This window comes from Phyllobates terribilis, unplaced genomic scaffold, assembly GCF_046119375.1.
Source record: "Phyllobates terribilis strain yellow unplaced genomic scaffold, ASM4611937v1 Scaffold_1__5_contigs__length_1240528914, whole genome shotgun sequence".
Lineage (NCBI taxonomy): Eukaryota > Metazoa > Chordata > Amphibia > Anura > Dendrobatidae > Phyllobates > Phyllobates terribilis.
The window spans coordinates 1,173,487,344-1,173,559,432 of record NW_027362761.1 but is presented as its reverse complement, the minus strand read 5'-3'; the positions used below and the strand labels follow the sequence as shown (position 1 = coordinate 1,173,559,432).

General features: G+C 44.8%; 1 pseudogene; it reads left to right on the top strand.

Moving 5' to 3' along the window:
• The first annotated feature begins 20,741 nt into the window (after positions 1-20,741).
• Positions 20,742-58,094, top strand: LOC141173107 (forkhead box protein I1c-like; annotated as a pseudogene).
• The last annotated feature ends 13,995 nt before the right edge of the window (positions 58,095-72,089 follow it).

Sequence of the window (72,089 nt, the reverse complement as noted above, 5' to 3'; positions counted from 1 at the left end):
TCAGCACTCAAACCATAACAGAACCACAGTATCTGCTGGTAACATCAATTTTGCGGAATCATTTCACCACTTTTTTAGCCCTTTGCAAGGCCACAGGAGACAAGAAGTCTGACACATAGTCAACGCCTAGAGACGATGGTACAGGAGTATCTCCAAGTAAACATTGAAGCCATGACTGTGTCACTGGACCCTTGCTCTTTTTGGGCTTCCAATCTGGATAAATGGCCGGAGCTAGCCACTTACGCCTTGGAGATCTTGTCATGCCCCGCAGCCAGCGTTCTGTCTGAACGTGTGTTCAGCGCTGCTGGTGGTGTGGTGACAGATAAGCGCACGCGGCTCTCCACTGATAATGTAGACAGACTCACGTTCATAAAGATGAACAAATCATGGATCCTAAACGACTTTTCTACCCCTGTGTCATCCTGGGGAGAGTAAAAGCTTGATGATTGGTTAAAATCACCCTACCAACCGTTTTAAGCTTTCAAATTACTAATCATGTTTATCTGTATCTTGACTGGAAAATAATTTGGGCTTTGTAGCAGTGTGCAGCACTGATCCTATTAACCCATCTATACTAAGCTCCACCAGATTTAAAATTAATAATAATTTTTAGCTGCATCTAGCTCGGAAAATAATTTTGGGGCTCAGAGATGCGCAAGACACATAAGTGCCTTCTTGCTGCACTACCTGCAACATGACCCTCATATTGTCAGAATTCGAAGTAATCATGACTACTGGGTTGCCACACTCTTAGATCCCCCAAACTTTTCGATCAACCTTTTCATTTTAATAAAGACCAAAAAAATGGTCATTTTTGAAATTATAAGCATTAGCAGGTTGTTAGAAACTGAAATCAAACAGTTTTCAACTCAAAACTTTATTCTAGGTGATGTTACATTTTCACATAGGACCCCTTGTTTGAAAGGAGCTCCTGAACTCTCTCGCCCATTGAATTTGTCAGGTTTTGGATGGTTTCTGCTTCAATTGTTTTGCATGAGGACAGAATACTCTCCCAGAGCTGTTGCTTAGATGTGAACTGCCTCCCGCCATCATAGACACTCCTTTTGATGATGCTCCAGAGGGTCTGAATGGGGTAGAGGTCAGGGGAGCATGGGGGTCACACCATAAGTTTGTCCCCTTTTATGCCCATATCAGCCAGAGATGCAGATGTTTTATGTGCAGCATGAGATGGTGCATTATCATGCAAAAAAATGATCTTGCTGTTAAATACATGGTTCTTCTTCTTGAACCATGGCAGGAAGTGCTGTTTCAGAAAATCCACATACATTATGGAGTTCATCTTTAACGCCTTCAGGGATCCTAAAGGGGCCGACAATCTCTCTCCCCATGATTCCAGCCCAAAACATTACTCCACCTCCTCCTTGTTGGCGCTGTAGCCGTGTTTGCGTGGGGTGTCCATCAACCAGCCATCCTCCACTCCATCCATCTGGACCATCGAGCGCTGCACGGCACTCATCCGTGAACAAAACAGTTTTGAAATCAGTCTTCATGTAATGTTTGGCCCACTGGAGCCGTTTCTGCTTGTGTGAAGTGGATAGAGGAGGTCGACAGGATGGCGTATGCACAGCTGCATACCTCTGAAGGACCCTGCATCTTGTTGTTCGGGGGACGTTGGAGGCACCAGCAGCTTTAAAAACTTTTCTGCTGCTATGACAAGGCTTTTTTGCCGCTGCTCTTTTAACCTGACGTAATTGCCTGTAGGAAAGAGTCCTCAATTTGCCCTTATCAGCACGCACACGTGTGTACTGTGAATCAGCTACATACTTCTTGATTGCCAAGACACTTCATCCTGATCATCGCACAATGTTGATTGTAGTCATGCCTTGACCTAAACACTCCACAATTTGTTGCTTCTCAGCAGCCGACACATCCTTTTTCTTTCCCATTTTGGCAGAAAATGTAGGCTGCTTAATAATGTGAGACAGCCTTCTAAAGTAGTCTTGCCTTTCATTGGACACACCTGCCAAACTAATTAGCACAGGTGTCTGCAATTGCTTACAGTGATATAAAGAGCCCTGACACACATCACCATCAATGAGTTTAACTGACAAACAAACAAATTCTTCCCTTATCACTCCTAAACACTTTTTGCATAATAATTTGGAACACAGTGTACATGTGCTTTTCCACAAAACACCAGTGGTTCACGTAGTGAATCTTACAGTTCTAACTTGCCAACCGTGGTCTGTATGGAGTTGTTCAATAAAGGGCCCAAAATTAAGATAACATAGATGGGAGAGGTCTCTATGAATAGGAATTCCTAATTATTTGATACCCTGTGAGGGCCAGGCAAAGAGAAAGTTGGACTGGATGGAATCCTATATGGATTTGGGGAGGGAGACATCGAGGGCCTCAGACTTCGCTGCATTGATTTTAAAATTTGACCATGTAACAAAGTGATCTATTTCAGCCATAACAGCATGGATGGATATATGTGATTGAGTGATATATACTAGGACATCATCAGCAAATAGAGAGCACTTGTACTCGGTGCCTCCCACCTCAATCCACCTAATATTGGGGTTATGGCGAATTGATGAGAGCAGGTGCTCCGTCACTAGGATGTATAAGAGAGGGGACAGAGAACATCCCTGCCTTGTCCCATTGGTGATTGTGAAAGGTGATGAAAATGTTCTGACGCGCCCCCTGGGCCTTGGGACACCCGGAGCCGGACCCTTTTTGGTGGATGCTGGTGGTTGTAGTCTCCGTGGGGGCGACCCGGTTCCGTGGCTCAGGGCGGTCAAACCAGTGGCGGAACTATTTATGTGGTTTTGATGTTTAAATGTCCGACTACGCCACCCGTGGATTGCGGTCAGAGTGAACCGCCGCTCCAGGGCAGACCGCTGAGGCTGGTGTTGTGGGTGCAGCAGAGCGTAGCATAACTCCCCACGGGAGGAGTGTAGCCTCAGGGCAGTGTATGCGGAGGATGGGGGTGATGGTGAAGGGCAGCACCAGTAACGACACGGAGTCAGTGATGCAGTCCAGGGCCTTTACTCACAGTTATTATTATCCAGACCACGTCTGCAGGTAACGGCTGCCCACGTCGTACTGTGCTCACCAGGTGAGGGGCTCAGACAACTCCCAGATAACTTTGGAGCGCTTCACAGGACCCCCTTTGTGTGTCCTTTGTCTGGCCTTTCTTACCACCCCTTCTGTCCGGCTGCCTCGGGCCTCCTCTTGGTAAACTTGGCGCCAGTTTCCCTGACCCTATGTGCTGCCCTCCTAGTGGGTGTAGCGAGGGGCTGCGCCACATAAAATGTCACAGCCTCCGGTTTCTAGCTGAGGGTCGTTTCCTGCCTCCACTAGTTTCGGGGACCGGTCTCCCCCTTTAGCCTGACCCCTTCATGCAGGTGGATTCGGGCGTGCGGTGGTGACTCGCCCGTCCGCACCCCTGGGATCCCTTCGTTCCTCGTTCCTGGAGCCTTCTCCGCTCCTCTTCCTTCCTTCTCCCTCTTCCAGGCCTGGGCCTCTGTTACTAGGCCCGCCCCCGGAGCAGAGCCCCTGCTCCCTGCCACTTCTGCTCAGACTTCTCTGCACTGAACTAAGATGGTGCCCACCTTTTATACTCCCTTCTCAATGCACCCAGGAACTGCTTCCTCCCTGCTCCTGCACTACAGGGTTCCCCTTCCTCAGTGTTCAGTCCCCCCACTCCAGCCAGGGACAGGGACTGTCGTGCCCATCTCAGGGGGATATTGGTCGCCCTGCCCCACGGCAATGTGGTGTAATGCATGCAGGTGTAGGGTCCTGATTCACACTCCATCCTTACCGGAGAGTGAGATATCACACCTCTGGGTGAGGTGCAATACCTCTGTAGCAACCGAGCCCTCAGGGTGCTACAGTTCCATTTATCTTCAGTCTAGGTGACGTATTGCGATACAGGGCCGTGATTTTGGCTATAAAAGGGTCCCCTAGACCCCTACCCCAAGCTTTTTAAGAGAATCATATATGGCGTGCCAGGAGACTCTATTGAATGCTTTCTCAGCATCCAACGAGAGTATCTAATTACAAATTTTTAACTGCATCTAGCCCAGGAAATAATTTGTGCCTAGTAGCAGTGTCTGCTAGTCAGCGGATTATCCCGGCTGTTAAGCAAGCTACACCACCTGTAGTTTGGACACTTCATTTTTTCAAAGGAAATGCTTCGGGACCACGGGATACTCCGTGAAGAGCATCAGGAGGCACCCCAAGGCATAGGGGCTGGGACTGGCAGTAGGATGCCTTGCGGTGGACAGCCGAGCTCGATCCTTATAAAAGCTTTATAACTGCAGCAGCTTTAGTGGACGCTACTGGAGCTGGAATTACACGGCTGCTGGCATGAGACTTGCCCTCCAATAGATCCTTGTAAATGGATTTAAAGTGTATTCATTCAAATTAGAGAGACAATTTAAAATTAAAAAGTTTAGAGCTGCCTCCACCACAGGGGGGCTCTCTCAACCCACCAGCGGACAGGCACCAGTATTGGGAGAGGGGGGCTGGTCGTCAGGGTTCACCGCGGCTCTGGCACAAACCCGGCGACACGGAGGTGGAACGGGCAGGAGCGGACTGAACGTGTCGGCTTCTCACTTTTTGGATTTTTGAAGGGCATGACATGCCTATATCTGTGTCTCCCCCTCCTTTTACTCCTCCACCTCTTTTCTTTTCTCATGACTATATGTACTTGTCACTTTTCCATGTGTTAGTTGTGTCTTCTGAGCAGTTTGTCAGCTTTTGGACACCTTTGAAGGTGTTTTCTATGTGTTTCTATGTGTTTTTGTTTGCCTGCCATTGGTTTTAATGGTGTTCGAAGGTGTTCGACGAACAGTTCGACGAACAGTTCGGCGAACACATGGGTGTTCGACGAACCGAACCGAACTCGAACACTACGGGGGTGGCTCAACACTAGTAGGGAGTGGTGCTGCTGTGTCAGGGAGAGATTTGCTTGTTTATAGTTAGTATAGGTATTCCACAACATATATATATATATATATATCCATCTGAACTAACAGTCCTTCTGAGGACAAATCCAGCTGCATATAATCAGTGCTAGGCAGGCAGTGTATGTGGCAGTCTGCAGTTTATGACAGCACAAGAAGGTCCATTGAACGTCCTGTCTGCTGCTGCTGTAATAATTACAGATATTTGTAGAAATAGAAAGGAAAATTTTTTTTTTATCTTAATCCTGGTTATTTGCTTAAAAAGCAATTCAGAGTACATAATTTTTCTGCTCACTGCTGAATCAAGCCAGATCTGTTAAATATTTCAGCGATAAAAATCCAGAAATTTGAACTGAACGTGGAAAATATTGGCCTCCTTTTCAATTCCGTTGCAGTGTGTTGGTGAAGCTATTCACACTACTTCTCCATGTAGAATAATATTAGTAAATTACAGGTATACAATTGAAAGCCGTGGTTCTCTGTCTGACATCTCACCTAAAATACTGTTCAAAAATCATACATTTCTTCCATTTTCATTCCGTTGCAGTGTGTCAGTGAAGCTAGTCACACTACTTCTCCGTGTAGAATAATATTAGTAAATTACAGGCCTGCTATTTAAAATCGTGGTTCTCTGTCAGACGTATCACATATAACTGCATTCCAAAATCAGCCATTTCTCGTGAACGTGGAAAATATCGTCCTCCATTTAAAATGGGCAAGGTGCGTGGCAAGTAACAGGGAAGTGGACGTGATGGTGATTGCGCATGCAGAGGCCGAGGACGTGGCCATAAGCAAGGTGAAATTGTGCCACAACAAACACACACATCTTGTCGCTCGACCTTCCTGTCCCAATTACTAGGGCACAACAGAGCACCACTATTGAACACATCACAGCAGTGTGAAAAGGTTATTGGTTCGATAGCAGATAATGCTTCCAGTCACTTAGCCACCTTCACCCTGTCTTCCACATGGTCAAGTCTCAGTAGCCGTGAGTATGGACTGCATATTCCTAGCCAGATCCGCCTTTCTCCCTCAATGCAGAGTGCCCGGAGACAACTGATCCCACACTTGGACACTCAGAAGAGATGTTCACTTTTCCATTTGTAGATTCGGGCCTCTCGTCCGGCCAGCTTCAAGCAAGTCAAGAGGAGAACGCGTGTAGCGATGCCCAAATATTGGAGCAGCCACAGTCACACGAAGGCGACGGTGGTTAAGCGCAATTACTGTTGCAAGAGGTGGATGATGAGGAGACAAAATTGCCAAAAAGTCAGGAGAAGTATCAGGGTGCGGAAGTGGAAGACGAGGTGGTGGATTATATAGTAACTGATCCAACCTGGCAGGGGGACACACAGAGCGAGAACAGCAGCACACAGGGGGAGGGAGGCATAGCACCACAACAGGCAAGAACAAGCAGTGTGGTGGCCACAGACACAAGGCGGAAAAGCGTTCCTCGTAATGCCAACACAACGGAAGATGCCAGTACAACTGTTGGATCTTCCCGAGTCTGGTTATTTTTTAAAGACTCCACAGATAACCCAAAAAAGGCCATTTGCACCACCTGCCAGGCCCGCATCAGCAGTAGCAAAATTAGCAGCCTGACCACCAACAGCATGATCGGGCACATGGCAGCAAAGCACCCGACTAAGTGGGCCGGACCTCAGGGTCCAGCAACAGTGTCTGAGGGTGTCACCACGGCTTGTTCCGCTGTTGTGTGTGCACGCCAATCCCCTGTCCATGGTGCATGCCAAGATTCCTCCCACCCTGCATCTGCAGTTGAACACTCTCAACTAGCAGCATTACCAAGTACGTCCATGTCCTTGTCCCAGCGCAGCATTCATTTGTCCCTACCTCAGTCCTTGGAACACAAGTGCAAAGCCAACGCCCCACAGGCCGCACTACTAAATTCACATATTTCGCGAATGCTTGCGCTCAAAATGTTGCCTTTAAGGCTAATGGAGATGGAAGCTTTCCGCAACCTCATGGTGGCGGCAGTCCCTCAGTACTCGGTCCCCAGCCACCACTATTTCTCCCGATGTGCCATCCCCGCATTACACGAGCACGTGTCCCACAATATTAGACGTGCCCTCAACAAAGCAGTTAATGGGAAAGTCCACCTAACCACGGACATGTGGACAAGTGCTTGTTGGCAGGGACTGTACATCTCACTGACGGCACACTGGGTTAATATAGTGGAAGCCGGGACCCAGTCGGACCTTGGGATGGAATACATCCTCCCGATGCTGAGTATTTCAGGCCTTGGGTCAATCAGGGTTTCCCCCACATTCTACAGCTCCTGCACCTCATCCTCCTCCTCTTCAGCATATATCACTGAAATGACCACATCAGTCGCAAGCTGGAAGTACTGCAGTACTGCCTTGGCCAAGCGGCAACAGGCTGTGCTGAAGCTAATATGCTTAGGTGACAAACCGCACAATGCTGAAGAGTTGTGGACAGCTCTGAAAGAGCAGGCAGATCTGTGGCTGACACCGCTGACCCTACAGCCAGGCAAGGTCTTGTGACAATGACCGGAATCTTGTGGCGGCTCTAAGGCTAGGCAAGCTCACACACGTACCATGCTTGGTCCAATGTGCTTAACCTCATGGTTCAGCAATTTCGCAAAACCTACCCGGATCTGTTGTATCTACTTGTCAAAATACTCTGCCTGTGGGCCTATTTTAGAAAGTCAGCTACAGCTTCCGTCACCCTTGCCGTGCTTCAGCAGCATTTGAAGCTTCCAGCTCACGATTGCAGATGTTGGGAAGGATTTGTGAGCAGAAGAGGGCAGTTGTTGACTACCAGCGTCAACAAGGCCGTCGGTATTCAGCTCAGACTCCACACATAAAACCTCAGGAGTGGACATGGATGTCAGACATATGTACCATCCTCCAAAACTTTGAGGACTCCACCAAGATGGTGAGTGGTGATGACACTATAATTAGCATCACCATCCTTCTCTGTCTTCTGAAACGCTCTCTGCTTGCAAATAAAGAGAATGCATTGCAGGTGGAGCATGATTAGATGGAACAAGGAACCATACAGGGTGATTACACACAGCTCAGCCTCATCTCATCCCAATGTGGATTGGGTGACAATGAGGAAGAGAAGGAGGAGGAAGAACAGGAGCTAGTTTCCTGTGCTATAGACGGTACTACCTGCACAACTGTCATACCGTTTGTTCAGCGTGGATGGCCTGAGGACAGGGAGGAGGAGGAGGAGGAGGAGGAGGAGGAGGAGGAGGAGGAGGAGGAGGAGGAGGAGGAGGAGGAGGAGGAGGAGGATGGGGGCATGGTCAGTAGTCATCAGTTAGTTACGCTGTCTTTCCCATGACCCTCGTGTTGTCCAAATTTTGGGTGACAGTCATTACTAGTTGGTGACGCTTCTAGACCCACGCTACATGGAGAACTTTATGTCTCTTGTTCCCTTGCAGGACAGGCCTAATAAAATGGTAAGTAATTGATGAAAAAAAAACTCCAGCACCTTCTCCATATCCATCACATGAAATGTAAAGTTAAAACGTCCATTTTATTGATTCCATTAAAAAAAACATCATGTCTAAGGAAAACCTTACGCGTTTCGAACCAAACAAGGGTTTTTAATCATAGGTTACATTGCTGTAGTTAAAAGACATATCATAGAATCATAGAATCATAGAATGGTAGAGTTGGAAGGGACCTCCTGGGTCATCTGGTCCAACCCCCTGCTCAAAGCAGGATTCACTAGATCATCTCAGACAGATGTCTGTCCAGCCTCTGTTTGAAGACGTCCATTGAAGGGGAACTCACCACCTCTCGTGGCAGCCTGTTCCACTCATTAATCACCCTAACTGTCAAAAAGTTTTTTCTAATATCTAATCTGTGTCTCCTCCCATTTAGTTTCATCCCATTGCTTCTAGTCTTTCCTTGTGCAAATGAGAATAAAGATGATCCTTCTACAATGTGACAGCCCTTGACATATTTGTAGACAGCTATTAAGTCTCCTCTCAGTCTTCTTTTTTACAAGCTAAACATTCCCAAATCCTGCAACCGTTCCTCATAGGACATGGTTTGCAGACCAGTCACCATTCTGGTCGCTCTTCTCTGAACTTGCTCCAGTTTGTCTATGTCTTCTTTAAAATGTGGTGCCCAAAACTGTACACAGTATTCCAGATGAGGTCTGACCAAAGAGGAGTAAAGACCGATAATGACTTCACGTGATCTAGACTGTATGCTTCTGTTAATACATCCCAGAATTGTATTTGCCTTTTTTGCTGCTGCATCACACTGTTGACTCATGTTCAGTCTATGATCTATTAGTATACCCAAGTCTTTTTCACATGTACTGTTGCTTAGCTCTATTCCTCCCATTCTGTATATGCTTTTTTCATTTTTATTGCCCAGATGAAGTACTTTGCATTTTTCCCTGTTAAAAACCATTCTGTTGGTTGCTGCCCACTGCTCCAGTTTATTTAGGTCTTTTTAAATCCTCTCTCTCTCTTCTCTAGTATTAGCTATCCCTCCTAGCTTTGTGTCATCAGAAAATTTAATCAGTTTACCCTCAATTCCTTCATCTAAATCATTGATAAAGATGTTGAACATTACAGGTCCCAGGACGGAGCCCTGTGGTACCCCACTTGAGACATTCATCCAGCTGGATGTGAAGCCATTTACAACCACCCTTTGAGTCCGATCACTAAGCCAGTTATGAATCCACCTAACAGTTGCCTGGTCCATTGCATACTTGGTCATTTTTTCAATAAGGATGGTGTGAGATACTTTGTCAAATGCTTTGCTGAAGTCAAGATATACTATATCTACAGCATTTCCCTGATCCACCCAGTCAGTGATTCTGTCATAGAAGGAAATTAAGTTAGTCTGACATGACTTGTTAGTTACAAACCCATGCTGACTCTGGTTAATCACTTCATTCTTATCCATGTACTTACATACATGTTGTTTAATAATTTGTTCAAAGATCTTTCCTGGTATAGAAGTCAGACTCACCGGCCTATAGTTCCCTGGGTCCACCTTCTTCCCCTTTTTGAAGATAGGAACAACATTTGCTCTTCTCCAGTCTTCTGGGACTTCTCCTGTTCTCCAAGAATTTTCAAAGATTATGGAGAGTGGTTCTAAAATTTCTTCTACGATCTCCTTCAGTACTCTGGGGTGTAATTCATCTGGACCTGGAGACTTGAACTCATTTATGTTAGCTAAATATTCCCTCACAATCTTTCTGTTTACAGATAACTTGGATTCCTCTATTCCTTTAAAAGGACAGTGAAGATCAGTTGATGTTACATTTTCTTTCTGAGAGAAAACAGATGCAAAATAGGAATTAAAAAGTTCGGCCTTCTCAACATCCTCTCTTACCATTTCTCCATTTTCATCCTGTAAAAATCCTATAGCATCTTTGACTTTTCTTTTACTTTTGACATATCCCCAAAATCCTTTTTTATTGCTTTTGACATCTCTTGCAAGCCTTAATTCATTGTCAGCTTTAGCTAACCTGATACGTGCCCTACAGGATCTGCAGACTGCATTATAATCTTCTTTAGATATGCCTCCCTCTTTCCATTTAATAAACATTTCTTTCTTTCTTTTTAGCATGTGTTTAAGTTCTGTGTTCATCCATCCTGGTTTCCTTAAATGCTTCCCATTCTTCCTACTTTTCGGGATTGTTAACGATTGTGCTTTGAGAATCTCATTTTTAAAAATTTCCCATCCTTCCTGGACATTTTTGTCCTTAAGGACATCCAGCCATTGGATCCCTCCTATTCTCTTTCTGAGTCTCTTAAAATCTGCCTTTCTAAAATCTAACCTTGAAGTTTGAGTCTTCGCATGTCTTCCTCCTCTAGTTATCCAAAATTCTATAATGGCATGATCGCTGCCTCCTAGGGTCCCAGCCACCTTTACCTCCTCAACCATTTCCTCCCTGTTTATAAGGATTAGATCCAAAGTAGCAGATCCCCTTGTTTTCTCCCCTACCTTTTGGAAGATAAAGTTGTCAGCAAGAGAGGATAAGAATTTGCTTGACCTGTTAGTTTTACTTGAGAGAGATTCCCAACAAATGTCTGGATAGTTGAAATCTCCCATGACCACTACGTCATATTTTTTGGAGAACTTGGTCATTTGATACATAAAGAGTTCATCCATATCTTCAGCTTGCCCAGGTGGCCTGTAGTAAATGCCTACAATGGTGTCCTTTCCGTTGTGCTCTCCTTGTATTCTTACCCAAACAGTTTCCACAGAACTCCTAGTCTCTGAAGCTTCAATCTCTGTGCAGATATATGCTTTTCTAACATACAATGCAACACCTCCTCCTCGTTTATCAAGTCTGTTTCTTGCAAATAAGTTGTATCCTTTTAGCCTTTTATTCCAATCATGTGTATCGTCCCACCAAGTTTCAGTGATTCCAATGACATCATATTCCTTTTCCTGCATTAGTAGTTCCAATTCTCCTTGTTTGTTGCCCATGCTTTGTGCATTTGTATAAAAACATTTTACTTTGTGATTGGTTTCTCTTCCTCCCATATTTTTATTATTTAAATTGTTTTGTCTTTGTTCTTCCTTTCCACTTCCAGTAGCAGAGATCTCAATAGTATTTGTCAGCTGTATGGCTTTTTCTGGCCTTTTGCTTCCCTTCCCACATTGTTCTAGTTTAAAGCTCTTCTGATGAGTGTAGCAAGGCGACTTCCAAATACATGTTTTCCAGTCTTCGTAAGGTGCACCCCATCTCTAGCAAGTAGTCCATCATATAGGTAATTCATTCCGTGATCCAGAAATCCAAATCCTTGTTGACGGCACCATCGACGTAGCCAGTTGTTCACCTGTAGAATCTTATTCCACCTCATTGTTCCATGGCCATCCACTGGGAGGAGATATATATATATATATATATACACACATTTTGGTTCGAAACGCATAAGGTCTGCCTTACTCATGGTGTTTTTTAATTAAATCAATAAAATGGACTTTTAACTTTACATTTCTTGTGATGGATATGGAAAAGGTGCTGGAGTTTTATTTTCATCAATTACTTTTTATCCCTGGATTTGCTACCAAAAATTTCCGTGCACCAGTGGACCCTCATGGCATATGTATGGTAGGCTGAATTTACTTTTCATTTTTTATTTACCCTAATAAAATGGTGCAGTAGGAGAAAGCCCTTGTTGCAGAATTATTAAAAAAAATCCCATCTGAAAACGCTGGTGGCAGAGGTCACAGTTCATTGGACAACCAAGGAGTACAGGCGAGAGAGCCACAAATGCAATCAAGCAGAGGCAGGGGTACACTCAAAGTTCTGGGACAGTTTTCTCAGACCCTCCCATCGCACAGGCCCTGAGGGGGGGTACTCTCACAAGGAGTGCAAAGTTTCGGAAGATGATGAGGGAGTACTTTGCAGACCGTACCAACATCTTCCATGATTCCTTTATGCCTTATAATTATTGGGTATACAAGCTGGACACATGGCATTAACTGTCTCTCTATACCTTGAAGGTCCTGGTCTGCCCTGCCGCTAGCAGTTTGTCAGAGCGGGTTTTTAGTGCCGCCGGTGGAATTATAACCGATAGGTGCATTTGCCTGTCAACTGAAAATGCTGACTCTTATAAAAATGAACAAGGGCTGGATTGGGCAAGACTTCTCAACCCCACCGAATGATAGCAGCTTAAACTCAAATACAGTATTTTTTTTTGAGAGGGCTAACTCTATTCCCATGCACCTCTGTCTTCACACCCAGACATGGGAATACGCTTCCTGATTTTGTCTATTTGCTCTTGTCCTCCTCCTTCTCCTCATCCTCCACCAACATATGTACCATATCAACATATCTAGGTCTCTTGCAAGGGGCATTGAAGTTACTCCAAATTCTTGGCAGCCGTTGCTTCACTGCATAGGCAAACAGTATGGGAGACCCACTTCCTAATAATGGTAGCAATAAAGCATAGCCAGCTGATGGCTCAATAGTGAGGGCCGACTGCTGGCCCTTTAAGAATAGGAAGGGCTGCCTGATGACCCTATAAAAATAGGCTTTGTGACATTCAGAGTCCCTCCATCATAAATGAAACAGGATGTATCTCATGATGTGTCACACACCACATGGCCAGTTAAGCTTGTAAAATGTTAAAATGACATTTCCCAGTGAATGCATTTGTCTTGGTTGAAAGCAATGCAAAAGTGCATCAAAAAAGCTACATGTGAACATAGTTCAAGGTATGGAGGAGCATTTTTGTTTTTAGTTATTTATTTTGCCTTATATACAAGTCATTACCCTGGAAAGAATGTTCTTTAACATATTTTCCTGGAAAATCCATTTTGGTTTCGTTTTTTGCATGTTTTATTGTGAGTCCGTAAAAGTGGCATAATATCTCTGACAACCTTGTTGAGAGCAGTGACCTGGGAGTCAGAAATGCTTCAGGGGTCTTCCCCATGGTGTTTCCATGTCATTTGAGCACTGTTCCCATCGATTTGGGCAATTTTCAGGCCCCCTGCAGACTGCTTGAGTTTTCCATAGACTTACATTGGGCTCGTTACTCGGACCGAGTACTCGAACCCTGGCTGGAGTGGTAGGAACCGGAAGGTAGGGGGAACCAGTAGTGGGTGTGGGTGGAGAGAGTAGTTAGAGGGAGCACTTTGATAGGAGTATAAATAGGGAAGACATCTTAGGGTGGTAGATCACAGTTCTAGGGAGCAGTTCAGAAGAACAGTCCGGGAGCAGAGTCTCATTAGGAGATCTGCTCCACAAGTAGGGCCAGGTAAGAAGGCCCCGGAGGGGAGCAGGGAGTAGGGTCCGTTCTACAGAAAGGATTCCAGGGGGTACGGCGCCTGCAGGATGGCACCCGTACGCCCTGCATCTGTCAGAAGACAGAGGGATCGCTGCGGCATTCTAATCCTGAGGAGGGTCAAGTAGGTCCCGGATCCGACATACAGGAAGGACTTCAGAGCACCTGAGCAGGATTGAGAGTGGGCAGAGCAGAGCAGGAGGAAGAAAGACCAGAGTAAAGGCGGTCAAACTAGGAACACGAGAAAGTGGGGTTCTGCCGGGTATTCCCAAGTTGCCTGAGGAAGGATTGAACCTCTGTCCGGTGAATGCAGCACGATATGGGAGGCCTTTACCTGTGAAGTGTCTAAAGAACTGTGAGTAAAATCTTGAATGACTGCACTGCACTGCCTCTGTCCATTCTTCATTGGCACTATCCTTCCCCCTGCACTACAACGCCCAGCGTGACCCACGCTCTTCAACTACACTGCCCTGAGGCCTGCTCCACCTATGGGAATCCATCCCATCACAAGCTGCCCTAGCATCTGCCTCAGAGGACTGTTGCAACGCTGGTGATCCTCACCAGGTACCACAGGTGGCGTTACGAACTTTCCCAAATTCCCCAAATATACATATCCTCCTTTTGAGTGACCGCCCTGGGCCACGGACCGGGCAAGCCACCATGATATCCCCTGTACCGGCAACCAGAGGCCCGGCTGCCGAGTACCCCATGGCCCTGGGGGCATGTCACTCGCACATTATGCCCCGCTCGTGCTTCTGTAAACATGGCCTCATAAATTAGGCAGACTCATCGCTACAGAAATACCAAACATGTGGATGCTAAATGTGGTATCGGCACATTGTGTGGTTCAGAAAGGAGGGGGCATTTGGATTTGGGGAGCAGAATTCACTGGATTTCTTTTGGGAGGAAGAAAAGCAATATCGCTTTTCTAGGTCCTTTATGTTAACACCAACGTGGAAGCCCTATTTATTTCCATTGACAGATGACGGACCTGAATGGAACTTGCTTTTTTTGTGGATTGAGTTGAAGCTTTTGTTAGGAACATTTTACATACCATTTGGAATCATTTTTCAGCATAGGCTGAGCACTAATATCTAGGTTTCCATCTAAATCTCCGAGTGATTTCCTTGGTTGGGAGGGTATTTCAGTTTACTTCACCAGTGCCTGTTTGCAGCTCAAGCGCTTACGTACGTGTAGCCATGGCCCATGTATTGATACAAAACATTTCATTGGTATGGTCCTACAGCATCCTGAGCTCTAGGAAGCTAGAGTTGAGGGCTACCATGATTGTTTGGCCATTGAGAGTGCCTGGCAGCAGATAGCAGAGGAGTTGTATCCTGCTATCGCTGGCCAAACAATCAAAGTTTGGTAAGTGTTTCATGGTCGCTCATATTTCTTTCACCATTGGCGTATTTTTTGCCTTTTAAGGATTTCATGCTTACATTTTTAAAAATTACCATACTTTTGAAAAGAAACATGCAATAGTACAGGACAACAAATAATGTACATTTAACATAGGCTTTAATAATTAACATACATAATGTGAATAATGGCTTTTGTTTAAAAAATGGGCTAACCAGCCAAGGGGCTGCAGAATCTCGCCACATGCAAGATGTGATGCTACCCTGCCAAGAGTGACTGATATATGTGTAACATAGCACGGGGTGGTGTTCATGTGGGAGGCACTCATCTCTTGTTCTTTGGCATGTTACACGAAGGTGGAAGTCCTAGCTGTGTATGTGGGCTTGTGCTATTGGGGCGCTACGCCCTTGCAAGACGCATGTTACTGATGACATTGGTTGGCAAGGATCAGATGTTGAGGACTTTAATGACCGAGACCACCAGTCAAAAATAAAAACTGTTTACTTAACAATAACTTTGTGGGAATCATATAGAGTAGATGGTGGGTACACAACTTTATGAACGTTTCCATCACAAATCGTTCCATTTCTCACACACAGTTCCAATTCTTTTCGTGTTACTCGCTCATTCTCTTTCTCCACTGTTTCACTTTCTTTCACCACAACCCAGCTCAGTACAGTTAGCAAAAGTCCTATTCTCCATCCACAGTTCCGTGGATTTGTGATGGCGGTCTGCGAGTGACCAATACCACTGAAGTTCATCCCCTCACTTGCACAGGTGCTTCTGCCAAAAAATATGTCTACTTACAGCAGCTGGAATTCCTCAGGTTAATTATAGAAGTCCATCAGTAAGATATTTTGCTTCACATTCCTAACATCGCTATATTCTGTGTAGATTTGTCAAGGTTTGGCACTCTTAGCTATTTTTTCCTTTGGTTCTTCTGTAATCATCTCCCGCTGAGCACTGTAGCAATGTGACAGGAGGCAGCACAGTGCTAACCAAATATCATTTGATTGTGACATGTTCGCAAAACATATGGCCAGCAAACTGCACAAACCCAGAGAGGTGAAAAAAAAAACACACTCCCTTGTGCTATTAGGTTTATAAAGGGTCTTTGCTGAGTTTCCACACCTTTAGCACATCAAAACAATGAAATTCTGTATTATGCTTTTCTTCTCTGTTTCGTGTCACACGGATGGCACACATACACACGGATAGTCAACCTCAAGCTATATGGATACCAAAAACGGTACGTGCAATGCCTATGTGTTTTGATACCAACATGTGAAGTGGTCCTAAGGCTGGATTAACATTTATATAGTGTTCTACGCTGAGCATATGTTGGGTATTTTTATCAAAATCCTGTAAAATGGAATTCAGAACGAATCTCCAAAGCAGCCATTTAGTATTATGTGGTGGACGGGATCACTTTGGACTCTGGAGTCCATTCCAGTGATCGACCATTTGTGTCCATCTAAAAAAGACAAACAATCTCGGTACAGAGGCTAGACAGAGTCGAAAGTAACAGAATGGCTCCATTGGGGGTTCCAGCTGATAAACGTTTTCTGGGGATTTAAATGGGATCCTTGAAAAATTGTCCAGATTAAAATGTGAATTAGGCTTTAGAGAACTATTTCTTCTGACTTTCCCATACATATGATTGACCAGCTTGGCTGAGCATGCATGTGTTCTCTATGAGAAGAGCAGACTAAGATGGAGAATAAAGGGATTGGGTTTTTACACTCAAACTGCCTGATTCTTATTTTCTCCTGACTTCCTCTATGGGGAAGAATTGAGATGTCTACATTCAAATTTGACAGTCAACTACAACCTTACATGTCAAGAGTGAACCATCTAAAGAGCAATATAACTTGTTATATCATAGAATAAAAGAATATTTGGAACACATATGCATAAGAGTATCGCCTGACACTCGCCGTTTAGATCCTAATCACAATGGAATTTTTCTAGGTTGGGAGGATAGTTTTATATTTTGGTAATTACAAACTGATTGAGTTCAAGATTACATTATCTTATAGGCCCATCTAGAGCTTGGATCCAGTCTGGGTTTCCAACATCCCATTTACAGAAATTTCTAGTACATAAAATCTACATTAGCAAACAATGGTATTGAGACCAAACTCAAAGACATGGGTGGGAAAGCCACAAGTTCTGTCCCACATAGGAATGTGGAAGCATTAGCAGAAAGGACCTCCTCACCCAAAAGTCCTCTTCTCCGTAAAACACTACAAATCCTCTCATGAGCTGAAAGAGAAGCTGTCTTGTTTTATAAGCATGTTATTTTCTTCACAAGTGGAAACAATTTATAAAAATAAAAAAACTGTAGTAATAAAAGTAGTAGCTGAAAAGGAAAAATAACACCACTACAATCCTACCTACAACTTTCACAATTTTATATATATATATATATATATATATATATATATTTTGTTTTTTGCTACCGTGTTAGCCAGTAGATGGAAAAATATTTACATTTGAGAGTCCTCAGTGGTTGATACCTTTTAACGGCTAACTGAAAAGATGGTAACAGGTTGCAAGCTTTCGAGACTACTCAGGTCTCTTCATCAGGCTAGTATAACCAAAACTCTTCAGATTTTGGGTTATACTAGCCTGATGAAGAGACCTGACTAGTCTCGAAAGCTTGCAATCTGTTACCATTTTTTCAGTTCGCCATTAAAAGGTATCAACCACTGAGCACTCTCAAATCTAAATATTTTACAATTTTAATATTCATTATATTATTATTAGTGGTAGCATCAGCACAATAAAAATAACATGACATCATTTTTAGATTTCTACCTCAATATTCACTTATAATTAGTGATAGCCGAATCTGCTGAAATTCTAATTCGAGAGCTGACTTTATATTCGCCAGGAAATTCAATTAGCATTGAATTTATTCCATACAAATTAAATAGCCATTATTATGCTCTGAGGTTTCGCCATCTTTAAGCATCATACACATAGGTAAAATGAAAAAAAAAATTATAGTAACTCTGCCTTCACCTGTCTCACCGCACAACCCCACCTGGGTGAGGGTCAGGTCAACATTAATTTAGTTTTTATTTAACAAAGCAAAATTGTAGCTTGTCGGTGGCTATTTTTCTGAATTTGCACAAATCAGATTTTAAAAAAAATTAAATGATTTCAATATTTTTGTGAACTTTAAAGATTTGATTTTCTTCAAACCTATTCAGTAATCTCTAGTAATAGTAATAATTACGGGTAGTAGTAATAGAAGTAGATATATTAGAAAAAGTATAAAAAAAACTATATCTGTACTTTACTGCTACTTTTGAGATTAGTGTTAATATTTTAGAATTTATCTATTTTAAGTTATCGTATATTTGAATACAATAATTAAACAAATACTAAACTTTATTAAAAACACTAAAAGTTATAGGGCAACAGAATGTCAATGAATATAACAATGTTTTATAATAAAATAAATTTCATTTTCTTTCCATTTGTTATTGGTAATGTCTTTACATGTACTTAATAAACACACTGAATTTATGTCTTAATAAGATTATAGCTTTTCTCTTCTTTAATATTTTTACTTATGTATATTTTTACCATTTCTTTACAGTATATGTAATTATTGTGAACCTAACTTATTTGTGATTTTATTTTATTTCATTTGCATTTTAGAGGTTTTTTTTGCCTTTTCTTTTATATTTTTTAAAATGCATTTCTTTATATTTTTATTTCAGGTTATTGATATTTTTCATTTGTATATAGTTTAAAATGTCTTCACGTCTCATTATTGAAAACCAAATGTATTTGTCTTTTACTTCTATGATTTTTTATTTTATTTTATTTCATCTTATTTATTTTACACATACTGTAGGTATTTTGGAAACTATGCATTTAAGTCTTTATATTTTTATAATTTATAATTTTAAATTTAATTTTATATTTACTTTTTAAATGTATTTTTTAAACACCATCTTTCCTGCCCCTCTGATCAGTGGATGCCCTAGAACCTGACCCCCTGCTGAGAAGTTGGAGACCCCCGCCCTGTCATAATTTACATATGAGTGAAGGGAAGAATCACAGACAACCTGTCTGAGGCAAGTGTTAAACACAACTGAATTGAATACCTTTTGTATTTAGCTGTGGTCAGAGAGTGCCAGTAGCATCATGGTGGATAATTGGGGCCATTCTTTTTTCTTAAATGGGTGTTAACTTTGTTTTCGGTGTAATCAATGGCTCTCAAAACTTTATTCTTAGCTGCCAGTTGCTTAGACCTAAGCTTGCAAAAGTGTAGCAGATACTGTATGTGCATAGATTCGTCTCAATGAAGGCTACGCTGGATTTATTGTGATGCAGGTTAAATGGAAGGAGAGAATGTGGTTGCCTTATAATGGTGGCTTGAATCTTTCTTGGTTCTGGTGTTTTTGCAGGCAAAATTAATGCTTTATACAAGGCCATAAAAAGCAACATAAACCTGACAAAGCTGGAAAAACTCTAGTGTGTACAGCATCAAAATTAAAGGACACATCTTTATACAAGTTCCAAAGAAACATTTTTTTTTTTTTTTTTTTTAAAGGTCTGCAAATCTTTGTCTAAAATAAAATAAAAAAAAAAGGAGAAATGAATCACAATATGGTATAAGCTAACTGAAGTATATTATTGAGGGTAATGTCTTAAATAAAAGGTTCGAAACGTAGAATAAAAAGAGATACTAATGAGCAAGTACATGTGTGTACACACATACATATATATATACACACACACACACACACACACACACACACACACGTCTATATACATATAGTAGATTTTATTGGTTCAAAGCAGGAATGTCAATATCATATTGTAGACATTTGATAATTTTGCATCTTGTGTTACATGAATATCAAACAAAAACCTTATGTATTTTTTATTGAATAATTTTGTTTATTTCAATTGTGAATTAAATTTCGGATAAAAAAATGTGGAAGAAAGCTAATTACAAGTAAACTGAAACATGGGCAAGTAATACATGAATTCACAATGATGCATGCAATGCTATTCTCATTATACATTTTATTGTATTTAACAATTTCTTTAAACAATTTAATTCTTAAAAAGAGAGAAAGAAACTGGAGTTTTAGAATTTACAATTTTTGTTATGCTATGTTCTTTATTGTATATTATTTTACTTATTGCTTTTAATTTGTTAATGCTGATTAATTAGAATAATAGTTAAAGTATGTCAAGAAGTTTAGCTGCTTAGCGAAAGATATTTAATTTAGCATTTTTTTACATATTTATAATCAATGTAAGCGGTAGTGAAAAGTATTTGAGATTTGCATAGTTCATTTGAATAACTTGCCTTTTTCAGCATCAAGGTTTTTTTTACTATTATTTCACAGTTTTAATCTAAGTTAGGAGAAAAGTCTTGAAAAGCAGTTGCAGACAGATCAGTAGAATAATAAATGGAGAAAAAAACCATTGTTCTCTCTTTTGCCTCTTTGGCGAATAGTACTTCACTTTGCACACCCCTGTCTTTCAACCGACTGGTCCAACTGGTTGTTAAGAACAAATAAAACGAAAACACACCAATCACTGGTCTCTGGCAGGGAGGATCACTACTCCAGAGAAGTATAAAAAGACAGCACTCCAAATCCATTAGGCATCTGTTTTCAGAAAGACTTTAATTTGTGAAGGTGCTGAAGAAGAGCATGAACTCAATTCATCTTCCAGCTCATCAGGGATCTACAAACCATCAGATTCATCCAAAAAGTGCCCAGGAGGCAACAGAGATGGCGGCACACAGCGAAAACATCAGCATGTACCACCAGCAGAACTTGTATTCAGCACTATCAGCACCAAGGGTGGCTAACTATGGAATTGGGAACTATCCACCTTCAACCAACTCTTACTTATGGCCTAAGGGTCCAGGGGTAAACAATACGCCTAGCTATCTACATGGGAACAGTGCAAACTCATATATGCCACCTTCTTATGGATCTCAGAGACAATTCCTGCCAAATTCATCAAGTTGCAGTGGTTGCTTAGTTATCAATACCTTCTCAGAAGGAACTTCTGAAGATAGTGAGGCCTCCATATTCTTACCCAGCTCTTATTGCTTTGGCCATACAAAATGCTCAGGAAAAGAAACTAACCCTGAGCCAGATATACCAGTATGTGGAGGACAATTTTCCTTTTTATAGGAAGAGTACAACAGGATGGCAAAATTCTATTCGGCACAACTTGGCTCTGAATGACTGATTTAAGAAAGTGCGAAGAGATGAGAATGACCCAGGTAATAATATGACTACAATCATCCTAATTATAATTTAATTTTTTTTTTTCTAAATATGTCAAATCCTAAATCAAATCACTTAAAAAAAAATGCTGTTAAGGTCTTCCAATCAACAATTCAATTCATGGAGTTCTTGCCCTCAGATGGCCCAAGGGTAGTCACGTATAGAGCATTATACAAACAAAAATAAACAGTTTAGCAGAGAATATATTTTTTTCATAAGTGTACTGACATATGGATCCAATCTTAAACAGGAAAAATAATTTTAACAAAAAAAAATTCAGAAACTTTTGAAAAACTTTAGATTCTTCACTTGAATAACTAGAATTTTTCCAATCGTTTTTTTATTTAGTGAATCAGTAAAAATCTCTTTATTTTCATCGATTTGTCTTAAAAATTTGTACTTTAGAGATTAAATATTTTCATTTATATATTGTTTATATTTCATTCAATTTGAAAAATAATGATATTTTTTATTTTTACAATGTTTAGGCAAAGGCAATTACTGGACCTTGGATCCTAACTGCGGGAAGATGTTTGACAATGGGAAATTTTGTCGGAGAAGAAAGCGCAGATCAGAATCCAACAAGCCTGATGCTGTCGCGGATAAAGGAGAAGAAGGTGGCAAAGCTCTAGGGAGGAAAGGTGGTGATAACCCATTCATGATGACCGTGTCATCCCCAGAAGTGGAAACCTCCTCAAAAGATATGACTAGCACAACTCCCCCAGGAATCACCTCTACCCACTGTTTCAATAATTTTTTTAGCAGTATGACCTCCTCATTGGACTCCAGCTTAGTGAACAGGCAGGTGTCTCTTGAGCTGGTCAATAAACTCTCCCAGAGGAACATCACTGAATTAAGCAATGTCAACTCAGCTTCCTCGGTGGATCCATCTGCAGATTTGCAGGATACTATACACTTGAATAGAAGCACCTATTATAATTCATTCCCAGGTTCTCACCAAAGCAGTCAATTCAACAACTATATTTATAACAATTTCAGTGTCAACGGCTTCAACTACTCCAGAGAGGGAAGCATATTGTAACCCCAGGAGATCTCATGTTGGCGGTTGTTGGTGGATATATTATTTTGTAACTAGTGCACATATGCATTAGGTAAATATGAAAAATAGAGTTAAAAACATCTACTGGTTCATCTTCAAGATAGAACACTTCATATTCACAATAGGCAGCAGCTGTATTTTATCTGAGAATACACCTATAACTTTTTTAAACGTTAACTGTAAATGATGATGCAGTTATCTGCCATGTACATAGTTGTTTGATACTTTACAAAATGTGTACATTTGAGAGAAGGGGATGGCTTTTTTTACTCTTAGCAATTTTGATATTTTTATATATCATTATCCAAGAGTGTTTGAATGAGTTTTGCAGTAAATCGTGTGACAAAAAAGGAGTTCTTGAATTAAATTCTTACTGATTGGGAAAGAAAAATAGTTGAAAACAAAAGGGGTTTGTGGAGATGGAATCTTTCTGCAACCTCATGGCGGCCGCAGTCACTCTGTTCTCGGACTCCAGCCACCACTATTTCTCCTGGTGTGCCGTCCCCACCTTACACAAGTACGTGTCCCAGAACATTACCCAAGCCCTCAACAACGCAGTTACCGGGAAGGTCCACCTAACCATGGACAATTGTTTGTGGCCAGGGACGGTGTGTCTCGCTGATGGCACACTGGGTTAATATAATGGAAGCCGGGATGCAGTTGGACCTTGGGATGGAACACATCCTCCCGATGCCGAAGATTTCGGGCTCTGGGTCAATCAGGGTTTCCCCCACATTCTACAGCTCCTGCACCTCCTCCTCTTCAGTGTCCACCTATGAAATGACCACATCAGTAGGAAGCTGGAAGAGCTGCATCACTGCCTTGGCCAAGCGGCAACAGGCTGTGCTTAATTTAATATGTTTAAGGAACACACTACACAACGCTGCAGAGTTGTTGACAGCTGTAATAGAGCAGGCAGATCTGTGGCTGTCACCGCTGAACATATAGCCAGGCATGGTCATGTGTGACAATGGCCGGAACCTAGCGATGGCTCTTAAGTTAGGCAAGCTCGCACATGTACCATGCCTGGCCCATGTGCTCAACCTAGTCGCTCAGCGGTTTCGCAAAACCTACCCAGATCTGCCTGACCTGATTGTGAAAGTAGGCCGCGTGTATACCCTTTTCCAAAAGTCAGCTTCCACCGACCTCGGCATGCTACAGCAGCATTTACAGCTTCCAGCTCACCGACTGGTGTGCAGTGTCACCACGCATTGAAACTAAATGTTGCATATGTTGGGAAGGATTAGTGAGCAGCAGAGGGCAGTTGTTGAGTACCAGCTTCAACACATCCATCGGTATTCAGGTCAGCCTCTGCACATAAGAGCTGATGAGTGAGCATGGATGACTGACATCTGTTATGATCTGCTACAAGAACTAAGGAAAGAAAGGGAATCTGTCCCTACAATAAGACTAAGCTGATTCCCTACGATGCAGCGGCAACCTGTTCCTTGTGAACAGACCCGCCTTCGTCCTCAGCTTGTCTGAACGCAGACCTATAGAATAAAGGGAGGGGTCCCTAAAAGAACTAGGGACTGGGACAAAATTGGACACCTCCGAGCATAAGTTGTAGCAGAGCTAAAAGACAAAACAGACAAAAAGTACTTAGAGGTCCAAAGGACCAAACGAACTAGAGAGATAGGTACAAAAACACCTGGCTAGATAGAGTCAAAATAACACTGACGTCCAGCAAAGCCAGAAGGGTGGAGCTGGAATAAATAGGCAGCAGGTCACGTGACCACAAAATAGAAAAAACTAACAGGAAGGTTCTAGCAGTACCCCCTCTTTTATGAGGATCCTCCGGATCCTCCAGGCCCATCAGGAAACCTCCTGTGGAACACTCTGACAAGTCTAGGGGCAGAGACATCCTCTGCCCTTACCCAGGAGTTATCCTCAGGACCGAAACCCTTCCAAGCGAAGAGATACTGCAATCTCCCTCTATGCCTTCTGGAATTCAGAATACGAGAAATTTCACATTCGCCATCTTCCACCACCGGAGGAGCTGTGACAGTGGCATCCCTATCTGATACATCAGCCTTTTTCAACAAGGAAACATGAAACACAGGATTAATCTTCCAGGAGGAGGGAACCTCCAACCTAACAGCAGACTGGTTAACCACCTGAAGCACCTTAAATGGCCCCACAAACTTCGGACCCAATTTTTTAGAGGGAATCCTCAACCGCAGATTCTTTGAGGACAACCAAACCATGTCACCCACCGTAAACAAAACCTCTTTACGTTTCCTGTTAAAATACTTCTTGGACTTTTTGTTAGCCTCCTGAAGGTTACTACGCACATCAGTCCAAACTCTCTCCAAATCACCGGAAAAATTCTCCTCCTCCGGCACAGCCGACACCAATTTGGAGAACAAACCAAACGACAGATGTCTCCAAGTACAAAAAAAAAAAGAACACCCAGCAGAAGAGGATGTATGATTGTTAAGAGAAAATTCAGCGAATGGCAGAAACTCAGACCACCCCTCTTGATTGTCTGCCACAAAACAACGCAAAAACTGTTCAACATCCTGGTTCTTTCTTTCTGTTAGACTCAGGATGATACCCAGATGAAAATTCAAATGGAATCCCAACCTATCACAAAAAGCACGCCAAAAGCGAGCCACAAACTGAGGTCCCCTATCAGAAACAATGTTGGTGGGAACTCCATGGAGTCTGACAATCTCCTTAACAAATGCCTTAGCGAGTGTCTTAGCGCAGGGTAGTTTAATGAAAGGAACCAAATGACATCTTGCTAAAACGGTCCACGACCACCCAGATGACAGTAAAACCCTCGGACACAGGAAGGTCAGTAATAAAATCCATTTCCAGATGCATCCAAGGCGCACTAGGAACCTCCAGAGGGCAAAGCAACCCCGCAGCAGGGGTATGTGAAGCCTTTGACCTGGCACACACAGTACATTGACGCACCCACTTGATGACTTCCTTCTGCCACCCAGGCCACCAAAAACTGCGACTGACAAGCCTCTTAGTCTCCGAAATTCCAGGATGACCAGCCAACCGAGATTCATGGTACTCCACAAACAAATCTCTCCTAAAAGGTTCTAGGCACAAACAACCTCCCATGGGGAGTGTTAGATGGGGCATCCTCCTGGGCTTTCAGGATCCCATCTTCCAAATGGAGTCCAATGCCGCTAACACAACTCCTTCCTGTAAAATGCTCTCCTCCTCCTCGGTACAAACCATGGGAGAAAAGCTGCGAGATAAAGCATCGGCTTTAACATTCTTAGTACCAGGGATGTAAGTAACAGAAAAATTAAACCGGGAAAAAAGAAGTGCCCACCTAGCCTGACGGACATTCAAGCGCTTGGCAGCATCCAGACAAATCAAATTTTTATGATCAGTGAAAACCTGAACCGGAAATTTAGCACCTTCCAAGAAATGCCGCCAATGTTCAAACGCGAGTTTAATAGCCAGCAATTCCCGATTACCAACATCGTAAGTTCGGTTTCTGAAAATTTTTTCGAAAAAAAAACACAGGGATGTACTCCATCCTTGTTCTCCTGAGACAAAACCGCACCGACCCCCCACCGAAGAAGCATCAACCTCGAACAAAAAAGGCTTGGTCTCATCAGGCTGCATAAGGATAGGGGCAGAACTGAACCTCTCCTTGAGATACACAAAAGCTTCAATGGCCTCAGTAGTCCACTGGACCATATTCGCACCTTTCCTGGTGAGATCGGTCAGCGGCTTAACAATTATAGAAAAATTTATTAATGAATTTTCTGTAATAATTGGTGAAACCCAAAAATCTCTGTATCGATTTCAAACCAATAGGCCTAGGCCATTCCTGCACAGCCTGAACCTTCACTGGGTCCATCTCAAAGCCCTCGCTGGAGATAATGTAGCCTAAAAAACGAATTCTCTGCACAGCTTACTCACATTTCTCCAGCTTAGCAAAAAGTGAATTGTCACTTAATAACTGCAACACCTCACGTACGCTCTGCCAGTGAGACTCCAGATCAGGCGAATAAATCAGAATGTCATCCAAATACACAACCACATTCTTACCCATCAAAGGTCTCAGGATGTCATTAATAAGGTTCTGAAAAAACGCGGGTGCATTGGTAATACCAAAAGGCATCACCCAGTAGAGATTAGCGTTGTTCGACTCGAACTGTTCGCCAATCTCAAATTCGAGCTGTTTTGGGTGGTGTTCGAGCCGTTCGGCGAACACAAACGATTTGAGAAAAATTCGGCTGTTCGAGGTTATGTTCGATAACTGTTCGTGCACCAAAATCATGGATTTTTTCTCAGTAATGATGAAAATTAATGTTAATACGCAGTTTGAGTGTACAGCGGGGCGGGGGGGAGGGGCAGGGGATGGATCTCTGCAGGAATAATGAAGATCTCCATTTTTTCTTCTCTTTCCCGCATTTACAGTGGAGAGGTGCAATCTGTCAGCCTATCAGCAGTGCACACACGGAGCGAAGTGCTTTTTTTCACACAAGCAAGGGCATGTGTCATTGGCAGTGTATGTCACATGTCCTTGCCCTATAAGACCCAGCCATTTTCCCCATCGCCACCATTTTCTCACTGCTGCAGCTGCGTGTTAGACGGCACCGCTGTTGCTGTGTGCGCTATACCTTGTTAATTTCAAGCCAATTTTCGCACAAATCTACAGATAGCTTGGGAGTAGGGAATAGTTGTGATTGCAGTCCCTTTAAGGACTAGGTTACAGCATTTCCTATGACTTTTATCAGGCAGGTCTGTGCTCTTAAATAGATAGGTTGTGGGAGTAAAGACTAATTGTAATTGCAGTCCTTTTCAGGGCTAGGTTACATCAGCTCCTATCACTTTTTGCCAGGCAGGTCTGTGCCAGTGCTGTGCAAGTATTTTTCACAGCATTTGGCTGAATCTAGTAAAGCTAATCCTTTTTGGTCTATTGCAGAGTGTGTTAGTCAGTGGAGTAGCCTATCTATGTTGCAAGATATACCACCTGTGTATAGAATACCAATTTTTTTACTGCACCTAGTGAAGTAAAACCTTTTGGGCATAGCATCATTCTATTAGTCCATCTATACTGACCTCCATAAGGTTGCAAATTAAAAATAATTTTTGTCTGCATCTAGCTCTGAAAATATATTTGGCCTTCTAGCAGTGTGTGGGACTCATTGTATTAGGCCATCTATACCCAGCTCCACCAGCTTTTAAATTAATAATAACTTTTAGCTGCATCTAGCCCTGAAAATAATTTTTCTTCCCAATAGTGGTAGCAATAGAAATATGAGGCGCGCGCTGGCTTACAAAAATATACGCTTCATAACAAAAAACACCAGCCTAGCGCATTGCATTAATAAGATGACATCATCGTCTCTCCCAGTGCTAGGCCTACTACCCAGGCTAGCATTCTTGTGCCTAAAACAGAATGTATGGGTCCGCGCTAGCCACTATGCTGAGGGGTCTAAAGCTGCTGCTAACGCTTTATAACAATTCAATTGGCAGATTTTCACAGAGCTCTTCCACAACGCCCACCCATCGGGCAACAGTTGCCCACCTTCCCTATGGGATCTAGTGGCGAATAGTTGATGCCATTAATCAGCGCGTCAGTTGCCCCGTCGATGTGGCAAGCATACGGTAAGGCATGGGAAGAGTGGACACGACTAGTAGCAGGCAGACGGGTTGACCAATGTGAACAAGCCAGATCACAAGTCACCATAGAATTTCTCCACCAGCTAATGATGAGGGGCATATCAGGGGCGTCAGCGCAGCGGTGTCTGACCGGAGTAGCATTTCACTTCCAACTACTGAATTGGGGAGATGTGACAAAGATTCATCATCAGACAATCCATAAAAGGGTGGAAAAGGGGTCAGCCAAGTCAGGAGTGTAGACGTCCCGTGTCACTAAAACTGATTTCTCACATCATATCCCTAACACCATTAACATGACACTCACAATTTGAAGCAACACTACTGTCTGCTGCATTTGTGATCGCCTTCTTTGGGGCGCTATGCATAAGCGAATTAGTCCCTCAATCCAAAATTACCACCAGTGGAGGCTTATTACACCAGGACGTAGTCATAGCCAATAATGCAATACGTCTACGCATACACAAATCGAAAACTGTTCCAGCGGGCAGGGGCACTTGGGTACTTCTACAACCCACAAACGGTACACTGAGTCGGGTAACAATAGTAAAAACATATCTAACCATCAGATGACAAAGTAATTTCTTCCTATCACACATTGATGGAATGCCATTATCAAGATACCAGTTCCAAGCTATATTTAATAAATGCATAACATCGGCAGGGAACCACCCCAAAGATTACGGGACACACTCATTCCGCATAGGCGCGGCCACGGAAGCAGCAAGAGCAGGACTGTCAGAAACGGAAGTTCAAAGGATAGGGAGATGGCGATCCACGTGTTTGGCAAGATACATAAGACCGGACTAGTTATCCTAACGTGGTTTGTTTCTTTTACAGGTGACACTAAGCCAACAGTGTGGGTGATAGGCCACTCGTATATGTATTGTGCAGAAAAAAGGGCAAAAGTCTGCCCAGGTGGGAGGAAATTAGAGTTTCATAACACATATTTCAACTAGAGAGGTATTAGAGGCCTGCTATGGCCACAGGTACTAATGGAGGTAATCAAGGTAGGGAGAGAGGCAAGATTTCCGGTCATCTTAGTTATACAGGCCGGGGGAAACAACCTAGGTCATCACAAGAGCGCATAACTAATGGCAATAATGAAACTAGACACTGAGCGCTTCAGAGAATTTTTCACAAAACTAGCTATAGTATGGTCAGAGATTGTGCCGATAGCGGTATGGCAAGGTGCGCGAGACATCACGGCCATAGAACGGACAAGGCGGGTAATAAATATTCGGATGGCAAAATTTAGAAGAGACAGAGGTGGTGTAGTGGTACGACACAGACAACTGGAAGGAGATAAAGCAGGCCTCATACGGCCCGACGTTGTTCACTTAATGGATATTGTACTGGACATATTCCTGTCAGGACTCCAGGACGGAGTGGAACAAGCGTTAAGAGTGATGGGTGGGGGTCAGAGTCCTGCATACGAGTACGCAGGATCCTCCGTGGCCTGGAAATAGAAAGGACATGTTGGAGAGTTACACTTGTTGACCAAGTTGCCGCAGTGGAGACCCAGGGCATGCTGCAACAAGCTGAATTATTTTAGAAATAAAATGCCTTTCTAATGGAATGAGTATAAAGAGTTAATAAAGCTGTGACCGATCCTCACCCATCCAGTTGTAAGAGTTACATTATTGTATTGTCAAGGAAAGGGGGGTGGTAGGGGGGCTGAGCGTCTGGGTTTGGTTGGGGGTCCCCACAGTCTGCCTAGGCTAGATGCATTTAAAAATTCTTATTAGATACACAGGCGGTGCAGCTTGCTTCGCAGCTGGGCTACTACGCCCAAAGTATTGCCTAGGCTAGATGCAGTTAAAAATTCTACGCTGACTAGCAAACACTGAAGATTTGGAGCAGACCTCTGAGTAAACAGCTCTTCAGACTCAACCATCTGTGTTACCCCAAGCCATAGTGTATGTAGTTTCTTACAGTTAAAAAGGGGGGGGGGGGGAGCGACCCAACCCACCTGGAATTGACGATGCCAACGTCACGTAAGACACAGCAAGGGGACTCCAAAAAGAGTCTCCATTTTTTCCCAAAATTGTGGCACAGAAACCACTTAACCCTAGAACGCATACCTGGGGCCTCGCAGGCACGCCCTGTTAATTGTTTTCTATTTTCTGCAAGATTACTTTAGTTAGAATTTTGAAACTCTAGGTATTCTTCATGTATATAGTGGTTTGTCATTTGAGTTTGAGTTATTCCATGTTATTTGCACATGGGCCTAAAAGGCCCCAGGTATATGAAAGTGTAGATTTTTATGGTCATGCGTTCTAGGGATAAGTGGTATCAATTGCCCCACAGTTGATTAAAATGGTTGGTGAGGTGATTTTACCAAATCCTCAAGGTTTTAGTCTCCCAAGGATAGCACAGGGGTAGAAAAGTCCTTGCGAATCCATGATTTGTTCATCTTTATGAACGTGAGTCTGTCTACATTCTCAGTGGACAGACTCGTGTGCTTGTCTGTCAGCACACCACCAGCAGCGCTGAACACACGTTCAGAGAGAACACTGGCTGCAGGGCATGACAAGATCTCCAAGGCGTGAGTGGCGAGCTCCGGCCATTTTTCCAGATTGGAATACCAAAATGAGCAAGGGTCCAGTGACAGTCATGGCTTCGATGTTCACTTGGAGATACTCCTGCACCATCCTCTCTAGGCATTGACTATGTGTCAGACTTCTTGTCTCCTGTGGCCTAGCAAAAGATGGTCTAAAAAAGTGGTGAAACGATTCCACAAACTTGCTGTTACCAGCAGATACTGTGTTACTATTACGGTTTGAGTGATGAAGACTCGACAGTCCCACGGTTGGCAAGTTAGAACTGTGAGATTCACTATGTGCACCACTGGTGTTTTGTGGAAAAGCACATGTAATATTCTGAAGCAGCGTCTGCAGATACTCCTGCATGCGTCAATCCCTTTTTATGGCAGGAATTATTTGGGCAAATTTACTTTTGTACCGGGGATCTAAGAGTGTGGCAACCCAGTAGTCGGGATTACTTCGAATTCTGACAATCTGAGGGTCATGTTGCAGGTAGTGCAGCAAGAAGGCACTCATGTGTCTTGCACATCCAGGAGGACCAAGTCCTTGTTGTGTTGGTAGCGAGGTAAGAAATATGCTTCCTTCCTCTGCCCTCTCCCCCCAACCTCACACAACAGAAATGTGATCAAGGTCTCCCTCATCTGATGACTCTTCCATGCCCATCGCCAGTTCGTCCTCCACTTCTTCCTCGGCTCCTGCACCTTCCTCAACAGTTTGGCTGCTACCATGCGTCCTGGATAATCCCTCTCCCCCACCCTCCCATGCCTGCCGCCTTGGTGCTGCCAACAGTCTGGACCTTGGAGATGTTATCCCTTCCGCATACGACTCCTCCTCTACTTCCTCCACCTCCTCTTGTCCCACCACCTGACTCTGAATTCTGTTTAATGTGTGCTCCAGCATGTAAGTCACCGGAATAGTCATGCTGATAATGGCATTGTCGTCAGCACTAAACATCTTCGTCGCCATTTCAAAACTGTGCAGAAGGGTGTGTGGCGCCCCTGAGGGTTCAGTCGCCACAGAGTTACTGCATCTCACCCAGAGGTGTGGTATCTCACCCTCAGGTAAGGAAGGCATATGGCTCGGGACCCTAACACCTGCATCCAACACTTACCTGCAGTGGAGGTAGGGCGAGATTGCTCCTAAGGGAGAGCACAGTCCCAGGTCCCTAGCTGGTGGGAGGGTCCTATGTAGTGGGTGCTTAGGGGAGCAGCTTAGGGGAGCACATGACAGGGAGAGTATAAATAGGAAGCCATCTTAGAAAGAGCAAGCCAGTCAGAGGAGGAAAAGTGACAGAAGCAGAGGCTCGGCATGAGCTCTGCTCCAGAGGCGGGCCTAGCCTGGGAGGCCCAGGACTGAAGGAGAGAAGAGAGGAGTGGGAGCAGGAAGGCTCCAGGAACCGAAGGGACCCTAGGGCTACGGGCCGTGCAGAAGGCCACCAGTACTCCTGCTGCTACCAGCAGGTAGAGGGGTCAGGCCAGATAAGGGGAACCGGTCCCTCAACTAGCGGAGAAACAGCAAGGCTCAACTAGAAACTGGAGGCTGCAGCATTTCATGTACTGCAGGCAAAAGTCCACACCAGTCTCACTAAGAAGGTAGCCACATAGGACCCAGGGGACGGAACACAAGTCGCCCGCCAAGGCCCGAGGATACCGGATAGAAGTGTCACTGGGTGTGAGGTGCAGGGAGAAGGCCAGAGAAAGGACACACAGAAGGGGGTCCTGCTAAGTACTCTGGAGCTATCTGGGGGTGGACTGAGCCCCTCACTGAGTACGCACAGCACGACGGGCGAGATTGCTCTGGTACCTGTAATCTGGACTGCAACAACTGCGAGTAAAGATCTTGGTATTGCATCACACGGACTCCGTGTTCATTACTGACTCCCTGCACTACAACCACCATCATCCACCCACACTGCCCTGAAACTACACTCTTCCTGTGGTGAGTAATAATACCATTGCTGCAAAACCACCAGCTTCAGAGGACTGTTCTGCAGCGGCGGCCCCTTTTGCCCCACTCCAGAGGTGGCGTAGTCGGACATTATAAAACCCATATATACAAATTACCCTTGGATTGACCGCCCTGGATCACGGACCGGGTCACCGCCACAGTGACTACAACCCCCAGCATCTAACGGCCCGGCTCAGGGTACCCCACGGCCCTGGGGGCGCGTCACCTTCATAGGTCCCTGATCTCAGACCACTCCTGCAGCGTGATTTGCCCCACCTCTGGATCTCGTTGGCCCACGCTATACGTCAGAACGTATTGCACCAGGGCTGGTCGGTGCTGCCACAGTCGCTGCAACATGGTCAGAGTTGAATTCCACCGTGTCGGCACATCGCATTTCAGCCGGTGAACTGGCTGGCCCAACGACTTCTGGAGAGATGTAAGTCGTTGAGCTGCGGGATGCGAATGGCGGAAGTGAGCACACAGCGACCGTGCCCTCTGCAGAAGGCCATCTAGTCCGGGATAGTGGCCTAAAAATTTATGGACAACCAGGTTCAACACGTGAGCCATACAAGGCATGTGTGTGACATTGCCCCGGCGAAGGGCCACACCCAGGTTCGCAGCATTGTCGCACACGGCCTTCCCTGGTTGCAGGTCCAGTGGAGACAACCATTCATGAAACTGGGTCTCCAGAGCTGACCACAACTCCTCAGCTGTGTGACTCACATTTCCCAGACATTTCAAAGTAAACACTGATGCCTTGAGCCCTGCTGCCAGCATAGTAAGGAGGTGTGCAGGATTCCTTCTGCGCAGTTAGAAAGCAGGTGGCATTACCAGACAGGCTTTGGGTGCAGGTGGAGGACCGAGAGGAGGTTGAGGAGGCAGACTTGGACAGCAGCCCCTTGTCCTGCTGTCACCATAGTTACCCAGTGCCCAGTCAGCGACATGTAACGCCCCTGTCCATGCCTACTCGTCCAAGTGTCTGTGGTGAAATGCACCCTGTCACACACAGAGTTTCTCAAAGAAGCGGTGATGTTGTGTGCGACATGCTGGTGGAGCGCAGGCACACCTTTCTTTGAGAAGTAGTGCCGACTGGGCATCTGGTACTGGGGAACCGAGACGGACATAAGGTCTCAAAAATCCACTGTGTCCTCCAGGCGGAAAGGCAGCATTTCTGTAGCTTGCAGATGGTGAAATTCAACCTCTTAGACCATTTCCTCCTAGCCATGAGAAAGCTTTTACTTGTCCACATCTGAGGGACCGAGGGCTGGCTGTTGTGCTTAGACGGGGTTGAGTAGGGTGTCCCCGGCAAACTGCCGGTCTATGAGGAAGATGCAGGCGGACATGTTAGGTTGCCTTGATCCAAAGGTGGTGCTCTCGATGTCAGAGCGCTCAACACCAGCAGGTGTTTCCACTTCACAATGAACTGACGACCTGCCAATCACACTGGCTGTTGCAGGTAAAGAGGTGGCAGGTCTGCGTCCAAAAACATCTGCGACTGGGGGGACAGCAGTCACACAGGATGAAGAGGCCGCGGATGCACAAGATGGGGAGACGGTGGTTGGCCCAGCCTGCTAGGCCGCATTGTAGCACAGTGAGCTTCCCACTGCAACTTATGCTTCATATCCATGTGACGGTACTTGCATGAAGCTTTTGGTGACAAATATTACAGATAACACGAGTTGGGTCATCCTTATCGATCTGAATAAATGCCCAGGCTATGCAAGGCTTAGAGCCAATGCGACCTGAAGAGCCACTACGACTTGTGGTCAGAGGCAGAGTTGTGGTTGAGGATGCAGTTGGTGACGTGCTTCCAGTACTCAGTCTCTGTCCAGGAAGGTGCAACCTAACCTCGTCGTCAATAGCATCTGTGACACCCCGCTGTGCTTGGTATCACAGATTCTAGAAGAGTGTATTGATTTAATCCTCCAAAAGAGGCCCCCAAAAACATTCACACATCTCCACCTTCCACCTCAGACCAGCAGAGGGAGCCCGTTAGGGATATAATTAGGGAAGGTGGAGCTAGGCAGTTCAGTTCCTCTGAAGAGTTCCTGCAGTAGAGAAGCCTAAGAGAGGTCAGTCTGCAGTGGAGCTCAGTCTAGTCTAGAGAACTCAGTTAATAGTTCAGCAGTGGAGCACGAGGCTCCTGCTAGCTAGATTCAGTAAGGCATAACCGGAATCCCTGGAGAACTACAAGTCCCATGATCACTAAGGTGCTGATACGTAACAGAGCCAGGAGACGCTTAGGCCCTGCATAGTGGGAGTGTGAACTCCAAGAGAAGGCCCTACCACAAGGTCAGCCAGCCCAGGACAGAGACAAAGTTAGGCCTAGCTCCAGGCAGGTCAGAAACTTACTACGCAGAGGCAAGAAACAGGAGGCCCTACACCCGCTCATTGGGGAGGATCCTGATATTCACCCTTCACCCTACAGTGCTCCGGGATGTGCCTGAATTTCCTCCAGTAAAAGGTACTGAAGTGACTACCGTGTCCGTTCCCGTTCTTGCTCTGACCCAGCTGGGTCTCGCCTGTCCTGCATTCCCCCTGCATACGCTGCCCTGAGACCTAGTTCCACCTGTGGGAGCAATACCATCGAGCTGCCTTATCATGCGTCTCAGTGGACTGCTGCAGCGCTGGTGCTTCTCACCAGATACCACAGGTGGCGTCACGAATTCTTATAAAAGTAACAATTATCCACCCTTTTAAAGAGTGACCCCAGGGTACGGGCCAGGGAGCCGACCACCGAGACATCCCCAAGGCCAGGCAAAGGCCCGGGTACCAAGTCATCCCCATCCCCTGGGCTAGTCACATCCTCCTCCACCTCCTCCTTTGACCTCATCGACTGGCTGACTGTGGGTTGACAGAAAGTGGGATCTCCAACCTCGTCATCATCACCCTGTGTGTTATCACACCCGTCGTCCTCAAAGCCAACCTCTTCCTGCCATGACCGAAAAGTCAAGTTGTCGCTCCAATCAGGTATTTGAGTCTCATCATCGTCTTCATCATTGTCTCCACCAACATGAGTGACAGATTGGGAACGAGGGTCTACATTATGCTCAGAACCTTCTTCATCTGGTCCTGGATCTGACTTATAAAGATTCTGGGCATCAGTGCAGATCATTTCCTCATCTGGATTAACAGAAGCTCTGGAGCAGACCTCCATTTCCCAGGCTATAGTATGAGTAAACAGCTCTGCAGACTCAACCATCTGTGTTACCCCATACTCAGACAGGCAGCTGGAGACTTGGGAGCTGTGAGGAAGCAAGTGCGATTGGGGTGACACCTCTGAGGACTGGAGTATTTGTGATGTTGAAATTGAGGTGGAGGAGAGCCCACTTGAAGGAGCACTTGATATCCGCTGAAGCACCTGCTGTTTTTGTGCCTCATCTGGAATTTGTATTGATGGGCGTGTCCGTAAGAAAGGGATCGGATCACATTGTCCATGAAAATAAGTCGACATTTCTTCAGCAGATGTTACCCCCCACAGCGGGGGGGCTCGACCCACCAGCGGACAGTATTGGGAGAGGGGGGCTGGCCGTCCGGGTCCACCGCGGCTCTGGCACAAACGCGGCGACACGGAGGTGGCACGGGCAGGAGCAAACTGGCCGTGTCGGCTTCTCACTTTTTGGATTTTAGACATGACTTGCCTATATCTGTGTCTCCCCTCCTTTTACTCCTCCACCTCTTCTTTTCGCATGACTATATGTACTTGTCACTTTTCCATGTGTTAGTTATGTCTTCTGAGCAGTTTGTCAGCTTTTGGACACCTTTGAAGGTGTTTTCTATGTGTTTCTATGTGTTTTTGTTTGCCTGCCATTGATTTTAACGGTGTTCGAAGGTGTTCGACGAACCGAACCGAACTCGAACACTACGGGGGTGGCTCAACGCTAATCACCAGATTCTCAAAAGCACCTAATGGAGTGTTAAAAGCAGTTTTCCATTCATCACCCTCCTTTATTCGTAACAAATTGTATGCCCCCCGGAGATCAATTTTAGAGAACCACTTGGCCCCCACTAACTGGTTAAACAAGTCAGGAATTAACGGCAATGGGTAGGAATTGCGTACGGTAATTTTATTAATTTCACGAAAGAACAAACATGGATGTAAACCGCCGTCTTTTTTTTTTTTTTTTACAAAGAAAAATCCAACAGCCACAGGTGACTTAGAAGGTCTAATGTGTACAGCAGCCAAGCTCGTCTGTATGTATTCCTCCAAGGCCTTTCTTTCAGGGATAGTCAGATTAAATAAGCAACTCTTGGGTAGATTAGCTCCAGGAACAAACTCAATGGTGCAATCATAGTCTCTATGAGGAGGTAAAACTTGCGTCTCCTCCTCTGAAAAAAACTTCCAAAAATCCTGAATAGGTACAGGTAATTCCCCTTTTTCCACAGCCGCAATGCGACCATTACAACATTTATCATAGCACTTAGGACTCCAAGACTTAATCTCATTAGTAGACCAGTCCAGTAAAGGATTGTGCAGTTTTAACCAAGGTAAACCTAAAACTACTGGAGAAGGTAAATTATTTAATACCACCAAATCCAAATTTTCATGGTGAATACCATTGATAGTGAGGGGAAATTCAGCAACCTTGTGAGTAATACATTTCAAAGGAGTGTTATCAATTGCAATCTCAGAAATAGGTGATGACAAAGGTTTGGATTCCAATTTAAGTTTTTCCAAAAAACCCTTTGGTCTTGTTTGCATTCTGTGCAAATTAGGGGTGTGGCATCCCCCTTGTTGAGCTGGTTAGTATATATGTAGCTTACCACGGGCTTAGGTGGTCTGATATTGGGACCCGGTTCTATTTGTCAACCCTTTTATATGCATTACTTCAACTTTGATATACAGTAAGGTTTTTAATATAGACAGTGTAGGACCGTCTCAATTTAGGGTCACCTTGTCACTTGTGGGACGGCTTGTATACTTTTTTTGATCAAAAATAGTTCACCAAGTACCCTATATTTAATATGCAACTTTGCTTTACATTTATATATAATGATTGTAGGGTATGAGATATATTTTTTGTCTTTTGTAAGTTTTGCATCTTTTTGCTAGTGTGAACATGCTCCTATTTCTTGCATGTGTACCATCTTAGACTTCAGTTCACATTGAAAAACCAAGCAATCACATTAAGTGTAGAACCACAATCCACAAATACCTGAAATTCAATCAAATCTTCATGCAATGAGGTACTCCCTGAAAGAAAAACTCCCTTAGAATTTAAACAAGCAATACGGGCGTAGCTGACAATTTTTTTTTCTTTGCTTAAACAAAGCTCACAGTCCTTAATCAAATGGTCAGATTTACCACAATAAAAACACAAACCTTTGGAAAACCTGCGGTCTCTTTCCTGAGAGCGGAATGACAACGCCCCCACCTCCATTGGTTCTCCGCCATCCGAGCAGACCCTCTGAGGAATAGGAGCTGCCATTGTAGAAATTTTCTCATCATAAACCCTGGCACGCAGTCTCCTGTCCATACGTATAGCTAATTGCATGGCTTCTTGTAAGGTCACAGGTGCAGGAAATGCAATAAGCAGATCCTTAACCCTTTCACTTAGACCAGCAAGGAGCAAACATTTTAACACCGAATCATTCCATTTCACTTCTGAAGACCACCTTCTGAAGTGAGTACAATAATTTTCAACATCACCTGACCCCTGCTTCAAAGGTCTCAGTTCTGTGTCAGCAGATGAGACTCGATCAGGATCGTCATACAATAACCCCAAAGCAGAAAAAAAATCCTCCACTGATCTAAAACACGGATCATTAGGTTGGAGAGAAAAGGCCCACCCCTGTGGTTCCTTGTGCAAAAGTGACATGATAAACCCAATGCGCTGTGATTCATTCCCAGAGGACCTGGGTCTCAAATGAAAATATAATAAACAAGCATTTTTAAAGGAAAAAAAATCTTGTTGTTTACCATCAAAAATATCAGGGAGTCCTACCTTTGGTTCAACAAAATGCGCTCCAGGACAGCTACCCACGTGTTGCTGGAGCTCGGCCGCCTCTAGAGACAATCCCTGCAGGCGCTGAGCTAAATCTTGAACAGAATCCATTTTGACCCCGGAATTCTTTCCTTGAAGTTTTTTTTCGTTTTGGCTGGACTTACTGTTATGATCTGCTACAAGAACTAAGGAAAGAAAGGGAATCTGTCCCTACAATAAGACTAAGCTGATTCCCTACGATGCAGCGGGCAACCTGTTCCTTGTGAACAGACCCGCCTTCGTCCTCAGCTAGTCTGAATGCAGACCTATAGAATAAAGGGAGGGGTCCCTAAAAGAAGTAGGGACTGGGACAAAATTGGACACCTCCTAGCAGAAGTTGTAGCGGAGCAAAAAGACAAACAGACAAAAAGTACTTAGAGGTCCAAAGGACCAAACGAACTAAAGAGATAGGTACAAAAACACCTGGCTAGATAGAGAGTCAAAATAACACTGAAGTCCAGCAAATCCAGAAGGGTGGAGCTGGAATAAATAGGCAGCAGGTCACGTGACCACAAAATAGAAAAAACTAACAGAAAGGTTCTAACAACATCTGTGCCAACCTCCAAAACTTTGAAGACTCCACCAAGATGGTGAGAGGCGATGATACCATAATTAGTATCAACATCCCGCTTCTCTGTCTACTGAAATGCTTGCTGCCCACAATTAAAGAGGAGGAACTCCAGGCGGAGCACAATGAGATGGAGCAAGGAAACATACAGGGTGATGCCACTCAGCCCAGCCTCATCTCATCTCAATGCGTATTTGGTGATAATGAGGAGGAAGAGAATGAGGAAGAACAGGAGCGGTTTTCCTACCGTACAGACGGTGCTACCCACACAACAGTCATACCTTCTATTCAGTGTGGATGGCCTGAGGAGAAGGAGAACAAGGAGGAGAGGGAGAACAAGGAGGAGAGGGAGAACAAGGAGGAGAGGGAGAACAAGGAGGAGAGGGAGAACAAGGAGGAGAGGGAGAACAAGGAGGAGAGGGAGAACAAGGAGGAGAGGGAGAACAAGGAGGAGAGAGAGAACAAGGAGGAGAGAGAGAACAAGGAGGAGAGAGAGAACAAGGAGGAGAGGGAGAACAAGGAGGAGAGGGAGAACAAGGAGGAGAGGGAGAACAAGGAGGAGGAGAATGAGCAGGAGAAGGAGAACGATGAGGATTAGGAGGAGGACAGCATGGACAGTCATCCTCTTGGTCAGAAAAGTCTTGTCTGTTGGCAATCTGGCACACATGGTTGACTTTATGTTCCGCTACCTTTCCCGTGACCCTCGCGCTGTACACATTTTGTCCGACAGTAATTATTGGTTGGTCACACTTCTAGACCCACGCTACAAGGAGATCTTTCTCTCTTTCCTGTGGTGGAGAGGTCTAATAAAATGTTGCAGTACCAGAAGGTCATTGTACAAGAATTATTTAAAAAATCCCCATCTGACAACGCTGGCAGCAGAGGTCACAGTTTGTTGGACAACCAAGGAGTACAGGCGAGGGAGACACAAATACGATGCAGCAGAGGCAGGGGAACACTGTCAAAGCTGTTGGACAGTTTTCTCAGATCCTCCTGTTGAATGGAGTACTCTAACAAGGAGGGAAAAGATTTGGTAGATGCTGAAGGAGTACCTTGCCGACCATACCAACGTCCTCCGTGATTCCTCTGTGCCTTATAAGCTGGACACGTGGCATGAACTGGCTCTCTACGCCTTGGAGGTCCTGGCCTGCCCGTTCGCTAGCATTTTGTCTGAGCTAGATTTTAGTGCCGCCGGGGGCATTATAGCTCATAGGCGTATCTGCCTGTCAACTTAAAATGCTGACAGGCTGACTCTTGTAAAAATGAACAAGGACTGCATTGGACTAGACTTATCAACACTACTGAATGATAGCAGCGGAACAAAGTCAAATCCAGTGGGTTTTTTTTTTTTTTGGGGGGGGGCATAGTATCATAGTTTGTAAAGCCGAATAAAGACTTGCTTCCATCAAGTTCGACCTGTTAGTTCTGTAATTGCTAAAGTTGATCCAGAGGAGGGCAAAAACCCCAAATGATTTAACCAATCTTCACCTGAGGAAAAATTCCCTCCCGACTCTGAAACCAGCAGTCAGAATAAATCCCTGTATCAACCTACTATTTTATTTTATTTTTAAGTATATGCTGAAATCTGCCTGGTATCTAGAAATGCATCCAGTCCCCGCTTGAACTGGTGTAGTGAATCTGACATTACCGTCTCCTCACCCAGTGAATTCCATATTCTCACTGCTCTTACCGTAAAGAACCCCTTCCTATGCTGGTGCTGAAACCTTTTCTCTTCCAGTCTTAGTGAATGCCCTCTTGTTACCATAATATCCCTCCTTTTGAACAAATCCCGGGCAAGATCTCTATACTGTCCCCTAACATATTTGTACACATTTATTATGTCCCCCCTCAACCTTCTCTTTTCGAGGCTGAATAGTCCTAGTTTTGCCAACCTCTCTGGGTATTGCAGTCCCTCCATTCCCTTTATTAATTTTGCTGCCCTCCTTTGTACCTTTTCAAGCTCATTTATATCCTTTCTATATATTGGGGCCCATAACTGAGCACAGTATTCCAAGTGTGGTCTGACCAGTGCTTTGTACAGTGGAAGAACAATGTTCTCATCCTTTGCAGCTATACCTCTTCTGATACATCCCATTACCCTGTTTGCCCTTACTGCAGCGGCCTGACTTTGGGCACTCCAATTTAGTTTGCTATCAATCAAGATGCCCAAGTCCGTCTCCATCTCTGAATTTCCCAATGATTTCCCATTCAGTGAGTACTGGTGACTTCCATTTTTCCTTCCCATATGTATGACCTTACATTTCTCCTCATTAAACCTCATTTGCCATTTAATGCTCCACCTACCCAGCTTATCCAAATCCCTCTGTATGTCTGCACTGTCCTCTTTTGTATTAATTGTTTTACATAACTTTGTGTCATCTGCAAATATTGATATTTTACTATTTATCCCGTTGACTATGTCGTTAATAAAGATATTAAATAACATTGGGCCTAGTACAGGCCCATGAACATCAACACACTCAGACATGGGTATAGTCTTCCTGATTTTGTCTATTTTCTGTTGTCCTCCTCCTTCTCCTCCTCCTCCACCACCACCATATAACCAGGGTGACCATGATGCAACACCAACATAATTTTTTTTAAGGGTGTTTATGAGGCCTGGAGGAATTTCTTTTTAGAGGCCTACCTCTAACATTCTGTATGTTATACAGTAAGTTGATGTATACCCCCCAGGGGTAAATGTTTTTCAGCCCATGCGTTTAGTGCATGGACATTACCAGTATAGGAGAACCACTCCGTAATAATGGTAACAATTTTTTTGAATTAGGACCTCCTGTATGTCTATTCAAAGGGGTTTGGAGTGCAGCCAAATTTTTGGTAGCTGCAACAGTATAGGGGACCCACGTCTTAATAATGGGAATTACAAAGCATAGCCAGCTTATGGCCCTATAACAATAGTGAGGGTCGACTGCTGGCCCTTTAACAATAGTAAAGGCTGCCTGATGGAAAGGCTTTGTGACTTTCACAGTCCCTCCTTCATAAATGAAACAGAATGGTTCTGATAATGTCTAACACACCACAAGGCCAGATAAGGTAGTAAATGACATTTACCGGTGAATGTATTTTTCACTGTTGAAAGCAATGCAAAAGTGCAAAAACGCATCAAAAACTCTACGTGTGAACAAGGCTCAATGTGTGGAGGAGCATTTTTGTTTTTGCTTATTTATTTTGCCTTATATACAAGTCATTACCCTGAAAAAGATGTTCCTTAGCATTTTTCCCAGGAAAATCCATTTTGGCTTCATTTTTGTATGTTTTATTGTCAGTCCATAAAAGTGGCGTAATACTCTGACAACATTATTCACAGCAGTAACCTGGAAGTCAGAAATGATTCCAGGGGTCTTCCCCATGCTGTTACCATATGATTTGCGCACTGTTTTCATAGATTTGACCAATTTATAGGCCCTCTCCAGACCTCAGGGGTGGGTTGCTGGAAAAATGCTAGAGTTTCCCATTGACTTACATTAGGCTCGTTGGTCGAGTACCCGAGCATTGTGATTTGCTCGACCCGAGCAACGAGCACCTGAGCATTTTAGCGCTTGCTCATCACTATAGCTTACTTGTTTTGTAAATCAGCGTCTTATTTTTAAAATATGCTATTTTTGCACACTAAGAAATAACTCGGGGGTTGTTATCGTACTGACCTAAATAATAATGTTGTCTTATTAAGCACAGTAAAGAATGCAAAATGGCGGGAAAAAAATTATAGTCAATTCTTGAATTGTCTTTTGCTTGTTCATTCTGCTTCTCAAAAATTGGAATTAAATGCAATTAAAAAATGTATGTACTCCCAACTGGCACCAAAAAAACCCTTCACCCTATCCTGCAAAGAACAAACCTCTATTAACCCTTTCCCGACCTTGGACGTTCCGTCACTTTTGCTAATGTTGCTGCTGTTCCTATAAGAAGAAAGACGACGTTCCTGATCCTATTCTGACCTATTCCAGCTCCTTAATTATTACTAATACACGATGATCCCCCTCTACTTACTTCCTCTTTTCAACCTCTTCTCCTTAATCCCTTTTGCCACCAAATGCTGATCAGTAGAGATGAGCGTTGTTCTACTCGAACTGTTTGCCAATCTCAAATTCGAGCTGTTTTGGGCGGTGTTCGAGCCGGTCGGCGAACACGAACAATTTGAGAAAAATTCGGCTGTTCGAGGTTATGTTCGATAACTGTTCGTGCACCAAAATCATAACTGGATTTTTTCTCAGTAATGATGAAAATTAATGTTAATACGCAGTTTGAGTATACAGCGGGGCGGGGGGAGGGGCAGGGGATGGATCTCTGCAGGAACAATGAAGATCTCCATTTTTTTTTCTCTTTCCCGCATTTGCAGTGGGGAGGTGCAATCTGTCAGCCTATCAGCAGCGCACACACGGAGCGAAGTGCTTTTTTTCACACAAGCAAGGGCATGTGTGATTGGCAGTGTATGTCACATGTCCTTGCCCTATAAGACCAAGCCATTTTCCCCGTCGCCACCATTTTCTCACTGCTGCAGCTGCGTGTTAGACGGCACCGCTGTTGCTGTGTGCGCTATACCTTGTTAATTTCAAGCCAATTTTCGCACAAATATACAGATAGCTTGGGAGTAGGGAATAGTTGTGATTGCAGTCCTTTTAAGGACTAGGTTACAGCATTTCCTACGACTTTTATCAGGCAGGTCTGTGCTCTTAAATAGATAGATTGTGGGAGTAAAGACTAATTGTAATTGCAGTCCTTTTCAGGACTAGGTTACAACAGTTCCTATCAGTTTTTGCCAGGCAGGTCTGTGCCAGTGCTGTGCAAGTTTTTTTCACAGCATTTGGCTGAATCTAGCAAAGCTAATCCTTTTTGGCCTATTGCAGAGTGTTAGTCAGTGGAGTAGCCTATCTGTGTTGCAAGATATACCACCTGTGTATAGAATACCAATTTTTTTACTGCACCTAGTGAAGTAAAATCTTTTGGGCATAGCATCATTCTATTAGTCCATCTATACTGACCTCCATCAGGTTGCAAATTAAAAATAATTTTTTTCTTCATTTAGCTCTGAAAAAATATTTGGGCTTCTAGCAGTGTGTGGGACTTGTTCTATTAGTCCTTCTATACTGACCTCCAGCAGGTTGCAAATTGAATATAATTTTTTTCTGCATCTAGCTCTGAAAAAATATTTGGGCTTCTAGCGGTGTGTGGGACTTGGTCTATTAGTCCATCTATACTGACCTCCATCAGGTTGCAAATTAAAAATAATTTTTTTCTGCATCTAACCCAGCCAATAGTTTTGGCCTAATAACACAGTTTGGCCACTCAGCTCTGCTCGGTTACCATCCATTGTTTTTTTGTGCAAACAACTCCAGAGTTGTGAATTAGTTAACCACCAAAATGAGTGGAAAAAGGCCTGCTGCTGGTGGAAAGGGGAATAGGCGTGTTGGGAAGGGGAAAAAAGGTTGTGTCCGTGGGGTAGGTGTTAAAGCAACAGTAACATCTGCAGAAGAAAGACCATCTTCCAGCCAAACTAAAATGTCTACTTCTTTTAGCGGACAATGTGATAAGATCCCTTTCTTACGGCCACGCCAATCGCTACAAATTCCAGATGAGGCACAAAAACAGCAGGTGCTTCAACGGATATCAAGTGCTCCTTTAAGTGGGCTCTCCTCCACATCAACTTCAACATCACAAATACTCCAGTCCTCAAAGGTGTCACCCAAATCGCACTTGCTTCCTCACAGCTCCCAAATCTCCAGCTGCCCGTCTGAGTATGAGGTAGAACAGATGGTTGAGTCTGCAGAGCTGTTTACTCATACTATAGCCTGGGAATCAGAGGTCGACTCCAGCGCTTCTGTGAATCCAGACGAGGAAATGATCTGCACTGATGCCCAGAATCTTTATGAGTTGGATCCAGGACCAGACGCAGAAGGTTCTGACCATAATGTATACCCTCATTCCCAAACTGTAACTCCTGTTGGTGGAGACAATGAGGAAGACGATGATAAGACTCAAATACCTGATTGGAGCGACAACTTTAGTTTTTTGTCAGGGCAGGAACAGGTTGGCTCTGAGGACGACGGGTGTGATAACGCACAGGGTGATGATGATGAGGTCGGAGATCCCACTTACTGTCAACCCACAGTCAGCCAAGAGATGAGGTCAGCAGAGGAGGTGGAGGAAGATGCTAGTGACGACGAGGTCAGGTTGCGCCTTCCTGGACAGAGACGTAGTACTGGAAGCACGTCAACAACTGCATCCTCAAACACAACTCTGCCTCTCACCACAAGTCGTGGTGGCTCTTCAGGTCGCATGGGTGCTAAGCCTTGCATAGCCTGGGCATTTTTTCAGATCGATAAAGATGATCCAACTCGTGTTATCTGTAACATTTGTCAGCAAAAGCTAAGTAGAGGCCAAAAAATACATAGTTTGAGTACTTCATGCATGAACCGGCACATGGACATGAAGCATAAGTTGCAGTGGGAAGCTCAGTGTGCTACAATGCGGTCTAGCCGGCCGGGCCAACCACCGTCTGCCATATCTTGTGCATCCGCGGCCTCTTCATCCTCTGTGACTGGGGGGACAGCAGTCACACCTGTTTTGGGGCGCAGACCTGCCACCTCTTTACCCGCAACAGCCAGCGTGATTGGCAGGTCATCATTTTCTTTGGAGGTGGTAACACCAGCTGGTCTTGAGCGCTGTCCGACATCGATAGCACCACCTTTGGATCAAGGCAACCTAACATGTCCGCCTGCATCTTCCTCACAGACCGGCAGTTTGCCGGGGACACCCTTATCAACCCCGTCTAAGCACAATAGCCAGCCCTCGGTCCCTCAGATGTGGACAAGTAAAAGACCATTTCCTCCTAGCCATGAGAAAGCTAAGAGGTTGAATTTCACCATCTGCAAGCTCTTGGCTACAGAAATGCTGCCTTTCCGCCTGGTGGACACAGAGGATTTTCGAGACCTTATGTCCGTCGCAGTGCCCCAGTACCAGATGCCCAGTCGGCACTACTTCTCAAAGAAAGGTGTGCCTGCGCTCCACCAGCATGTCGCACACAACATCACCGCTTCTTTGAGAAACTCTGTGTGTGACAGGGTGCATTTCACCACAGACACTTGGACGAGTAGGCATGGACAGGGGCGTTACATGTCGCTGACTGGGCACTGGGTAACTATGGTGACAGCAGGACAAGGGGCTGCTGTCCAAGTCTTGCCGTCCCCACGAGTTGTGCGTCAATCCTCTTTATGTCATTTTTCCTCCACTGCTTCTGCCTCCTCAACCTCCTCTCGGTCTTCCACCTGCACCCAAAGCCTGTCTGGTCATGCCACAAGCTTTCTAACTGCGCAGAAGGGATCCTGCACACCTCCTTACTATGCTGGCAGTAGGGCTCAACGTCATCAGGCGGTTTTTACATTGAAATGTCTGGGAAATGTGAGTCACACAGCTGAGGAGTTGTGGTCAGCTCTGGAGAACCAATTTCATGAATGGTTGTCTCCACTGGACCTGAAACCAGGGAAGGCCGTGTGCGACAATGCTGCAAACCTGGGTGCGGCCCTTCGCCGGGGCAATGTCACACACGTGCCTTGTATGGCTCACGTGTTGAACCTGGTTGTCCAGCAATTTTTAGCCCACTATCCCAGACTAGATGGCCTTCTGCAGAGGGCACAGTCGCTATGTGCTCACTTCCGCCGTTCGCATCCCGCAGCTCAGCGACTTACATCTCTACAGAAGTCGTTGGGCCTGCCACTTCACCGGCTAAAATGCGATGTGCCTACCCGGTGGAATTCAACTCTGCACATGTTGCAGCGACTGTGGCAGCACCGACAAGCCCTGGTGCAATACGTTCTGACGCATAGCCTGGGCCAACGAGATTCAGAGGTGGGGCAAATCACGCTGGAGGAGTGGTCTCAGATCAGGGACCTATGCACCCTTCTGCACAGTTTTGAAATGGCGACGAAGATGTTTAGTGCTGACGATGCCATTATCAGCATGACTATTCCGGTGATTTACATGCTGGAGCACATGTTAAACAGAATTCGGAGTCAGGTGGTGGCACAAGAGGAGGTGGAGGAAGTAGGAGGAGGAGGTGTATGCGGAAGGGCTAACATCTGCAAGGTCCAGACGGTCGGCAGCACCAAGGCGGCAGGCATGTGAGGGTGGGGGAGATGATTTTACCAGGGCGCATGGTAGCAGCCAAACTAGTGAGGAAGGTGCAGGAGCCCAGGAAGAAGTGGAGGACGAACTGATGGAAGACTCATCAGATGAGGGAGACCTTGATCACATTTCTGTTGTGCGAGGTTGGGGGGAGAGGACAGAGGAAGGAAGCATGATTGTTACCTCGCCACCAACACAACAGGGACTTGGTGCTCCTGGATGCGCAACACACATGAGTGCCTTCTTGCTGCACTACCTGCAACATGACCCTCGAATTGTGAGAATTAGAAATAATCCTGACTACTGGGTTGCCACACTGTTAGATCCCCGGTACAAAAGTAAATTTGCAGAAATTATTCCTGCCATAGAAAGGGATGCACGCATGCAGGAGTATCAGCAGAGACTGTTGCAGAATCTTACATGTGCTTTTCCACAAAATACCAGTGGTGCACGTAGTGAATCTCACAGTTCCAACTTGCCAACCGTGGGACCGTCAAGTGTTCAGCACTCAAACCGTAACAGAACAACAGTATCTGCTGGTAACATCAATTTTGCGGAATCATTTCACCACTTTTTTAGCCCATCCTTTGCAAGGCCACAGGAGACAAGAAGTGTGACACATAGTCAACGCCTAGAGACGATGGTACAGGAGTATCTCCAAGTAAACATTGAAGCCACGACTGTGTCACTGGACCCTTGCTCTTTTTGGGCTTCCAATCTGGATAAATGGCCGGAGCTAGCCACTTACGCCTTGGAGATCTTGTCATGCCCCGCAGCCAGCGTTCTGTCTGAACGTGTGTTCAGCGCTGCTGGTGGTGTGCTGACAGATAAGCGCACGCGGCTCTCCACTGATAATGTAGACAGACTCCCGTTCATAAAGATGAACAAATCATGGATCCGAAACGACTTTTCTACCCCTGTGTCATCCTGGGGAGAGTAAAAGCTTGATGATTGGTTAAAATCACCCTACCAACCGTTTTAAGCTTTCAAATTACTAATCATGTTTATCTGTATCTTGACTGGAAAATAATTTGGGCTTTGTAGCAGTGTGCAGCACTGATCCTATTAGGCCATCTATAATAAGCTTCACCAGATTTAAAATTAAAAATAATTTTTAGCTGCATCTAGCCCGGAAAATAATTTTGGGGCTCCGAGATGCGCAAGACACAAGTGCCTTCTTGCTGCACTACCTGCAGCATGACCCTCATATTGTCAGAATTCGAAGTAATCATGACTACTGGGTTGCCACACTCTTAGATCCCCCAAACTTTTCGATCAACCTTTTCATTTTAATAAAGACCAAAAAAATGGTCATTTTTGAAATTATAAGCATTAGCAGGTTGTTAGAAACTGAAATCAAACAGTTTTCAACTCAAAACTTTATTCTAGGTGATGTTACATTTTCACATAGGACCCCTTGTTCGAAAGGAGCTTCTGAACTCTCTCGTCCATTGAATTTGTCAGGTTTTGGATGGTTTCTGCTTCAATTGTTTTGCATGAGGACAGAATACCCTCCCAGAGCTGTTGCTTAGATGTGAACTGCCTCCCGCCATCATAGACACTCCTTTTAATGATGCTCCAAAGGTTCTGAATGGGGTAGAGGTCAGGGGAGCATGGGGGTCACACCATAAGTTTGTCCCCTTTTATGCCCATATCAGCCAGAGATGCAGATGTTTTATGTGCAGCATGAGATGGTGCATTATCATGCAGAAAAATGATCTTGCTGTGAAATACACGGTTCTTCTTCTTGAACCATGGCAGGAAGTGCTGTTTGAGAAAATCCACATACATTATGGAGTTCATCTTTAGCGCCTTCAGGGATCCTAAAGGGGCCGACAATCTCTCTCCCCATGATTCCAGCCCAAAACATTACTCCACCTCCTCCTTGTTGGCGCTGTAGCCGTGTTTGCGTGGGGTGTCCATCAACCAGCCATCCTCCACTCCATTCATCTGGACTCATCCGTGAACAAAACAGTTTTGAAATCAGTCTTCATGTAATGTTTGGCCCACTGGAGCAGTTTCTGCTTGTGTGAAGTGGATAGAGGAGGTCGACAGGATGGCGTATGCACAGCTGCAAACCTCTGAAGGACCCTGCATCTTGTTGTTCGGGGGACGTTGGAGGCACAAGCAGCTTCAAAAACTTGTCTGCTGCTATGACAAGGCTTTTTTGCCGCTGCTCTTTCAACCTGACGTAATTGCCTGTAGGAAAGAGTCCTCAATTTGCCCTTATCAGCACGCACACGTGTGTACTGTGAATCAGCTACATACTTCTTGATTGCCAAGACACTTCATCCTGATCATCGCACAATGTTGATTGTAGTCATGCCTTGACCTAAACACTCCACAATTTGTTGCTTCTCAGCAGCCGACACATCCTTTTTCTTTCCCATTTTGGCAGAAAATGTAGGCTGCTTAATAATGTGAGAGAGCCTTCTTAAGTAGTCTTGCCTTTCATTGGACACACCTGCCAAACTAATTAGCACAGGTGTCTGCAATTACTTACAGTGATATAAAGAGCCCTGACACACATCACCATCAATGAGTTTAACTGACAAACAAACAAATTCTTCCCTTATCACTCCTAAACACTTTTTGCATAATAATTTGGAACGCGGTGTACATGTGCTTTTCCACAAAACACCAGTGGTTCACGTAGTGAATCTTACAGTTCTAACTTGCCAACCGTGGTCTGTATGGAATTGTTCAATAAAGGGCCCAAAATTAAGATAACATAGATGGGAGAGGTCTCTATGAATAGGAATTCCTAAGTATTTGATACCCTGTGAGGGCCAGGCAAAGGGAAAGTTGGACTGGATGGAATCCTATATGGATTTAGGGAGGGAGACATCGAGGGCCTCAGACTTCGCTGCATTGATTTTAAAATTTGACCATGTAACAAAGTGATCTATTTCAGCCATAACAGCAGGGATGGATATATGTGATTGAGTGATATATACTAGGACATCATCAGCAAATAGAGAGCACTTGTACTCGGTGCCTCCCACCTCAATCCACCTAATATTGGGGTTATGGCGAATTGATGAGAGCAGGTGCTCCGTCACTAGGATGTATAAGAGAGGGGACAGAGGACATCCCTGCCTTGTCCCATTGGTGATTGTGAAAGGTGATGAAAATGCTCTGACGCACCCCCTGGGCCTTGGGACACCCGGAGCCGGACCCTTTTTGGTGGATGCTGGTGGTTGTAGTCTTCGTGGCGGCGATCCGGTTCCGTGGCTCAGGGCGGTCAAACCAGTGGCGGAACTATTTATGTGGTTTTGATGTTTAAATGTCCGACTACGCCACCCGTGGATTGCGGTCAGAGTGAACCGCCGCTACAGGGCAGACCGCTAAGGCTGGTGTTGTGGGTGCAGCAGAGCGTAGCATAACTCCCCACGGGAGGAGTATAGCCTCAGGGCAGTGTATGCGGAGGATGGGGGTGATGGTGCAGGGCAGCAGCAGTAATGACACGGAGTCAGTGATGCAGTTCAGGGCCTTTACTCACAGTTCTTATTATCCAGACCACGTCTGCAGGTAACGGCTGCCCACGTCGTACTGTGCTCACCAGGTGAGGGGCTCAGACAACTCCCAGATAACTTTGGAGCACTTCACAGGACCCCCTTTGTGTGTCCTTTGTCTGGCCTTTCTTACCAACCCTTCTGTCCGGCTGCCTCGGGCCTCCTCTTGGTAAACTTGGCGCCAGTTTCCCTGACCCTATGTGGTGCCTTGCTAGCAGGTGGAGCAAGGGGCTGCGCCACATAAAATGTCAGAGCCTCCGGTTTCTAGCTGAGGGTCGTTTCCTGCCTCCACTAGTTCGGGGACCGGTCTCCCCCTTTGGCCTGACCCCTCCACGCAGGTGGATTCGGGCGTGCGGTGGCGACTCGCCCGTCCGCACCCCTGGGATCCCTTCATTCCTCGTTCCTGGAGCCTTCTCCGCTCCTCTTCCTTCCTTCTCCCTCTTGCAGGCCTGGGCCTCTGTTACTAGGCTCGCCTCCGGAGCAGAGCTCATGCAGAGCCCTTGCTCCCTGCCACTTCTGCTCAGACTTCTCTGCACTGAACTAAGATGGTGTCCACCTTTTATACTCCCTTCTCAATGCACCCAGGAACGGCTTCCTCCCTGCTCCTGCACTGCAGGGTTCCCCTTCCTCAGTGTTCCCTCCCCCCACTCCAGCCAGGGACAGGGACTGTCGTGCCCATCTCAGGGGCATATTGGTCGCCCTGCCCCACGGCAATGTGGTGTAATGCATGCAGGTGTCGGGTCCTGATCCACACTCCATCCTTATCTGAGAGTGAGATATCACACCTCTGGGTGAGGTGCAATACGTCTGTAGCAACCGAGCCCTCGGTGCTACAGTTCCATTTATCTTCAGCCTAGGTGACGTATTGTGATACAGGGCCGTGATTTTGGCTATAAAAGGGTCCCCTAGACCCCTACCCCAAGCTTTTTAAGAGAATCATATATGGCGTGCCAGGAGACTCTATGGAATGCTTTCTCAGCATCCAACGAGAGTATCTACTTACAAATTTTTAACTGCATCTAGCCCAGGAAATACTTTGTGCCTAGTAGCAGTGTCTGCTAGTCAGCGGATTATCCCGGCTGTTAAGCAAGCTACACCACCTGTAGTTTGTACACTTAATTTTTTCAAAGGAAATGCTTCGGGACCACGGGATACTTAGTGAAGAGCATCAGGAGGCACCCCAAGGCATAGGGGCTGGGACTGGCACTAGGATGCCTTGCGGTGGACAGCCGAGCTCGATCCTTATAAAAGCTTTTTAACTGCAGCAGCTTTAGTGGACGCTACTGGAGCTGGAATTACGCGCCTGCTGGCATGAGACTTGCCCTCCAATAGATCCTTGTAAATGGATTTAAAGTGTATTCATTCAAATTAGAGGGACAATTTAAATTAAAAAGCTTAGAGCTGCCTCCACCACAGGGGGGCTCTCTCGACCCACCAGCGGACAGGCACCAGTATTGGGAGAGGGGGGCTGGCCGTCAGGGTTCACCGCGGCTCTGGCACAAACCCGGCGACACGGAGGTGGCACGGGCAGGAGCGGACTGGCCGTCTCGGCTTCTCACTTTTTGGATTTTAGAAGGGCATGACATGCCTATATCTGTGTCTCCCCCTCCTTTTACTCCTCCACCTCTTTTATTTTCGCATGACTATATGTACTTGTCACTTTTCCATGTGTTAGTTGTGTCTTCTGAGCAGTTTGTCAGCTTTTGGACACCTTTGAAGGTGTTTTCTATGTGTTTCTATGTGTTTTTGTTTGCCTGCCATTGGTTTTAACGGTGTTCGAAGGTGTTCGACGAACAGTTCGACGAACAGTTCGGCGAACAGTTCGGCGAACAGTTCGGCGAACACACGGGTGTTCGACGAACCGAACCGAATTCGAACACTACGGGGGTGGCTCAACACTACTGATCAGTACTTGATTGCTCGATTTTTGGCCGTTTTTTCTTGTACGTGCATCCTGCAGCTGCCAAGCGCTGATCACTGATGCAAATCACTGATCGGCAGCCATGCTTGTTTTTTTCTGGAGTTTTTTTCCCTGCTTGCTTTTTCTCCCCCTCCCATTGCACTAAATCTGTGCGGCCATCCTACAGCCACCAAGTCGCTGATCGTTAATGCAGACCACTGATCAGCATCTTCTTGCTTTTGGCCAAAACTTTAACCCCTTTTTTGCACCACATCCATGGAGCGCTGGTCAGTGACGCACATCATTGATCGGCATCCGGTTGTTTGTTTTTTAAATAAAATTGACTAAAAAATAAATTAGATTAGTTGATAGTGCTAGATTAGGCACAGTAAGAATAAACCATAGTAATCCGCTTACTTTATTCAGTAAAAAACACTGTAGTGTAAGGGGTAGTGTCAGATAGTAAAGCAAAAAAAAAAATTTAGATTAGTTGATAGGACTAGATTAGGAACAGTGAAAATATACTGTAGTAAACAGCGTCTACCACAGTATTTCTTACTGAATTTAGTCAGGGTTAGTGTCAGATAGTAAAAAGTAAAAAAATAATCACATTCGTGCGTGCATTCTACAGCTGTAGAGCGCTTATCAGTGACACACAGCACTGATCGGCATGCGATTGTTGATTATTTTTTTTAGATTTGTTTTTTCTCACAAAAAAAAACCCAATTTAAATTAGCTGATAGGACTAGTTTAGGGACAGTAAAATATAATGTAGTAATCAGTAGAGATGAGCGTTGTTCTACTCGAACTGTTCGCCAATCTCAAATTCGAGCTGTTTTGGGCGGTGTTCGAGCCGTTCGGCGAACACGAACGATTTGAAAAAAATTCGGCTGTTCGAGGTTATGTTCGATAACTGTTCGTGCACCAAAATAATAACTGGATTTTTTCTCAGTAATGATGAAAATTAATGTTAATACGCAGTTTGAGTGTACAGCGGGGTGGGGGGAGGGGCAGTGGATGGATCTCTGCAGGAACAATGAAGATCTCCATTTTTTTTTCTCTTTCCCGCATTTACAGTGGGGAGGTGCAATCTGTCAGCCTATCAGCAGCGCACACACGGAGCGAAGTGCTTTTTTTCACACAAGCAAGGGCATGTGTCATTGGCAGTGTATGTCACATGTCCTTGCCCTATAAGACCAAGCCATTTTCCCCGTCGCCACCATTTTCTCATTGCTGCAGCTGCGTTAGACGGCACCGCTGTTGCTGTGTGCGCTATACCTTGTTAATTTCAAGCCAATTTTCGCACAAATCTACAGATAGCTTGGGAGTAGGGAATAGTTGTGATTGCAGTCCTTTTAAGGACTAGGTTACAGCATTTCCTACGACTTTTATCAGGCAGGTCTGTGCTCTTAAATAGATAGATTGTGGGAGTAAAGACTAATTGTAATTGGAGTCCTTTTCAGGACTAGGTTACATCAGTTCCTATCAGTTTTTGCCAGGCAGGTCTGTGCCAGTGCTGTGCAAGTTTTTTTCACAGCATTTGGCTGAATCTAGCAAAGCTAATCCTTTTTGGCCTATTGCAGAGTGTTAGTCAGTGGAGTAGCCTGTGTTGCAAGATATACCACCTGTGTATAGAATACCAATTTTTTTACTGCACCTAGTGAAGTAAAATCTTTTGGGCATAGCATCATTCTATTAGTCCATCTATACTGACCTCCATCAGGTTGCAAACTGAATGTATTTTTTTCTGCATCTACCTCTGAAAAAATATTGGGCTTCTAGCTGTGTGTGGGACTTGTTGTATTAGTCCATCTATACTGACCTCATTCAGGTTGCAAACTGAACATATTTTTTTCTGCATCTACCTCTGAAAAAATATTGGGCTTCTAGCTGTGTGTGGGACTTGTTCTATTAATCCATCTATACTGACCTCGATCAGCTTGCAAACTGAATATAATTTTTTTCTGCATCTAACCCAGCCAATAGTTTTGGCCTAATACCACAGTTTGGCCACTCAGCTCTGCTCGGTTCCCATCCATTGTTTTTTTGTGCAAACAACTCCAGAGTTGTGAATTAGTTAACCACCAAAATGAGTGGAAAAAGGCCTGCTGCTGGTGGAAAGGGGAATAGGCGTGTTGGGAAGGGGAAAAAAGGTTGTGTCCGTGGGGTAGGTGTTAAAGCAACAGTAACATCTGCAGAAGAAAGACCATCTTCCAGCCAAACTAAAATGTCTACTTCTTTTAGCGGACAATGTGATAAGATCCCTTTCTTACGGCCACGCCAATCGCTACAAATTCCAGATGAGGCACAAAAACAGCAAGTGCTTCAACGGATATCAAGTGCTCCTTTAAGTGGGCTCTCCTCCACATCAACTTCAACATCACAAATACTCCAGTCCTCAAAGGTGTCACCCCAATCGCACTTGCTTCCTCACAGCTCCCAAATCTCCAGCTGCCCGTCTGAGTATGAGGTAGAACAGATGGTTGAGTCTGCAGAGCTGTTTACTCATACTATAGCCTGGGAATCAGAGGTCGACTCCAGCGCTTCTGTGAATCCAGACGAGGAAATGATCTGCACTGATGCCCAGAATCTTTGAGTCGGATCCAGGACCAGACGCAGAAGGTTCTGACCATAATGTAGACCCTCATTCCCAAACTGTAACTCCTGTTGGTGGAGACAATGAGGAAGACGATGATGAGACTCAAATACCTGATTGGAGCGACAACTTTAGTTTTTTGTCAGGGCAGGAACAGGTTGGCTCTGAGGACGACGGGTGTGATAACGCACAGGGTGATGATGATGAGGTTGGAGATCCCACTTACTGTCAACCCACAGTCAGCCAAGAGATGAGGTCAGCAGAGGAGGTGGAGGAAGATGCTAGTGACGACGAGGTCAGGTTGCGCCTTCCTGGACAGAGACGTAGTACTGGAAGCACGTCAACAACTGCATCCTCAAACACAACTCTGCCTCTCACCAAAAGTCGTGGTGGCTCTTCAGGTCGCATGGGTGCCAAGCCTTGCATAGCCTGGGCATTTTTTCAGATCGATAAAGATGACCCAACTCGTGTTATCTGTAACATTTTTCAGCAAAAGCTAAGTAGAGGCCAAAAAATACATAGTTTGAGTACTTCATGCATGAACCGGCACATGGACATGAAGCATAAGTTGCAGTGGGAAGCTCAGTGTGCTACAATGTGGCCTAGCCGGCCGGGCCAACCGCCGTCTGCCATATCTTGTGCATCCGCGGCCTCTTCATCCTCTGTGACTGGGGGGACAGAAGTCACACCTGTTCTGGGGCGCAGACCTGCCACCTCTTTACCCGCAACAGCCAGCGTGATTGGCAGGTCATCATTTTCTTTGGAGGTGGTAACACCAGCTGGTGTTGAGCGCTGTCCGACATCGATAGCACCACCTTTGGATCAAGGCAACCTAACATGTCCGCCTGCATCTTCCTCACAGACCGGCAGTTTGCCGGGGACACCCTTATCAACCCTGTCTAAGCACAATAGCCAGCCCTCGGTCCCTCAGATGTGGACAAGTAAAAGACCATTTCCTCCTAGCCATGAGAAAGCTAAGAGGTTGTATTTCACCATCTGCAAGCTCTTGGCTACAGAAATGCTGCCTTTCCGCCTGGTGGACACAGAGGATTTTCGAGACCTTATGTCCGTCGCAGTGCCCCAGTACCAGATGCCCAGTTGGCACTACTTCTCAAATTAAGGTGTGCCTGCGCTCCACCAGCATGTCGCACACAACATCACCGCTTCTTTGAGAAACTCTGTGTGTGACAGGGTGCATTTCACCACAGACACTTGGACGAGTAGGCATGGACAGGGGCGTTACATGTCGCTGACTGGGCACTGGGTAACTATGGTGACAGCAGGACAAGGGGCTGCTGTCCAAGTCTTGCCGTCCCCACGAGTTGTGCGTCAATCCTCTTTATCTCAAAGTTCCTCCACTGCTTCTGCCTCCTCAACCTCCTCTCGGTCTTCCACCTGCACCCAAAGCCTGTCTGGTCATACCACAAGCTTTCTATCTGCGCAGAAGGGATCCTGCACACCTCCTTACTATGCAGGCAGTAGGGCTCAACGTCATCAGGCGGTTTTTACATTGAAATGTCTGGGAAATGTGAGTCACACAGCTGAGGAGTTGTGGTCAGCTCTGGAGAACCAATTTCATGAATGGTTGTCTCCACTGGACCTGAAACCAGGGAAGGCCGTGTGCGACAATGCTGCAAACCTGGGTGCGGCCCTTCGCCGGGGCAATGTCATACACGTGCCTTGTATGGCTCACGTGTTGAACCTGGTTGTCCAGCAATTTTTAGCCCACTATCCCAGACTAGATGGCCTTCTGCAGAGGGCACGGTCGCTGTGTGCTCACTTCCGCCGTTCGCATCCCGCAGCTCAGCGACTTACATCTCTACAGAAGTCGTTGGGCCTGCCACTTCACCGGCTAAAATGCGATGTGCCTACCCGGTGGAATTCAACTCTGCACATGTTGCAGCGACTGTGGCAGCACCGACAAGCCCTGGTGCAATACGTTCTGACATATAGCCTGGGCCAACGAGATCCGGAGGCTATCCTATTCGTGTAGTTCTTGCCTTCAAATGGCCAAAGTGTAGCCATGAATAAAACATTGTACAAGCAAAAATAAACAGGCAGAAAATATTACCAAAAGTATTTTCAATCCAAACTCAGAGCAAGAATTTTAACAAAAAAAAAAACCTTCAAAAAATGCTTCCAAAACTTTTAGCTTGCCCACTTGAATGACAGGAATTTTCCAATAAATTTTTGCAATTGTGTTTACTTGGTGTATTAGTAAAAATAATTTTTTCATAGATTTTTTAAAATATTTTGTACAATATTGGTGATATTTGGTGTTTTAGAGCTGACATTTTTAAATGTATATATTGTTCATCTTACATTATATTATTTTTTTTCAACATTGTTTAGGCAAAGGTAATTACTGGACCCTAGATCCTAAATGTGAGAAGATGTTCGACAATCGGAACTTCCGCCGGAAAAGAAAGCGCAGATCAGAGTCTAACAACACTGATGCTGTCACAGCTAAAGGTGAAGACGGTTGTGTGGTTTTAGGGACAAAAGATGGTGAAACACCATCTGTGATGATCCTAACATCTCCAGAAGTGGAAGTCTCCTCAGAAGACCGGAAGATCACATCTCCTCCAGGAATCAACTCTAACTCTTGTCTAAATGCCTTTTTTAGCAGTATGACCTCCTCCTTTGACTCCAGCTCAGTGACCACTCAGATGTCTCTGGGGTTGGTCAATGAACTTTCCCAGAGGAACATCCCTGCAATAAGCAGTTTTACTGCAGGCCCTGTGGAAGAACCATCTGCAGATTTGCAGAACACTTTACATCTCAACAGAGGCCTCTATTTCAGGTCCTTCTCCAGCTCCAACCCAAACAGTCAATTCAACAGCCATTTTTGTAACAATTTCAGTGTCAACAGCCTCAACTATTCCAGAGTCGGCAGCGAAGTGTAGGCCCAGGAGATATGTGGCGCCCCTGAGGGTTCAGTCGCCACAGGGGTACTGCACCTCAGACCGATGTGTGGTATTCCCTCTCCGAGGTAAGGATGGAGCACCACACAGGATCCCACTACACACCCAACACCACACTACTCCCATTTAAAGCACAATGTGCTGCCCCAGTCCTGAATGGAGAAGTAGGGGGGTAACCTTATAGCGAGTGAGGGTGGAGGAAGCAATTTGCTAGGCACTTAATAGATTCATATAAATTTGGAGACCATTTTTTTAACCGGGTCTTTGGTCGCAGTTGCCTGGAGTGGTTAGTCAGTACAAGCTGCAGCTGTTCTAGGATTCTGCGATTCCAGGTCTCCGGTCTCGAGACTGGAGATTGGGGCAGAGTTGAGTTACAGCCAACTCTGTTCTAAATCTTAGTCCATACAAGTAGGCCCAGGAGGGGAGCAGGGGAGGAAAGCTCCACAGGCGAAAGGATCTCAGGGGCTGTGGACGGAGCGGAGTCGCCACCTGCTACCCTTATTCTGGCCCCGCCAGAGAGACCCTGACGGAAGAGGGGGTACCGGTCCCCGATTATCTGACTTTGCACTTCACGTCCCTGTCAGAGAAGTCTGGAGGCTGAAGTGGATCCCAGGGGGATACGGACGGAGCGGAGTCGCCACCTGTATCACCTAATCTGCGTTTATCCAGAGGGACCCGGCCTAATGCCACTTTCACACCAAAGTTACCAATAAGGGACCCAATTGGTCCGGGAGCTACAATCTACCCTTAAAGGACATCGCAGTACCCGTACGGGACTTAGTGGGGAACATAAGGCGGTTCAAGTACAGCTAGAGAGAGGAACACTCTGGTGCGGGGGTCATGTCAAGTGCACCTGAACTACCGAAAGTGTGCTGAACCCCTTTCTGGTGGCCGCAGCGCGCTGTGAGAAGCTTTGCACCTGCTACCACACTACCGCGAGTAAAGCTTGGAAGACTGCACCCTTGTCTCTGTAATTCCTTCCAGCGCGGCACTGCACACACCATAAACCTCCAGAACCCCTACTCTCTCTCCCACTGCCCTGAGGCCTGCTCCGCCTGTGGGGAGTAGTACCAGCTAAGCTGCCACGACACCCGCCTCAGAGGACTGCCACAGCGCTGGTGGTAGTCACCTGAAACCACAGGTGGCGTAGTCGAGATACCACTCTTCCCAAAAACAAAGCCCACTATTTTCATGCGACAACCCTGAGCACGGAACGGGTCGGGGCCACGACTGCATCCCACTCTCTACATCTGACCCGGCTCCGAGTGTCCCCTTCCCCCATCGCCCAGGGGGGTCGTCTCAGATACATCATGCTGGCCGCTGTTGATCCTCATAGAAAATGCATAGAAATTTCTTAAAGCATTAACTGTAAATGACAGCGCACAGTTATCTTCCATGTACATAGTTGTCTGATACTTCAATGCATCATTCTGAGGGGGTGTTTTTTTTATTGTTTTTTATTTATGTTTTTTGATATTTATATTAACCAAGAGATTGTGATTATGACTTATTAAACTTTCTTACTGATTTCGAAAGAAAAATAATCTAAAGAGGTTTTGGTAAAAAAATGTTTTCTATATTTTGTGATCTATTTATCTTGTAGCTATCTCCCCCTCTCTCTGTATATATCTCATAGCTATTTATTTCATACATCTTTTATCTTGTTCATTTTTATGTATATAAATATATTTGTTTCATATAATCCATCAATCATATTTATCGATCTCTCTTTACATTTCATATGTATCTATCTATTTTATCAGGATAATGTGTATTGCAAGGCTTACATCCAGTGACCATGGAATGTTGACTTGGCTGCTACACCAAGGTCCTACAATTCAATCCTCTCATGTCTAATGGGCTTACAAGTTTAATCAATGTAATCCAAACCTGGCAATTTTGGGGAAGACCATTTAAAGATTAGGTTGTCCTGTCTCTCCCTCATGTCTTTTTCCTCTGCAGCCATGTGAAAATGTAAATTTACATGCAATTCATGTAATACACCTTCTGACAACCATTAGGAATATGATTTAATGGTAGATGCAGAAAAGTTCTAATAAAGGTGATTAATATCAGAATCTAGGTCAGAAGATCAGCACAGATACATAAACCCTGATGGTTTTTATGAAATGGCTCAATAGATTCTGTGAAAACATTGTCGAGGCCCCATTTCACATGGACAGATTTTGTGCCCCTGATGGTCACTGATCAACCATTAAGAAAGTTGATCATTACTGGTTTGTTTTTATTTATATTGATCCATTATCATGAGGGGCTTTCACACAAATGGTCTTAGGGACGTTGTTGTTGTTTCATTAGTGTTGGCAGCAGGTCTCTGCTTAGATCTGCGTATTTGCCCCCATTTACTTGTTTTCAGGCTGATCACTCGGCCTATATACATGGGGCAATGATCAGACATTTATTTGAAGTTTGTTCAGTGGATCCTCAATCCAGATAAATGACCTCAAGTTGGTCAAAGACAAGCAGGCAATGGACTAGGGAAGCACGAATTAGAAACATACAATTTTGGTGCTGTATTAAAAAGGTACCCAAATACATTGAGTAGACATCATCCAAACCCTAATTTCTCCACATTGGAAGCCAATTACTTAATGTTTATGGGGGTTCATTGGGGTCTCCCTTAATGTCAAATGTAGGGAGAAATGTCTGGGATGTCTGGCAGTGGCTTATTCTCTCTAAGGCTCAACATGCACATGATGGGGGAGTTGAGGCGCAGTGGGTTAACTTGAAGCTCTTAAGTCCCAATGCAAAACTCTCAAAGCCACTAAATATCAAAGGACCTTAATAGTATTGGTCTTTTCATATGGGTTTAAGGGATCTTTGAGCCCCATAGGCATCCTTTATAGTTTTTCCCCTCTTGGGACAGATAGCTACTTGCCAATCAACACATTCATCTAAAGTGTATGGGCAACTAAGCTCAATGACCAAGTTACTAGATATTCCCAAGTCTGGAAAATCATAGAGAATTGTCTAATGGTGGCAAAGACCACAAAACAAGAATCAGTATCTACAAAAATAGAAGTGTGCATCCATTAGGCTGATTGCATCAACCAAATTGTCAGTATGTTTACGAGCAGGTTAATTCTCTGATGGACAATAGGTCCGGCCTATCTGATGTTCATTGAAGTCATAGTTTCTGTCCCTTGGGGTGTATGTGAATGTCTCATTGGAGCAGACAAGGGTGGAGACAGAGTGGCAGCACTTTGCCATAATTCCCTCATTGAAATGTAGAGCAGCATAAAGTCTGAATTAAGTCTTATTTCTAAATAAACAATACATTGAAGGAGACCTACCACTATGCCCCACCCGTGGACTTTCACCTCCCTAGGGGCTCGTGCACATAGCTGTATTTTCTGAGTGTGATCCAAAAAACCATCAGATCGCACTCAGACCAATGTTTTTCTATGTGGCTGTGCTCATGTCAGAAAATCGCAGCGTGCCTGAGTTTGATCAGATATTTGGATCGCACTCGGCCATACAAGTCAATGAGTCTGTGGAAAACATTGGACTCCACTCAGATGATATCGGACTGACAAAATGGAGAATGGCAATTTTTTTTTTTCACCATGTTCTCCTCATCCGAAAGAATCAGATCATGCTCTGATTAAAATCTGATCAGTGTGATTAGTATAATTGGTCTGATTCTCTCGGGTTAGAGAATATACGCTGGTGTGACCCTAGCCTAATAATGCTTCATAATGTGGTAAGAAAATTATCAATTTATTTGCTTTTTAAAGCTTACTTTTTAAGTCAATTTCCAAACTGGGGTATATTTACTATTTACTTGATCTGACGACCATGACAATGTATAGATCATTTAATATGATAAACTACCGCACTCCTGGAGAGGGTTCCTGCGCAAGTAGGGTCCAAAGCCAGAAGTATATAAAGAAGAACTTAGCACTCAAAAGACTCAATAGTTTCTTTAAATGTAATAAAGGAAGAGTAGCACATAAGCAAAGACGTTTCGGTCACATTAGACTTTCATCAGTGTACTAGAATAGAAAATAATAATACATTAACCAAATTGGAAGATTTAACAAAAAGTCCAAAATATAAAATAACAAAAAATACAAAATATGAAGTAGCGAGTATTATGAGGATGAAAAACCAACATTCAAAAGAATGAATGAGGATAGGGAAATGGAGAAACTATAATTGAATTGTAAACGTACCAGTGTAAGGAGTAGAGGACAAATGTAGGAAGAACAGTGTCCAGCTTCAATGATCGCTGTGATGTGGACGTATAGAAAAGCAAACACCTGACAAAAATCGAGCAATCAAGTACTATCAGAGCTCAACGGCAGAGGGAGAGGGAGGAAAATGGAAGGGAAGGGCAGAGAGAGGGATTGGGGTAGATTCGGAAAGATCATGAATGGATCAAGGAGGAATCAAGAACACTAGCAGTGATGGCATCGACTTTAAAAAGTCTGTGGCATGACAAGTCCCAGCAGAGCACGAAGCAGCACATTAGGTTTCTCTCCATGACCACTCTCCTCATATCTCGAATCCAGAATGAGGAAACACAGATCAGTCAGTGAGAGTTCAGACCGGGTTAGTGCAATCAATGTCCTCGTCGATCGCGCCAATCAGAGCTGGCCCTGGTGACTCTGGCATTGCTAGGCACTAGCTTATGATCTGGGGTCTTACAGCACTGATTGTAGGCTGAGCATCAGTGTTTCAAGCAATCTGAAACCCCCCATATGCTAATTGTTACATGTCTGTATTTGAAGACATGGTCATCTATTCCAATTCCCACTTCACAACCCACTCTATCCTGTGGAAATGCTACATAGATGACATTTTGGATATGGGGGGGGCTCGATCGATTCTCTCAATTAATGCTTTGAAACAATTAATTCTGCTTGGGACGACTTCCACTTTACCATATCCTCTGATTCATTTTCTGGGCACTATGATTCTTAAGGATGAACATGGTCATCTCTCCTCTGATTCATATGTTAAACCCACTGATCGGAATGGCCTGTTACACTATAATAGGCTGCATCCTACATCTACAAACAAATCTGTCCTTAAATCCCAATTCAATTGGGTCAGACGCATTGTCAGTAATCCCTCTACCTGTGATCAAAGACAAAAAGAGATGCAACAGAAATTCAGAGAAAGGGGATATGTGGCACCCCAGGTTTCTGGTTACCACAGTAATAGAAATATTACGTCTGAGAGCAAGTGGGCGGTTTCCTGGTCAGGAGCCCTTAAACATGCAACACCTCCTGCCCAGTCCTGGGAGGGGAGGACTCTGCCCTTTTAAACTGGGTCTGGGGCGGGGTTAGTTGAGTTAGAGCCTGGAGACAGATCCAGACACAGGGAGAGTAACAGCAAGGAGCTCTGTAAGAGCAGGAGTTGAGTGCCAGAGACTGGAAGCGGATATAGCTCTTCCTGGCTGAACACACTACAAACCGGACAATGGAGTCCGAGGCTGTAAGGATCTCTAAGTCCAACAGCAGAAACCAGCTGGCAGGGAATTTCAGGTCCTCTGGCCATAGAAGCCCGGAGGCTCAGTCACAAGCAAGGGACCAGCATCGCCGTCGTGGAGCGGAGGCTATCAGAAGGCCCCAAGTCACCAGCCATACGGGTGAGCACTACACGGTACACTCAGGGACGTGGGCTACTTCCACTCGCTTACAGCAAGGTAGCCAGGAAGAGTGCAGACAGACGGGGAGGCCTACAACTCTACCTGGCCAGGGGAACTCCTGTTTGCTCACAGACTGACTAGGCCTCTTATGCTAGCCAGTACTCCCGGGAGGGTCTACCTTATAATCATCAGTAAAGACCCTGAACTGCACTGCAAAGACTCCGAGTCGTTCCTGCTGCGCTCGTGCACCATCACTCCCATCATCCACACTCACTGCCCTGAGGTTATACTCCTCCCGATCGGAGTTATCCCATTCTCTGCTGCGCACACAACACCAGCCTCAGCGGTCTGCCTCGCAGCGGCGGTACACCCTGACCGCAATCCACGGGTGGCGTAGTCGGACAATTAACCTATAAAAGACTGCCACTGGTTTGACCACCCTGAGCCACGGGACCGGGTCGCCGCCACGGAGACTACAACCCCCAGAGACCCGGCTCCGGGTATCCCACACACACGGCAAAGGGGGCGAGTCATATACCCACCAGGTGTCTTACAAAAATCCTTGCAGTCGCCCCCTTCTACTTGCTCCTCTATCCCCAACCAGATCCCATTTGTCCACATAACATCCTTTTGTCTTTATACTTCACAAAAAGATCCGTCAACACTGGGGCATCCTTAACACAGCTTATCCTTCCGTACCTGAATTCAGTCAACCATTTCTCCCTTGCTTCAATAGAGCTTCTAATATCAGAGATCACCTTGTTCATGCAGATTTTCGTACTGCCAGAAGCTCCCCACGACAAAGATTTTTAACTAGACCCAAAACAAGAATGGTTTTCTGCCTCCAATGCTATCAGTGTAGCAATATTCTTCATGGCAATATCATACACCACCCATATTCGGGAAAACAATATCCCATAAAAGACTTCTATATGTGTAATTCTACCTACGTGGTATATTTAATCAAATGCCCCTGTGGTTTACATTGGGGAAATGGCCCAGCCTATCAAGGATCACATTTAGAAACCGAGCTCAGATCTGTGATGCAAATTACTGATCAACGTCCGTGCTTGCTGTTTTCCACACCTTCCCCCCCAACTATTTTTTGTCTCCCCCATTGCACCACTCAGTGTTTGCATCCTGCAGTCACAGAGTGTTGATCAGTGACGCAAATCACTGATCCGCACTCGTGCTTGATGTTTTTCAGGGCTTTTTTTGTCCTGGTATACTCCCCCCTCCACTTTGCACCATCTCCGTGTGTGTGCCCTACAGCCGTTGAGTCGTTTATCAGACGCACACCACTAATTAGCACCTGTGCTCGCTTATGGCAAGGATTTTTTTCCCCCTACTTTTTTTCTCCCTTTTTTCACTAAATACACGTCCTACAGCTGATGAGCGCTGGTTGGTGACTAATATCACTGACAGACCTCAGTTGTTTTTTTTTTGTCAAAAAAGAATTGAGTAGCAAAGCATTTAGATTAGTTGATAGGACTAGATTAGGGACAGTAAAAATATACTGTAGTAATCGTTGTCTACTACAATATATTTTACCGAAATGAGTTCGGGTTAGTAAAAAGTAACAATATACCATAATAATAGTCGTCTACTATGATCTTATATACTGAATTGAGTTAGTGTTATTGTCAGTGCGGAAAAAGAATAACATCTGTGCGTCTGTAGTACAGCCTTCGAGCGCTGATCACTGACCCCACATCAGTGATCAACCTCCGGTTGTTTTTTCCTCTTCTACATAAAAAGAAAAAAAAAAAGATAACACCAAACACTCACATACCTGAATAAAATTTGGTACACACTGGATAAATGTACAGTGCTGTGGAATATGTTGGCACTATATAAATAAAAATTATTATTGTGAAAAATGTCGTCCCAAACCCAATATTCAGTGGAGCTCCTTGCCTCTGACACTGACAGTGAGAAAGGATCCCACCTTTCTTTAATTTTCATCCTGCTCTTCCTCCAGTGATACCGAACCACCATGCAAATGTCCCCAGACAGAAACTGAACCAGTGCCCACCATTACTGACCCCGCATGGACCCCCTCCCCAAAGATTATGAGCCACTGATTCCACCAAAAAATCAGGAATCAAATTTGACACCTTTTTCTTTGAGGATTTTATAAACCTCATGGTGGCTGACAAATTTGTTCCTAATCCATTTCAAAGAGATGCTAATTCTGACAGTACCTGCCCAGTAAGAGGGCCAGGTAAGGAATTAAGCTCTACAAAGTGTGTGAGAGTACCTCAGGGTACACCCACAGGTTTAAAGTTTATGAAGGGAAGGACTCCCGAATTGAACCCGTATTATACTAGCATCCCACTCTTCAAGTCCCTCTCTAGGCGAGCTACTTCAGCCTGCGCTACTGTCCCCAAAAATCAATTAGCATCTTAGGGAGGCTTCTCTGGACAGCTGATCAGAAAGAGTGAGAACAGATCCCAAAGTAGCAACATGCTGTCCTTTTCTTGACAACCATACATGGGGATGGCAGCACCCCCAGCACTGTATGAGGTACCTCTGCACAGATCCACAAACCAAACTGTGTACTGCGGTACAACAAATACATTGGGGGAGTTGATCTCTCTGACCAAGTCTTCTGGCCATACAGTGCAATGAGAAAATCCAGGGTGTGGTACAAGAAGCTGGTCATGCACATCATACAGATGGCAGTGTATGCCGCTTTCGTGCTATCACTATGTGCAGGCAAGACTGATACGATGTACCTTCAGTTCCAGGAGTTAGTAATCAAGGCCCTAATCTTTGGAGAACAGGAAGGAGCAGGCCCCACTACTTCTGGAATTGAAGGTGCTCATATTGTACCAAGCCAACATTTCCCAGGGGAAGGTCCCTCAAACCTCAAAAAAAAGGAAGGTTGCAAAAGATGTGCGGAGTGTGTTACAGAAGGGAGTTACGCAAGGGCACAACTTATCAATGCGATACCTGCCCCGACAAACCTGACCTGTGTATAAAAGAATGCTTCATACTGTACAACATATCTATGGACTACTAAATTCATTTCTGACTTACACAACTCACGTATGCCAACCTGACATTAACTACACAACTGACTTATGCCAACCTGATGCACTCTAGACAATATAAGTATGCCACTAGATTATACAATTCACACAATGGGACACACTAGATCAATTTAAATATAGGGTCACTTGTGGAGGGGGTTTCCAATGTTTCGGCACATCATGGGCTCTCCAAACGTGACATGACACCCGCATCCACAGACCATTCCATCAAAGTCTGCATTATAAAACGTCACTCCTTCCCTTCCAAGCTTCCTCACAGTGGTTTTCCTCCACATATAGGATGTCTGCATACTTAGGAGAAATTGCACAACAGATTTTGGGGTCTATTTTCTATTGTTACCTTAATTAAAATAAAACAAATTGGGGCTAAAAGATTATTTTTCTGGGAAAAAAAAAAAATTTATTTTCACAACTCAATGTTAAAATTTTCTGTGAAACACCTGGGGGTTCAAGGTGCTCACCACACATTTAGGTAAATTTCTTGAGGGGTCTAGTTTCCCAAATGGGGTCACTTGTGGGGAATTTCCACTGTTTAGACACATCAGGTGCTCTTCAAACGTGACATGGTGTCCGCTCTAAATTCCAGCCAATTCTGTGGTCAAAACATCAAACGGTGTTCCTTCCCTTCCGAACCCTGCCATGCACCAAAACAGTGGTTTTCCCAAGCATATGGGGTATCAGCACACTCAGGAGAAATTGCACAACAACTTTTGGGGTCGAATTTCTCCCGTTTCCCTTGTGAAAATAAAAAAAAAGTGGTCTAAGATAAAAATTTTAGTGAAAAAAAGGTAAAATGTTCATTTTTTCCCTTTCACATTCCATTAATTGTTGGGAAGCACCTGAAAGGTTATTAAACTTCTTGAATGTGGTTCTGAGCACCTTGAGGGGTGAAGTTTTTAGAATGGTGTCACTTTTGGGTCTATTCTGTCATATAGACCTCTCAAAGTCACTTCAAATGTGATGTGGTCCCTAAAAATGGTTTTGTAAATTTTGTTGGAAAAATGAAAAATCGCTGATCAACTTTTAATCCTTAGAATTTTTTTGAAATGGTTTAAAAGTTCCCAAAAATAAAAAATCCAGTGTGCTCCTATATGGAAAATATAGAAGATTGCACAGCAGTACATTGCCATTACAAAAATGTAACTCACTTTTTTGTATAGTCATCTTACCAGTTTCTTGTGATTTTATAATTTTTCATTATCTAGTAACAGAACATGACCAGTGCCGTCACTGGGTTTCATTGGGACAAAACAAAAATGTTATTTTTCTGGTAGCTATCATCCATAGTTTAAAATAACTATTTAAGAAAATATGATTATCCATTTTTTTTTCCCCCATGAACAGCGCCACCTTTTTCTATAGGCTGAGTTTGGTATTGCAGCTATGCTTTTATCTGGCGATGATATGTAGCGGTGAACAAGAGGAGGGCTGTTTATGGAAACTAGATCATAGCTGATAATTGTATTTTGTTTTAAACCATTAAAGAGAAACTGCCACCATGTTTTTCCATCAAATTTGAAAAGCAGCATAATGTAGAGACAGAGACCTTGATTCCAGCTATGTGTCACTTACTGAGTTGTTTGATGTAGTTTTGATAAAAATCAGTTTTATCAGCAGGTGATTATAACAAGAGGACTAATAAACCTGCTGCCATGTAGTCCTCCATATTCATGAGCTCTGTATATCCATTCTTCTACCACTGATTAGCAGCTTTCTGTCTATGCAGAGTGAATACAGAAAACTACGTATTAGAATAATTGCTATTTTTACTCATCTTTAAAGAGATTCTAGAGGTTTAGTTGCTTAACTGAACGCTGCTTTATTATGTAATTTTTTGTTATAATCTATGTAGAAGGTAATAAAAAATATTTGAGAACCTCATCAGCCATGTGAAGAACTTGCTTTTATTAAATATGAAGAATTTTTTGTTACTTTTATTTCACAGCTTTAATCCAAGTTAAGGAAAAAAATATTGAAATGCATTTGTGGACAGATCAGCAGATCAATGAATGGAGAAAAAAAACACATTGATCTCTGGTGATTACTGGCCCTTCCCTTTGCTCACCCCAGTCATTAATGAGAGGCATCCAACTAGTTGTTGAGAAAATAAAAATGTGAAAGCACGTCAATCACTGGACTCGGGCAGGGAGGATCACTACTAATGAGAAGTATAAAGACGGCACTCCAAATCCATTAGACACCAGTTGTCAGAAACACCTTAATGTGTGCAGGTACAGAAGAAGAGCATGAACTCCATTCACCTTCCAGCTCATCAGATACTGTAAATGACAGCGCACAGTGATCTGCCAATCACATAGTTGACTGATACTTCAATGCATCATTCTGAGAGAGGGGGTGGTTTTTTTACCAATTGTATTTATGATTTTTGATATTTATATTAACCAAGAGATTGTTATGAGTTTAATTAAACTTTCTTATTGATTTTGAAAGAAAATTAATCAAAAAGAGTTTGTGAAAAAAATAAAAAGTGCTTTCGTAAAAAAAAATGTTTTCTATATTTTGTGATTAGTGTTGAGCGAGCACTAAAATGCTCGGGTGCTCGAAGCTCGGGCTGAGCTCGCCGTGATACTCGGGTGCTCGACCCGAGCAACAAGCCCAATGTTAGTCTATGGGAGACCCGAGCATTTTTGCGGTTGCACCCCCCGCAGTCTGTAGAAAGCCTAAAAAGTGCCCAAAATGATAGTGACAGTGCTCAAATGACATGGGGACAGCATGGGGATCGCCCCAGGAAGCATTTCTGAAGCCCAGGTCACTGCTGTCAACAACGTGGTCAGAGGTATTAAGCCACTTTTACAGGCTCACAACAAAACGTTCAAAAACGAAACTGAAACTGTTTTCCTGTGAAATATGTTAAGGAACATCCTTTCCAGGGTAAAGACTTGTGTATAAGGAAAAATAAATAACCAAAACCAAAAATATTCCTTCACACCTTGGGCTATGTTCACAAGTAGCATTTTTTATGCGTTTTTGCAATTTTGTATTGCTTTCAACCGTGACAAATGCATTCACCGGGAAATGTCATTTTAACATTTTACAATCGTATCTGGCCATGTGCTGTGTGACACATGCATACAGTGCTGAAAAGACATGGGAACAGCATGGTGAAGACCCCTGGAAGCACCCGACACCATGTCACTGACTAAAAGTGTGCCCATCAGAAGTGGTCCTTGCTAGTGTTGAGCCACCCCCGTAGTGTTCGAGTTCGGTTCGTCGAACACCCGTGTGTTCGCCGAACACCTTCGAACACCGTTAAAACCAATGGCAGGCAAACAAAAACACATAGAAACACATAGAAAACAACTTCAAAAGGTGTCCAAAAGCTGACAAACTGCTCAGAAGACACAACTAACACATGGAAAAGTGACAAGTACATATAGTCATGCGAAAATAAAAGAGGTGGAGGAGTAAAAGGAGGGGGAGACACAGATATAGGCATGTCATGCCCTTCTAAAATCCAAAAAGTGAGAAGCCGACACGGCCAGTCCGCTCCTGCCCGTGCCACCTCCGTGTCGCCGGGTTTGTGCCAGAGCCGCGGTGAACCCTGACGGCCAGCCCCCCTCTCCCAATACTGGTGCCTGTACGCTGGTGGGTCGAGAGAGCCCCCCTGTGGTGGAGGCAGCTCTAAGCTTTTTAATTTAAATTGTCCCTCTAATTTGAATGAATACACTTTAAATCCATTTACAAGGATCTATTGGAGGGCAAGTCTCATGCCAGCAGCCGCGTAATTCCAGCTCCAGTAGCGTCCACTAAAGCTGCTGCAGTTAAAAAGCTTTTATAAGGATCGAGCTCGGCTGTCCACCGCAAGGCATCCTAGTGCCAGTCCCAGCCCCTATGCCTTGGGGTGCCTCCTGATGCTCTTCACTAAGTATCCCGTGGTCCCGAAGCATTTCCTTTGAAAAAATTAAGTGTCCAAACTACAGGTGGTGTAGCTTGCTTAACAGCCGGGATAATCCGCTGACTAGCAGACACTGCTACTAGGCACAAAGTATTTCCTGGGCTAGATGCAGTTAAAAATTTGTAAGTAGATACTCTCGTTGGATGCTGAGAAAGCATTCCATAGAGTCTCCTGGCACGCCATATATGATTCTCTTAAAAAGCTTGGGGTAGGGGTCTAGGGGACCCTTTTATAGCCAAAATCACGGCCCTGTATCACAATACGTCACCTAGGCTGAAGATAAATGGAACTGTAGCACCGAGGGCTCGGTTGCTACAGACGTATTGCACCTCACCCAGAGGTGTGATATCTCACTCTCAGATAAGGATGGAGTGTGGATCAGGACCCGACACCTGCATGCATTACACCACATTGCCGTGGGGCAGGGCGACCAATATGCCCCTGAGATGGGCACGACAGTCCCTGTCCCTGGCTGGAGTGGGGGGAGGGAACACTGAGGAAGGGGAACCCTGCAGTGCAGGAGCAGGGAGGAAGCAGTTCCTGCGTGCATTGAGAAGGGAGTATGAAAGGTGGGCACCATCTTAGTTCAGTGCAGAGAAGTCTGAGCAGAAGTGGCAGGGAGCAGGGGCTCGGCATGAGCTCTGCTCCGGAGGCGGGCCTAGTAACAGAGGCCCAGGCCTGCAAGAGGGAGAAGGAAGGAAGAGGAGCGGAGAAGGCTCCAGGAACGAGGAATGAAGGGATCCCAGGGGTGCGGACGGGCGAGTCGCCACCGCACGCCCGAATCCACCTGCGTGGAGGGGTCAGGCCAAAGGGGGAGACCGGTCCCCGAACTAGTGGAGGCAGGAAACGACCCTCAGCTAGAAACCGGAGGCTCTGACATTTTATGTGGCGCAGCCCCTTGCTCCACCCGCTAGGAAGGCACCACATAGGGTCAGGGAAACTGGCGCCAAGTTTACCAAGAGGAGGCCCGAGGCAGCCGGACAGAAGTGTTGGTAAGAAAGGCCAGACAAAGGACACACAAAGGGGGTCCTGTGAAGCGCTCCAAAGTTATCTGGGAGTTGTCTGAGCCCCTCACCTGGTGAGCACAGTACGACGTGGGCAGCCGTTACCTGCAGACGTGGTCTGGATAATAAGAACTGTGAGTAAAGGCCCTGAACTGCATCACTAACTCCGTGTCGTTACTGCTGCTGCCCTGCACCATCACCCCCATCCTCCGCATACACTGCCCTGAGGCTATACTCCTCCCATGGGGAGTTATGCTACGCTCTGCTGCACCCACAACACCAGCCTTAGCGGTCTGCCCTGTAGCGGCGGTTCACTCTGACCGCAATCCACGGGTGGCGTAGTCGGACATTTAAACATCAAAACCACATAAATAGTTCCGCCAC